The sequence below is a fragment of the Daucus carota genome, chromosome 3 (genome assembly GCF_001625215.2).
Source record: "Daucus carota subsp. sativus chromosome 3, DH1 v3.0, whole genome shotgun sequence".
Classification (NCBI taxonomy): domain Eukaryota; kingdom Viridiplantae; phylum Streptophyta; class Magnoliopsida; order Apiales; family Apiaceae; genus Daucus; species Daucus carota.
The window spans coordinates 39,046,239-39,118,327 of record NC_030383.2 but is presented as its reverse complement, the minus strand read 5'-3'; the positions used below and the strand labels follow the sequence as shown (position 1 = coordinate 39,118,327).

Sequence of the window (72,089 nt, the reverse complement as noted above, 5' to 3'; positions counted from 1 at the left end):
GGGTATAGAAAGATTTCATTTGTTTTTCAATTTCTAACTCCAAATGACATAGTTGGGAGATAGCATATGGGGTTGATTTGGGGTATAGAAATAACCCATATTCAAAGCCCTTTGTACCCCTGTTGAACATGATAAAATTTCATGTGGGGTTAATCAGGGGTATAGTAATAATTGATAAATGGAACATAAATGGCATCCAATCTCTACATAGTAAAAACTCATAAGGGGTTGGTTGGGGGTATAGAAAGATTTCATTATTTTTTCAATTTTTAACTCTAGATGACATACTTAGAAGATAGTATTTGGGTTATACAAATAACCCATATTCAACACCCTTTGTACACCTGTTTAACTAATAAAATGTTGAACAGGGGTTCATGTGCTGTTGAACTGGTGAGAATTCTACATTGAGTACAACGATACTAAACAAACTATTACATATAGATGAATTAGCATTCATGCACCATAATTCTGGTTTCTGGGTGGTCTTTACCAAATGACCAAAGAATAATGTATTAATCAAAAGGCCCATACCAACAAAAGCTTTATACCCAAAAGGTTTAATTTCTTAGAAATGTCGGGTCAAATTGTACTTTACCCTTTTCTTGTTCTCTTTGATCCTGCTTTACTTTCCTTTTCTAATTTCTTTTCTTGTTTTCTTTTCTGCCTTGCCAATTCAAGTTGGTTAACATATACTATATTTACCTCATACTCCACATGATGCTTCTGCTTGTTGCATTGGATTTTTCCCTCAACAGCAAGTCCACAATCCCTGTTTTTTAAAATGCCCTAGTAGTGCTCCATATGTCTCATCACACAAACACTACCATCAATATGGTTGTGTTATGTTCTCCATTTCATCTACAACCTTGAAGGAAAAAGAGAAAGTATGTCCTTGGCCTTTGGATGATTTTTTGATATCATGTATTTTGCGAGAAAGCCTCTCTGTTAAAGAACATACATTAATTGAGAAGATTACATGTCAAATAAAAGTCAAAAAATTATATAATCTTTGATTCAGTAGTAATTACTTACAATATTTTCAAGTATTTGCTCGTATTTTGCGTTGAAATCTGGATGAAGAGCACTACTATCTATAACCTCAAAAGTTGTTTTTTTTATGTTAAAACATAAGAGGTAGCTAGTGATGTTCAGAACAATCATACTGAAGACAATTTGTTGGAAAATATTGAAACAACATTAAAATTAATTAAAATTATATTCATCAACTATATAATCAACAAAATCTATAAGTTGGTAAATATTTTACCATGTCAATATTTTTGAATTTGATGTGATCATAAGCCTTCATAAGATCGTCCATGTCAGTTGAAAACTTATTGAAATGTCTGGCTCTTTCCTATGAATTTGAATGTTTCATAACATACACCTACAAGTAATTACAAAATGTTATTTACATGATATAAGGAACATAAAGTCTAAGAGGTGATTCTTCTTCTTTATACATTTCATTCATATTCAGGATATGGAAGAAAGCATCCACCACATGTGACGTCAACTGTTGTTTGAGCGGGAAGGATAGACAATTTGTATTGTCCAAAATCTTTACTGATTTTCCATCCTATCATAAGAAAATTCAGATTTTTTCCAGTAATCATGATAAACACAATTAATTCTAAAAAAACAAATTCTTAATTCTTTACCTTTTTAAGTAGCTGTGATGTTCTACGTGAAGATAAGATGAACCTGATCTCCTTCTTCATCTTGTTGCTTTGCTTTATCTCCAGGAATATCCATCTCAGCGTCACTATTGCGTTCTTCCCCAACTTTATATACACACTGAGTTGCTATTCCAAGAACATTAACCTCAGTCGCCATAACTTGTGCATTGATTTTTTGTTGATAATCATGTTCAACTACTTCAATCATTCTTAGCACATCACTTCCTATTGACGACTGGACTGGAGAAATAACCTTTTCTTTATTTTGATTTTCAACTTCTTTTTCTTCACAAACTGGATCATTAATCTTAGATGTTTCTGCTTCTCCACCTTGTGGAATGCCAATGTCAAATTGATGATCAGTTGTTGCAACTCTCTCTTCAACAAATATGTCTGATTTTTGATGTTCAGCAACATTGCTCAATGGTTCAACAGTATGATGAGAAGATTCCTCACATGCTTTTTCTGGTTGCACTGATGCAGTTTCATATTTCTCAAACTCACTACATATTAAAATTTGAGCAGCATCAACCATTGTCTGAAACTCTTCATCTTTGTTTAGGTTGTTGTACTCAATGCAAGTTTTTAAAAATTTATTGAATTCTCTGTTTGTTGTGTCGTATTGCTTTCGACTTTCAAGCAACACAAAAGCCATATTTTCCGATTCAACAATCATTTGTTCCCGTAAAAAACAATCAACATATTCAACAAAATTAATTTATAGATTCAACAAAATATTGCAAGTCAAAGAATTTAAGCCTCCAGTAATCAATATATTTGCTTACTCTCTTTCTTTCTTCATCAGCATTTTTATCAATTTCTTCTGTTTGTGCAATGGTTTCATCTACACATCTTATCCGTCCTTTTCCAAATGAATTCTCAGAAGTTTCTTTTCACTCTCGTGCACTTAAATCTTTCTCCGACCAAGATGGGAATGTTGGTATAGAACAGAAAACTTCACTTTCAATCTTAATCGACACTCTATCCACATAGAACAACTACAAAAAACATAAACAAATATGTTATAATGACAATATAAATTAACACTAAAGTTAATTCAACAAATATAGATGATATACTTACAATGAGGAAAACCAGAGGTCCACAAAAGTACTTTGTTGCTGGATCCTTTGCCCATTCCTTTTTACAAGTTTTTAAACTCTGCAAAACATAAGAACACCGGTTGTATACACTGTAGCGATTGATATCTTCTTTGAATCTAACAAGTCGCTGATCAACAAGTCCATTTAACACAGTTTGAATAAAAGTGCGTTCCCCATTAAAACCACAAAGTTTGTCTTAAAATTTTCATCAGAGGCGCCTTTGTTAATCTCATTGACCAGATCACTTGTCCTAACATGACTTTTTCCAAATTGTGCTCTGAAACTTTTCTCTTTGTCTAACTGCGACTCTTCTTCATATGTCTCAAGTTGAAGAAGCAGCGCACCTTTTGGTAATCCAAGAACTAAATGCACATCTTCATCAGTAATTGAAATTTCACCACATTCCAAGTTTAGTACACATTTATGTGGAAGCTCATCAAATGCTTTCAGCAGTTGAAATTCTAATTTATGTGGAAGCTCCTTAATTGAGAAATTAAAGAGGTGATGATATCATGTGGTTGTTACCCATTGTTTCTGTTCTTCAGGAAGTTGAGTTGAAACTTCAGAAAATTTTGGAGGTGAATTTCTTGTCCTAATTCTGTTGGAGAAATCTCTTGCAGAATCTGCATTCAATATGACTTTTTCTTCTTCTTTTTTTCCTTCCCAATTTGCCTTTACTTTTGCAGCATTACTTGATTCGGCTTCTTCTTTTTTCTTTTTGTATCTTATCTCTCATTGAAGTTATGAGCTCATCTTCATCTGATGTCTCTACTAATTCATCATATATGTGCAATGGTTCTGATTCTTCATCATCGGTAGGTTGATATTCGGAAGCTTCAGATGTTTCATTATCATTCTGAACTATTGACTTATTCTCTGCAAGTAAGTAAGAACATATTGTTTATAAAAAATAGAATAAAATATTAAAATATAGAAAATTAAAACTTATTAACATTTAAATAATACAAATATCAAACCTCTTTCCACCTGTAGTGCTAACCATTCTCGAGAGTCATTCTGTAACTCAATAGATATGAATGAGTTACCAAATTCCTCATCATCATCAATGGCAGCTTCCCAGCTACTAGTGGATACAGAGATTTCCCGTGAGGATGTCCTTATAGGATTTTGGAGAATTGCTGCAAAAAGATCTTCCTCAACAACTGCATCGGATAAAATTTACTATTCTTTAATCATTTATGTTTAACTAATTCAAAATTTTACAATGTTCATTTATGTTTAACTAATCCTTGGTTTCTGCAGTTTTGCGCAAAATGTCCCATCTTGTCACAATTGAAACATTTCACTTTCGACCAATCAACTTTGCTTCCCTTGATTTCATTTAATGATCGAGGATAGTTTTCTTGTTGTTTATTTCTTTTCTTGTCTCTTCCAAGTCGTATCTTCTTCAAACATTTGGCTATGCAGGCCACGATCTCCTGCATTTTTGCTTAATCAGTAACATCTTCTGTGCTATTTTCAGAAGCTCCGTCAGTATCTGATAAATTATCAGTATTTGTTTCTTGAGTTCTGACTTGCTTTCTAGGCTTTTCAGCATAGCTTCTCTTTTTCCTTCTTATCCTATCTCTCAATGCTAATGACTTTTCTCTATTTTCTTTCCTAGCTTTCCTTTGTTGAACCTCCAAGTCATGGGTTCTTAATATTCCATAGATTTAGTCCAGAGAAAAAGAGTTCAGATCATACTGATGCCTGATGATAGAAGTCTGTGTGTGCCATTCCTCAAGTAATGATCTGAGTAACTTTGTATTGGAGTCTTCAACATCATATTCTTTTCCAGTAAGAGATAGATTGTTGAGTAATATGAGAAATCTATCATATGAGTCCGTGAGATCTTCATCATCATGTGTCTCATACCTCTCATTTTCCAAACTGTTGTGAAGAATGGATTTTTCCTTTGCATCTTTAAGGACTTCAAATTTTCCTTCTCATGTCATCTCTGCATTTCAGCTTATCCACATAATGTTCCGGTGTTGTTTCCTCTTGAGGGACCAGTTTCTTTCGAACATTAGGACCATCAATAATCCTGTTTGTGACGTCAGGATCAACAGCTTCAAGATACATCATCATCTTTACTTTCCAAGTTGGATAATCAGCTTTGTTGATAACTGCAATTTTAATTGATTCGTGTTTGGTTGTTGACATTCTTGATGGTTGATGATTGAATATATCAGCCTTCTCTGATACCACTTGTTACCCAAGATTTAAACAATAGACTAGGTTCGGAATAACCCTATTGTTGAGGATTAATGTCAAGCTGATATTAACGTAACAACCATTAATCAAATCAACTCAGATCTTATTGATTTATAAGAACTGTTACGAAACTCTCTCAAGAAACTAATCGTTCTTAAGAGCTGCTTGGTTTCAACGATTTCTCTCGTGTTGTACATTTTTAGGCCGAAATAAATCACTATATGAATTAATATAGTGAACACAATCAATAACAAAATAATCAAACAAGAGAATTATCAAAGTAAACTCTTATTCACAAAACTCAATAGGTTACAAAAACTCTCTTAGTGATTTATATCTTATCACTAAGAGCTGCGGGTTATATGAACGCTATGCTTGATGTTTCTAACTCCTATAGAGTAAACCCTAATCTGTGTTTATATACTCAGTTACATGATATCTACTGATTGATTTACAATTATCTGCTTCCTAAAATAATCTAATCAGTAGCTATCCTTCTGTTGTCCTGATTTGCACAATCTCCCTTGATCTTTATCTTCCTTATTTATCCAGATCTGTTCCTGAAAATCAGCCGCCTGCAAACTCTGATCTTTGATAAACTCTGATCCAGCTGGCAGTCGTCAAACTCTGATTTCTAGTTAAACTCTGATATTTGCTTCTGCACACTAAACAAGTTAGATACCTCTGACATCATCAAATATGTAACAATCTCCCCAACTTGTACATTAGACAGAATGAAAAAGTTATATATATATATATATATATATATATATATATATATATATACACACTGATGATGTCAAAAACTATCAAGGACAAATGCATAAGATAATTAATTTACAAAATTAATTACAACTTACAGAACCAGCAGAACTATCTATCAAATCAACCTATATCCATAGCTTTCTCTGACAAACTGGTTGATCAGATTTTCTTCTTTCAGCTTCAAGGTCTGTATCATCTGGGCTTTAACATTTCTGAGTTCTTCAGTATCATCCCCAGTTTGATAGATAGCTGCTCTCAAGGCATTTACCTTGCTTCTTGCCATAGCATCTCTCAGCTGAATTACTCTTGGTCTGTCTGCATCATTATTATAACCCAAGATTCTGGTGTTTGCAATAGTCTCCATCACAGAGCTATTCTTCTCCATACAGATTTCAGATCCATCATCTTGAGCTATTTTTGGAGTGTATTCTTCATCAGACTTTATCCCATAAATTCTTCTTTTCTCATTTATAGTCCTCTGCATCAGATCAGACCATCTCTGAGTAGCTTCATTCTTGATTTCCAGCATATAGTGAAAGTGTTCAAGCTCTCTCAGAGATTTCAGCAATAAATCAGCTTCTGAGATTTTTTAAACTCTGCCAGACTCCAGAAATATGGCAATCTTCTCTTTGTCTCCTGTACCATCATGAGTGTCCATGAGAATCTGCACTGATTCTACTTTGTCTAAGTCCTTCTGAGTGACAGCTTCTCCCACCTTCTCAGTCAGAGGATAAGGATCTCTGAAGGTGGTTGCTGAGCTTGTTTGTATCTTCTCCTTTCTGTGCCCTAGACCAGTAGTATCATAAGCTTCCTTTCCTCTGGTTCCATGAGTTCTGATCCTGGTGAGCTTTGAGCTTTCCTTGTACAGACTTGTACCAAGGCTTCCAAAGAGACTTTTCTTTTTCCGGTCTTGAGATTTACCAGATTTTATCTTCAGCCATGAGGCCTTAACATCTTCAGTCTCAGGCTTTTCTTCAGTTGCTGGAACTTTAACTTGAGCATTGTCAGAGGTTAAAGTTATATCAGAGATTTGTTTGACTTCATCCTTTCTTCTTCTGGACAATCCAGCTTCTTCTTCTTCTGTTTAATCAGATACATCAGTGATTATATTTGAATTCTTGCTCAGCTTTATCATCCTCTGAGAAGGATTCTCTGATGCTATCTTGACAATTGATTTCTTGATCACAGGAGGAACTCCATCAACAGGTTTCTTTCCTTTGTCTTTTGAATCAGTCTCGGGTTGAATTTGAGACCTGGTTCTTGGTCTGTTGATATCAATATAGTTCACCTCACTGATCACTATCCCTTTTTGCTTTGGTCTTGTCTGTTTCTGTAAGGGATCAGTGAGTTGTTTCTGCTCATCAAACTTTGTCTTACTGATCTTCATCTTCTCAGCAGCTAGTCTTTCTTCCTCAAGTCTGATGGCTTCTATATCCACTCCTGGATTTTCCTTTTCAAATATCTTCCTTGCTACAGCTTCATTAATAGCTTGCAGAGAAGGAGATTTGTAGAACAAGGTTGTTTCTTTACCTCTGAACTTCAGAGTTTGACAGAACTTCTGAGACTCAGGATCTCCAGCTTCAATCAACTTATCTGATTCAGAAACCAGATCTTCTTTCTTCCGTCCAATCTCAGAAATCACAACAGCAAGCTCTTTAGAAATTTCATCAGAAACCCTGACTGCTTCATTTATACTCTGGATTTGAGATATAGTAGTCATCTCCATAGTCTTGTGCTTCTGTTGAGATTCTCTGAGTCTATCAGAGTTTGCATCCTTATTACTCCTTTCCTTATCTTTGATCTGCAACAGCTTTAACTGCTTGCCAGTGTTTCCATCAACAATCTCCTTATTTCCCTCTTCATCACCATCTGGCTTTTTCTTTGTCATTTGCTGGTCAAATTTGCATTTGTCTTTAGGTATTTTCTCCCCCTTTTTGACATCAGCAGAGGTAAGAACTTGAACCAGCTGAGCTACAGAGGAGCTCAAATCAGCCAGAGTATGCTGCATTGATGTTTGAGTAGCCTCAATAGAGGCAAGTCTGTCTTCCACAGATGGAGGTGTAGCTCTGCACATCCTCTGGAAGTATGTTAAGTGACAAACTTTTCTCTTTGCAGGCATGGAAGGTAGAAGTGGAGAACTTGGAATTGGAGTAGGAGTTCTGAGAGGAGAAGATTCTCTGACTGTTGACAGTGCATGAACTGGAGAATCAATCCTGACTGGTGTAGTATCTCTGACTGGATCAGAGATTGAGACTGGAATCTCATAAGTCTGAACATGAGTTAAAGTAACCTCTGTTGCATCATCATTATTATCATCAAAAATACTCAGAGTGTGAGATGCCAGAGCTTCTGTTGCTGCATCAGAAATTTCAGCTGTAGGAATCTCCTGAACAGGAGCTGCAACATAAGCCTCAGATTGAATCAAGGAGTCTTGAATCATTTTTAACACAACCTCTACTTGTGCATCTTCTGATTGACTTTGAACATCAGGATTTTTATCTGACACATGAGTATCAGCTGCAGTTGTTTCAAGAGGCATTGCAGAGAGAGGTTCAACCATGACTGGCTCTGCACTTTGAGGTTGATCAGAGAATAGGATCAAGGCCTGATTGGGATCTTCTGGCTGAGGAGGTTCAACAGTCAGATCAGTTATGATTGTAGGCTTGACCTTCTTTCTCTGTTTCTTAGCTGGTGGTGGAGATGGAGGGGCTTCATCAGAGTCAGAGTCTGATATCTTCTGCAAGAATCTTCTTTTTCTGGGAGGAGGAGATGGTTTGTTTGGGGACTTGGAGGATCTAAGAACCCCTTTTAGGTGAAGATATTTCAACTGGCCCTTTTTGGGAAGGACCAGAGGGTAAGGTTGGGTCAGATTTTACAACTGGTCCTTGTTGGGAAGGACCAGAGGTTGGTTCAATGTCTGGTTGAGCAGTTGAGAAAGGAGGATGTGGTAAATTCTCATCAGAGAATAGAGGTCCATATTTGTCTGGCATGGCAACCTTTAATTTATCCTGAACTGTAACAGGAATAGCAAAGACTGGTGCATTGGGTTTCTTACTGTCCTTCTTGATAAGATCAGTAAATGCACGTTTTGTAACTTTAAATGGCAGTTCATTACCAGTTTCAGGTATAGGTACATCAGGAAAACAGTAAGAGAATATAAGCTGACAGAATCGAGCATAATACACAATATTCATATTCTCATTTCTCCTATCTCCAATAAATCTCAGTATAGATGTAGCATAATCAAATTTAAGATTATGAATCAGAGAATACCCGATTTGCTGACTGAAAAGAGGGATGGCATCAAAATTGCTACATTTATTGCCGAAGGCCCTTGTGATACAATCATAAAAGAAACTCCACTCTTTGCATAGATGTGGACGCTTGAGTTCCCCCATCTTGTCTGTACTAGCTGAGTACCCAAAGAAAAGCATCATATCTCTCAGAGTTTGAGTGGGTACTGAGGAATCGAACTTGTTGTGTTCAGGAAGATGAAGAGCCTTCCTGACAGTCGCTGGTGAGACAAAATATTCTTGACCCTCATAATCACAGGTCAAGGATGGAGAGCCATGGTCACCTCCATCATTATAGCGTGCTGTCCTCCAGAATGTGAGGACCTGAGAGGGAGAAATGGACTCTGGTTGAGTCAGAGCATACATCAGCTCGCTGTGAGCCAGAAAATCTTGAATAAGATGAAATTCCTTGGGGGCTTCATCGTTATCAAGTATGGCAGCGTAGTTGTTTGTGACAAACTTAGCCCCATCGAACTCAAATGTTGTTGTCGACATTTTTCTGAAAGAAAATAAGAGTTTGAGAGAATGTATGTAAGGTGTTTGATGAAATGCGTAATAGAGAATGAAGAGAAAAGTGAGAGAGAGAGAGAGAGACAGTAAAAAATCGTGTGTAAAAAAAAGTTAAAAACTTTTTAAACTGATATATATATGTATATGCACGATTTACTGACAAAAACGTGTAGTGGGACACGTGGCAATGAACCAACGGTAACAAAGGGTGAGTGGAGCGGTAATTATCAGTGGCGTGTGAGTCGTGCAAGCAAGTAACAATTTCCGAGAAAAACACAATTATTTACCGTGTTTTTCTCCACTCAGGAATTCAAATAGATTTTGTACCGTTTGACAATTAAACTAATATTTACTCGACCAAATATTATTTAATTTAAACTCCGATTCTAATCAGAGATTTGACCATTTGACCAGAGCTTAAATAAACGGCAGACTATATGACAAATCAGAGATTGTTCATAGAATTTCGTACTGATGAGTGATAGACAGTGAAAGTCTGTAGACAATTTTTCCTCAGAGTTTGCAAACGATTATCTGAATTTAATCAAAAATCACCCGATGTCAGAAAATTTGTTAATCACAAATGCAGAGTGTAAGGTGTGTGTTTACATGATTCCTCCATTGTCACAGAGATTGACAAATTTCTTAAGAAACATTAGAAAGAGTCAGATTAACAGAAAATGGCTTTAAACAGTTCATAAGCCGAGTTTCCCACAATATGGATCAGAGTATGAGTTTTCTTCTCTTTTCTAAGACACTAATCTTTTGAAAGGGAACTTCTCATGGCAAGTGAGTCATAACCTTCATCAGATTTTTTTATTTCTCAGTGTATTTCTCCAGTAATCAGAGAGTGCGAAAGGTCTCCAAGAAAAATAAGATTTTTCTGATGCATTTTGCTTAATACCAGCAGTGCACTTGGATCTTTCCTTTCACAGATTTTCTAGGATCTCAAAGGAGTACCTGAGGAGATTTGATTTTTTTTTTGTGTGTAAGAGAAGAAACAAACTTGTTGATCCATATCTGAGAGTTATTTAACTCTTAGCTCATAAAGGGAGTAAAACAGATTCTCTACTGAGTACATGTCTAATATTTAAGAAGTAAGGCAGTCTAAGTAACAGCTTTAGATCATGTTATGTGTAAGATAGATTTCCACATATGTAATATCACAAATATCAGACTTTAGAGATGTTCATGACTTAATTCAAGTATTTGCAACATATTCTTCACAGGAATTCCTCTTATCAGTGAAAATTTCATGTCATCAGAGTTTGTCAGGTCAGAGTAGTATAAATATCAGAGTTTGTCAAATCAGAGCATAATCATCAGAGTTTAGATCAGAGAATAACGGATGCAGGTGTAGATCAAGTATATGATGAGAGTGATTAATAACAGATGTCTTATTATGTAATGTAACAGAGTTTAGAGAGGACCCGAGATCATCCCTAATTCGTTTACAAGTCTTGTAAATGTAGCTTCATCCAAAGGTTTGGTGAAGATATCTGCTAACTGCTGATCTGTTGGGACAAAGTGAAGTTCTATTGTCCCTTCCATCACATGTTCTCTGATGAAATGATATCTTATACTGATATGCTTGGTCATGGAATGCTGTACTGGATTTCCTGTCATGGCAATAGCACTTTGATTATCACAGTAAATAGGAATTTGAGTAAGAGATAACCCATAGTCCAACAGTTGATTTTTCATCCATAAAATCTGAGCACAACAGCTTCCTGCAGCAATATACTCTGCCTCTGCAGTAGATGTTGAAATTTATTTTTGTTTCTTACTGTACCAAGATACCAGTCTTCCTCCAAGAAATTGACAACTCCCACTTGTGCTTTTTCTGTCTATTTTGCACCCTGCAAAATCTGCATCAGAGTAACCAATCAGTGTAAAATCTGATTCTCTGGGATACCAGAGTCCCATCTCAACTGTACCCTTGAGATATTTGAAAATCCTTTTGACTGCTACCAGATGTGGTTCTCTTGGATCTGCTTGAAATCTTCCACAGAGAAAGGTAGCAAACATGATATCAGGTCTACTAGCAGTCAAATATAAAAGTGAGCCTATCATACCTCTGTAGTTAGTAATTTCTACTGATGATCCAGTATCTTTATCTAACTTAGTGGCTGTTGCCATGGGAGTAGTAGCAGCTGAACTATCCTGCATACCAAATTTCTTTAGCAGATTCCTGGTGTACTTAGACTGATTAATGAAAATACCCTCATCAGTCTGCTTAACTTGCAGTCCCAGAAAATAGCTCATCTCTCCCATCATGCTCATCTGAAATCTAGACTGCATAAGCTTTGAGAATCTTTCACAGAGTTTAGGATTAGTAGATCCAAAAATGATATCATCTACATAAACTTGAACTAAAAGCAGGTCATTACCATGGTTGAGATAAAACAGAGTTTTGTCAATTGTACCTCTGTTGAAACCACTGTCCAAGAGAAATTGAGCCATAGTTTCATACCATGCTCTTGGTGCTTGCTTTAGTCCATAGAGTGCCTTATCTAGTCTGTAGACATGATCTGGATATTTTGAGTCAACAAACCCTGGAGGTTGTTCAACATATATTTCTTCCTCCAGTTCCCCATTGAGAAATGCACTCTTCACATCCATCTGAAAAACTTTGAATTTCTTATATGCAGCATAGGCCAAGAAGATTCTGATTGCTTCTAATCTGGCAACTGGGGCAAAGGTTTCATCATAGTCAATTCCTTCTTGTTGAGAATATCCCTTGGCTACCAGTCTGGCTTTATTTTTGGTGATTATGCCATCACTGTCTGTCTTGTTTCTGAACACCCATTTAGTACCAACTATTGATCTGTTCTTTGGTCTTGGTACTAATGTCCAGACTTTGTTTCTCTCAAATTCATTTAACTCCTCCTGCATTGCTGTTACCCAATCAGCATCCTTAAGAGCCTCTTCCACTTTCTTAGGTTCTCTCTGAGATAAAAATGAGTGAAATAAGCATTCATTTGTTGTTGCAGTTCTGGTTTGTACTCCAGCATCTGGATCTCCAATTATTAGATCTGGTGTGTGAGACTTTGTCCATTTTCTTTCATGTGGCAGTTGACTTTTGGAATTTGATCCTCCCCCATAATCCATGCTATTTCCAGTGTCATTCTGATTCTGTGATGCCTCTCCCCCATTATTCATGCAATCTTCATGAGCATTCTGAGTTTCTGATGCTCCCCCTGAAGATGTATTATCATGATTTTCTGATGTCGAATGATCAGAGTTTGAGGAGTCAGTATCAGAGTTTGTGTTTTCTGCTGAGTCTTCAACATTTTCATCCAGATTTTCATTGTGAAGGTGCTCCCCCTCAACATGTGCTTGAGGTTGGTGAGTTGGAGTGACATACTCTGATATGATCTCAGAGTCAGAGTTTATTGAGTCAGAGAATGCATCTTCATCTTCAAATCTCAGTTGCTCATGGTCATCAAAATCTTCCATCCCAGTAATTTTATTATCATCAAAGGATACATGAATGGATTCCATGACTACCCTTGTTCTCAGATTGTAAACTCTGAAGGCTTTTGTTGACAGAGGATAGTCAACAAAGATTCCTTCATCAGCTTTTAAATCAAATTTGGTCAACTGTTCAGGATGATTTTTCAGAACAAAGCATTTACACCCAAATATGTGGAAGTATTTGAGATTTGGTTTCCTGCCTTTGACCATCTCAAATGGAGTTTTCCCATGCTTATTTATCAGAGTTGCATTCTGTGTGAAACAAGCAGTTTGCACAGCTTCAGCCCAGAAGTAAGTTGGCAATTTTGCTTCCTCCAACATGGTTCTAGCAGCTTCAATCAGAGTTTTGTTCTTTCTTTCTACAACACCATTTTGCTGAGGTGTTCCAGGTGCTGAAAATTCTTGTTTAATTCCATTTGCTTTACAGAACTCTTCCATCTTAGAATTCTTGAATTCAGTGCCATTATCACTCCTGATGATCTTTACTGCATCTTTAGAAATTTTGTCCAGTTGCTTGACATGTTCAATTAGAAGAGAAGATGTCTCATCCTTGCTGTGTAGAAAATATACCCAAGTATATCTGGTAAATTCATCAACAATGACCAGAGTATATCTTTTCTTTGCAATGGACATTATATTTACTGGTCCAAAAAGATCAACATGAAGCAGATGATAAGGCTCAAGAATTGAGGACTCAGTTTTACTTTTGAATGAGGATTTCCTCTGTTTTGCCTTCTGACAGGAGCCACAAAGTCCATCTGGAGTAAAAACTGATTTGGGCAGTCCTCTTACAAGATCTTTCTTCACTAATTCATTTATATTATTGAAGTTCAGGTGAGAGAGTTTCTTGTGCCAGTTCCAGCTTTCTTCAATACTAGCTCTGCCAAGTAGACAGATTGCAGAGCTTTCAGAGTTTAAAGAGAGCTTGGCTTCATAGATATTCCCATGTCTATATCCTTTCAGAACAACTTTCCCAGTGCTTTTGCTAACCACTTCACAGTGTTCTTCAAAGAAATCAACATGATATCCTCTGTCACAGATTTGACTTATGCTGAGCAAATTGTGCTTAAGTCCTGAAACCAGAGCTACAGATTGAATGATGACATTTCCAAGATTGATATTGCCATATCCCAAAGTTTTCCCTATGTTGCCATCTCCATAAGAAACATTTGGGCCAGCCTTCTCCACAAAGTCTGATAGCAGGGCTTTATTTCCTGTCATATGTCCTGAGCATCCACTGTCCAGAACTAGGATGTTTTTCATGTTGCCCTGCAATCACATACACAACTAATGATTAGTTTTAAGGACCCAGACTTGCTTGGATCCTTTGTTCTTGTTAAGTTTGTTAACACTAGCAGCGGAAGATTTATCAGAGTTTAAATCAGAGTTTGTGCTAACAAACTTTTTAACAGAGTTTAAACCAGGAGAATCAATCTTTTTCTTCAAAGAAGGTTTCAATTCATAGTAATTATAGTATAAACTATGGTATTCCTTACAAGTGTAGATGGAATGCCATAAACTACCACAATGAAAACAGGGATTTTCTGGTCTAAATCTAGTATTCCTAGTCTTAACTTCTGATTTGGGAGACATAGTATTTATGTCCTTATTCTTCCTGCAAAAAGAAGCAAGATGATTAGGATTACCACAGTTATGACAAGTTTTCCTAGGAGCATTAGGAATAGGCATATAATTATTGCTTTTGTTTATTCCTACCTTCCCATTTCTGTTTTTCCTAGGTTCCTTAATCCTGTTTTCTTGTTTAACCTCCTTGAGCTTATGCTTAAGTTGTTTCTGAGTCATCAATCCTATGTTGACCTATTTTGGTTTATCAATCTTTGATTTGTCATGAACCTTTGATTCTGCAACAAATCTTACTGGAGCAACCTTAGGTCTTTCGATTTTAATAGTTTCTTGTTTATGTGACTCAGCTTCATTTTTATCAGAGTATCTTAAACCTTTCTTCCAGTTTCCACTTTCTAAGATATTCTGAGTGGTTTTTCCTGAGTTAGTCCAAGTTCTGATTATCTCTCTTTCCTTAGCAAGTTCTGATTCAAGAGATGCAGTTTTCTTTAATAGCTCATTTTTAATGAAAACAGAATCATCTCTTTCTTTCTGAACTTCTAACATCTGAACTAATTCTTTCTCAAGATGATCATTCCTTTTCTTAACTTCTAAGATATCAGATTTTAGTCTCTCATTTTCTAAAGTCTGATCTCTATAACTGACATGCAAATTTTTAAGAAATAATCTTAACTCAGTTATATCTTCAGTGTCAAAAGCAAGAGTGGAATGAGGTACCTTAGATTCAACAGCCTCAGTGTTGTTATCTGTGTTTGCCATCGAGGCATAGTTGACTTCTTCCTCTGATTCTGATGAGTCTGCCCAGCTTCCTTTCTTGGTAATAAATGCTTGTTCCTTTTCTTTCTTGGCTTTCTTGCACTCAGTTTCAAAATGACCTTTCTCACCACAATTGAAGCAGGTATACTTAGACTTATCAGCTTTTCTAGACTTTTCTTCTTTGCCTTCATTCCTTTTGAAGACCTTCTTATCAGAGTTTCTGTCTTTCCTTGAGAACTTCTTCCCTTTATTGAAGTTTTTGTAAGCCATCTTCTTGAAGCTTTTAACCATCAATGCTGCCAGCTGCATCATCTCAGAATCACTGTCATCAGAGTCTGAAGGTATATCAGTGTCTGAGTCATCATCAGAGTTTGATGTCTCAGTATCAGACTTTGTGACATGTGCTTTTCCTTTGTTTTTCACAGCTGTTTCTCCTTGAACTTTTGGAGCAACTGGTTTGGGTTTCCCACCATGTCGTTTGCTTCTTTGTTCCATCTCAAGTTCATAGGTTTTTAATCTCCCAAAGATATCATCCAGAGACATCTCTTCAAGATCATGATTATCTCTTATAGTGGTTACTTTCAAATCCCACTTTTCAGGAAGAGCAAGTAGAGATAGATCATTAAGCAGCTTGACAAACCTGTCATAAAGATCAGTCAATGATTCACCAGTTTTTGAATCAAAGTGTTCATACTCTTGGGTAAGTATGGTCCTTCTGTTCTTCTTGATGGCTTTGGTTCCTTGACATTTGATTTCCAAGGCATCCCATATTTATTTTGCAGTTTTGCATCCAATCACTCTATTAGACATAGCATTGTCTAGAACACTATGCAACAAGTGTTTTACTTTTGCATCCTTACTGATTGATGAGATGTCCTCAGGAGTATAATCTATCTTTTCTTTGGAAATCATCTTCTGGGGTTCATCTCCAACTGCAACAGAGAGCTTTGTTGGCATATGTGGACCATCATAAATCCTGTCCACGTACTCTGGATCTGTGGACTCCAGAAACATAACCATCCTAACCTTCCAGATAGGATATTCAGATGCCCTGAGGACCGGAACCCTAAGTGACTCATATCTACTGTTTGAAGTTTGTGATTTTTCAGACATGATTGTGTGATTAAGATCTCACTGTAGGTATATCAACATAGCTGGCTCTGATACCACTTGTTAGGCCGAAATAAATCACTATATGAATTAATATAGTGAACACAATCAATAACAAAATAATCAAACAAGAGAATTATCAAAGTAAACTCTTATTCACAAAACTCAATAGGTTACAAAAACTCTCTTAGTGATTTATATCTTATCACTAAGAGCTGCTGGGTTATATGAACGATATGCTTGATGTTTCTAACTCCTATAGAGTAAACCCTAATTTGTGTTTATATACACAGTTACATGATATCTACTGATTGATTTACAATTATCTGCTTCCTAAAATAATCTAATCAGTAGTTATCCTTCTGCTGTCCTGATTTGCACAATCTCCCTTGATCTTTATCTTCCTTATTTATCCAGATCTGTTCCTGAAAATCAGCCGCCTGCAAACTCTGATCTTAGATAAACTCTGATCCAGCTGGTAGTCGTCAAACTCTGATTTCCAGTTAAACTCTGATATTTGCTTCTGCACACTAAACAAGTTAGATACCTGTGACATCATCAAATATGTAACATACATACATTCGTACAACCTAATATCTATGTTTATATACTACACAACTACGTCTATCAATCACAATATATTCTCTACCAATATATATAAGTTTCTATGTATATCATGTACGATAGAGTAATTCCCTATAAATAAGCTGTCTAGTATCAATCTTTTTCAATTGTCTTTCGAACTCAATCTCCAGCTAATGATAATACTTCATACTGCTCAAGTATGTGCATATTGATGCTCTTTTATCAGTCACTGACGCGCTTATCAAGAACTGTCGACTTTATTGTTTCTTGTCGATTCATAGTGATGATCTCCTGATACATTAATGTATCTTCCTACGTAATGTTAGGGTTTATACTGAAATATTCGTTTGAAGTATATAATAATTATTTGAGAATCTTGAATGCATGTTTTCACATTGTCTGCATATTATATATTGTAGACAATCTAGTATCAAATGGGATAGCAGAAGGTTAGATTGTCGAATTCCTTATATAATATAATAAAGGTTCACAGTCGAGGTGGTGTTAGATAAACCACTGGAACGGCTGAAGTATTATTTAGAAATAGTTTATCTTGACTATTGAATAATACTTATATACTTTGTGTATATTGAACGGGATCAAAATAGTAGAATAATTGTTTCTTTTATTCTGACAATAAAGAACTAAGATTCTATGATGTTATTAATGCTTAGGTTCTTAATCCGGATATAGTGATTGACACTTGTATTTAATGCACATGCCTTGATTCATACGTTAAGTAATTTATTTTAAATTACGAATTTATGTATTGGGCAATGACATTATATACAGAGTGGGATATTAACTATAAAGGAAACCATGTACGAAAAATATATTCGGGTGATGATGTCCTCTTGAAAGCTGAAAAAGATAATTATGCTTTAGTCCTGCAGGCAGATTTGTTCTTGCATAATTATAAGGTTGAGTGGATGATAAGAATAAAAAATATTGATTAAATTAATTGTCAGAAATTAATTTAATTAATGGACATGCGATATCTTAAACATGGGGAATTTATAAGCAATTAATATGGGAGCTGAATTAAATAACTAATTTACGGAATTGGTTAATTATCTAACTGGTCACTGAAATGGGCTTAATGTATCGTCACCGAACTGAAAACGGTATCAAGATGGTCATTGAAGTCACCATAAATATCATATAAGTACCTCGAAATATGAGTTCAATTAGTAAAAATATTATTTATAGAGTTTTACACATTATTTTTAAATATTACCACACCCAACAAAAAAGTTATGACTTATAGTTTTTATAATAATATATTTAGATTTTATCAAGTTTATTTATTTTTTATTTTTAATTTAAACAAAGAAAATAACTATATAATAAATAATAAATAATAAACAAACTTGATAAAATCTAAATATATTATCATAAATACTAGAAGTTATAACCTTTTTGTTGGTTGTGGTAATATTTAAAAATAATGTGTAAAATTTTATAAATAATATTTTTACTACTTGAACTCATATTTCGGGGTACTCATTTGATATTTATGGTGACTTCAATGACCATTTTGAAACCGTTTTCAGTTTAGTGACCAACTTGATACATTATGCTCACTTCAGTGACCAACTAGATAATTAACCATTTACGGTATTAGGAAAGATAGTGCAAATATTAATTCTTTAGTGGATTGAATTAATATTTAATGACATTTGGCCTGGCCCGGAATGTCATTGGAAGGCCTGACCTAATGGTCCATGATCCCTACTGTAGCCTATATATATTCTCGTTCTCGTAAAGCTGAAAGACACACCAAAACGAATTCATCCTACGGTTTGAGAGAGGCAGCTGTTTTTCTCAAGGAGCTAGCTAGGGTTTTGGGTTTTCGGAGCGTTAAGGAGAGGCACACCTTGGGAGATCGAAGGCCACACTTCGTCCAAGGAGAATCAGGGAATACAGTAGAAGACGTGGATTTGAATCGCTTGTGCCATAGCGATTAAGGTTAATATTCTTTTTGAACTTTTAATTAGTATCATAAACCGCAGGGCCAAGGTCCGATTGTTCCAACAATGGCATCAGAGCGAGGTTGCGGTTCTGCGTTTTATGATATGTAGTCCATGTCATGATTATATATACATGTATATAGTGGTTCTGTCAATACTTGGTTGGACTTCCATTTTTTCACATACCTGCCAATACTTGGTTGGACTTCCATTTTTTCTCTTCTTGCACACATTGCCTATTAAGTTACACAGACAAACATATATGATCAGGATTTACATTTTATGATCATATACGGAAACATTCTACTACACATGCATATCAATAATGTATCTGAAAGAAAAGGAAAGTACTCAGATTAATCGGCCACACATATATTTTTGTGTTGGGCAACTTGGAAAATGGCTATAGGAAGTAGAACTTCATAATATACTCAACCGATTTGAACTGGATTCAAGAATGCAACAACTAAAATTGCTTAAAATACTCATCATACTCACCTTTTGAGTCAGAGCTCTAAACCTAGCAGAAAAATTAAATTATCAAACATATTGGTAAACTTCGGAGAAACACAGCGCATGGAGCAATTTTATGGAAGACTTTTCCATCACGCAATGTTTACAAAATAAAAGTCTACAAACACAACATTAAAAATAACATCTGCACATCTAGTGTGTATGGGTATTGTAATCCAGTAAATAGCCAAATATGTCCAAAAGAAAGGAGAACAATACCTGAACTTGAGGTGCTTTCCTTCTGTCAATTTTTCAGGCAATTTCTCAGTAAGTATTGGCCAGTATGGAGATAATTCTTTACGAACCTGAAGATAATTATCAGAATAGTTCCGAGCAGTCATGATGATCAATATGTAATCACAAAGAGATATGAAAACAATGGAGATAGTAGTGCATCAATCGTATACTCGCCATGTCGAGTCGAATGGATAATCCTTTTGGAGCTGTAGTGATATTTTTGTCCTCTAGCAGCACCTCTACACAAGTACAGAATTTTCTACGGAATCAAGGTTGTATCCTCCTTCTAATGCCATGACAATTCTTTCCCCAGCAAATCCTATTAACTGAATAAAGCATCCTCATACACGTACATTGTTCTTATTAGTAAATTAATAATACATATCATCAACAGATTGAAAAATACAGCAAAAGTTAAAGTTAACGGATCCACAATGTCCTCACCGAATGAAATATCAAGTTGAGCAGATTTATTAAAGATCTTGTTTAAACACCTTTACATAATTGTGGGATAATATTTTTTTTATTAAAAAGAAGCGAATAACTACAGAAAGTAGGAAGGAGAAAACCCAACATTTTTAAACTGTATCTGCAGGTAACAAGTGATGTAACTAGATAGAAGTCATAAAGCCACTTTGTTGTTGTTTTACCAGGTGATCTCCTCTATCTGCAAATGAAGCAGATTGGGTGTGGCTTTGGATTTATTTCTCGTGAGACTTTAATTTATTGTTGGTCGAGGGTGATGCTGACGAAGCTGCTATAGAAGCCATCATTTCAAAAGCTGAGGGGGAGGAAATTACTTTTAAATTTTATTAAATTTTAAGAGTATATTTCACCAGATATTTCGGCTACTCATGGAGAATATTTGATTTACTAAAGGATGGTAACGATATTTCTTTCGGTACTTATTTATATAAACAAATTTGATTTGTTTTATACAGTTTTATTTGGCAGGGTCTTCCAAAGAGGGAATAACTCACGCACTCAAGTAGTGACACTAATATATGGCAATATCTAAATGGCAAATACATGATAACCAACTACATAACTTATATTATCTTCTGAAGATTCGTCTTTTAATATTTACAATGATTGCCAATTAACAACCAAAATAGAAAGAACTACAAAAGCCATTAGAACCCAGAGGTCCCCTATATCATATAATTCAAAAATGTAAAATGGCTTTTTACTTGCACAGAAACAGCAGTAGTAAGAAATATATGTGCATTATAGCACACATTAACTAATGACAACATATATTGCAACATTGCTGCATGCATAACTCCACCACTACCATTACCACCATTACCACCACCATTAGTCTCATCAAGAGCAACTATATATTGCACCAACAGCATCCTTTCTAGGTCTTCCCCCGGCCCTCAGGCTCATAGTATAGGTAGGAACCGGCTTGGGCCGACCTCTTGGACCCGTCTTATAAGCATACATCGCCCGCCTTCTCCATACTTTCTTCGGGCCTCTATTTAGCTTCGGTGGCTTTCCCGGACCTCTTTTACCTAACACATTTGATGGTCCGATTGGGACCGATGAAACAACCAAAAGAGGTCTATCATTGGTCTGAGCAACTGTGGGGTCTTCAGCAGCCGAAGCAACAATAGGCCGAGCTATTGATTCAGGTCCATTCCCAACCATCTCAAAATCCACTTTAGATTCAACCCAGCTGATTCATCAATCTGTTCAATAAGCCCCAGCTTAACAAACAAGAACTATACAGATTGTCTATAAATATAAAGACAAATGATTAATTAATAATTTATCGGACACAGAGTGTAGTTTTACTAAACTAGCATCAAATCCGGTAGAGAATTCAGAGTGTAGTTTTACTAGTTTTGCATTTCTAGTTTTTAAACTATTTAAAAATATAATTATTTAATAAATTTTATACTTGAAAATCAATCAATTTTAGTATTATTATTTTATTATTAATTAGATAGTTGAAATTTACTATTTTTATTAGAAGTAATTATTCTAGAGAAATGTTATAAAAATTAATATTTTTTCCAAAATTTAGTGTTTTCATGTTTAATAGATTATATTCTATCAATTAATAGTTTATAATTTTTTTAGATTTATTTTATCTAAATTTTATTACCATATTATAAATAATTACTTTACTAATACTCAATGCAACACATATATTGGCCTACTGCTAACTTGAAATGAACTTGCAGTAGGTATGAATTAGTGCTTCTAATACAACATAATTTTGCAACACTAGGGTTCATATTTTGCCCTAGGTTATATATGCGTCACTACACCAAATATGGCCTATTGCAATGCTAAGAAAACGTAATATTAGGCCCCAAAAATGTTACAATATACTCTAATGCAACATATTTGCCAAAAATCAGCGTTGCGTATACTGCCGTTGCAATAGACCCCTATAGTAACATTTTGGTTACTTTTTGCAACATATAAAATGTATTGCAATAGCAAATTTATTGTAACACTTGATGATGTTATAGTAACACAATTATTGTGTTACAATAGTGTATTGTAACACATTGTTGTAACACTATTTAAGGTAGATATGTTACAAAGTTGCAACATTTTTTGAACCTATTATAACATTGTTTCTACGTTTAGTTGGTCTCCATTCTTGCAACGTTTCGTTGCAACGTTTTATCCATATTGTAACATTTTATTTTGGTTTTTTAGCAACATATATGTGCAACATTTGTTCCTTTTTTGCAATGTATTTTAGTTTTTTGTAACATTTTTTGTAACACATTTTTCTGTAACATTTTTCTGCAGCCATTGCTTTAAAGGAAAATATCTCATCACTTTTGCTGGGATCTTAGATTCTTTTAACATATCCATGTTCTCAATTGAATTAAGTTTCTGTTCATATAATTTCCATCTTGATGTTCCACACTTTGCGCACTTATCCAGCTTCTCATTTTCAGCCCAAAAGAGCATGCAGTCATTTGGACATGCATGTATCTTTTGGTAACCAGGACTCAAGTCTTTAATCATACCCTTTGCCACACTAAAAGATGATGGTAGATTTACATCGGGAAAAACCTCCTTTATCAACTCAAGTAACGCAGTAAAGGCCGCCTCACTAAATCCATGAATGCACTTTACTTGGTAAAGCCTAACTATAAAACTCAATTGAGTAAATTTCTTACAGTTAGGATATAAAGGTTGTCCACCCTCCTTTACAAGTCGATAAAATTTCTTTGCATCATCATTTAATCCCCTTCTAATTCCATCTTCACCAATACTAGTCTTATTACCATATGTATTATGTATCATTACATCAAAATCATCTCCTAATCCCATACGTATATGATCAGTCTCCATCTCCTCAACAACACGGTCTGTCCTAAGCATCGAGACTTCATAAATTCAATCAACACACTGTGGAGAAGGTCCATTGCATATGAGATGGTCACATATAGCAGTGGCACCACTCCAGAATCGATTAATACATTTCCTACAAGGGCACTTCAACTCATTTCCTATGGCATGATTTTCAAATGCATTGCTAACAAAATCTAACACCCCCTGCCTATATATTTCACTATACCTCGGAAACGACAACCATTTCTTTCCTTCAACATCCACTCTTCTACATCAATATTGTTCAAAAAATTAACAACAGTACCAATTGACAATAACAGAGCATTACATATGGATACAATTCAAAATACAAAATTAAAGAGTCACAAAACCCCCTGCCTATATATAATTAGTCACAAAATCAGAACAAGACACAAATTGAAATCAGACCTAAATCATTTGCCACATTAATTTACCGACAAGATTAATACAAAAGGAACAAATTTTCAATTACTACCAATTTACCCATAAATTAACAATTAGGTTCAACCTAATTAAGTCACAATACCCACAAATCACTACTAATCATACACAGACATATATATAAACATACAAAAAAAGCCCTAATTTGCTCTAAATTTTAAACATGCAAACAGAATCTAGCTTCTAACATACATATACATATAAAAAGATTAGGGGTTTTACCTCAAATCGAAGCTCTAATTAGCTCCTGATCCAGACGTTTTCTAAGCAGAGACGAGCGAGAGAGATGAGCCAAAGAGGTGAGCGAGAGAGAGATGAGCCACAAAGTTGAGCCGGAGAGACGAGCGAGACAGGTGAGTGAGAGAGATGAACGAGAGAGTGAGATGCGCGCGAGAGAGATGAGAGAGTGCTGGAGAGACAGTGTGAGAGAGAGGAGGGAGTGTAATAAAATTTAAGTGTAATAAAACTTTTGTGTAAATATATTTTGGTACCAAATTTTGGTATCCCGCCCAATAAAAATTGAAGCCCCCGCCTATTTTTCAGCCAAATTCTAAACTATGTATTGTAACGCTTTCAAAAGTATTACGTTTTGTCAAAATTTTGTTTTTGACAATTTTGTTTGTAACACTTTTCTATTTTATACAACACTTTGAAAAATATTGCAATAGAGTAGCAATTTTTTTTTCTATTGCAACATTTTATGCAACACAAATGCATGTTAGGCTTGCAATAGGCCATATTTGGTGTAGTGCGTAGTGCTTGATGCATTTGTTCCTACTATCTTCCAGAGCCACTTGTCAATATATACTAGCAATTACATACTTCATTTACAACTAATTATATACTATTAAACTACCCTAAATGCCCAAACTCGGGTGTAGAATCGAAAATGCTGAGTGGAGAAGAGAAATCAGTCGAGTACTGAAATCGGAGCCGAGTACAGAAAATGCCCAAACCCTGGAACTCGATTGAGTGGAGGTAAAGAGTTTGTGTGGGTGTTAATTTTTTGAAGTCCATACAGTGATGGAGGGAGTTTACACTGGCACAAGAGATGACTGATTTTTTATTAAAAAATTTATATTCACATAATTGTTTAAAAATAAATATTAAATAGTTAACTTATATTTGTTATTTAACAAAAATAAAAACTTATTTTTGGAAAAACATAAATTCAATACATAATTTTATTTAAAATTAAGGTAAATCAAACACCCCTAATATAAAAATTATATTTACTATAGAATTTTTTTAACTTAATAATATTTGAGTGTGTGAGTTACGTTAAAAGCTAGGTTACGGAGAAATTCAGCTATCAAAAGTGTCGGTTAAATGGGAACCATGACTTAAATCTGACCAATGGCATCAGTTAAAAGTTAACTGTGGCAAAAGGGGAATTTATTAGCATCACTTAAAGCTTAACCGTGGCAAAACGTAGTTCAATAGCATCGATTATTACACGATAGACGTAATAAACACTTTAAAGCGTCGGGAAAAAAATTGCCCGACGCATTTGAGAACTATAAGCGTTGGTTAAATAGAATCTGATGCCATTGGTGTAGTCAAAGTGACTTAATGTGTCGGTTAAAGTTAAAAGAGATGCTTTTAAATAGTTTAACTCGCGGTTGATAGTAAGACAGAAGCTCAAACTGCATCACCAAAAAGTCTTTTTTGTGCTATGTATTTTGTTTTTGTTGAAGCGTTTTAAAGCTTGTATACCACAAACTTCGCGCGCGCAGACAAATATATATATATATATATATATATATATATATATATATATATATATATATATAATCATTCCATTTCAAATATAATAGTTTTACTTCCATTTAATTGTCTTATTAGCATAACTCTTATATTATTTGCACCTATTGTACTCTTTACATTTTACATGTTGTACTCAATTCATTTTGTCATATCTTGTACAAAAAACATTTGATTTGATGAAAAGTTTCATTTGTTTTGTAAAAGATAATGTTATGATTCATAAAGCTGTTTTCTTCTCAACCATGTGTAAATAATTGTTTGTTTCTTATCAAAATATGCCTTCCAAAAAGATCATCATGTCAGTGCTCAATCTTCAGAGTCTAATGAGACTCAATCTAATCCCCCTCGACTCGTTGATCTAGCCATTACTCAGATGCTACAATTGTTAGTTCAACAAGCTGCTATGTTAGCTTAGCAGTAGCAGTTTCAACAACAACAGGAACCAATAAGAGCAAGTACGAGAGTAGAGCAGCAACGACGGAAGACAGATATACATATTGTAACTTTATGGCCGTAAATCCTCTTGAGTTTAAGGGGTCAGCAGATCCGATAGACGCCAAGATATGGTCAAATGAAATGGAGATGTCCTTTGCCCTAGTGAAGGCAAGGTATAATCGAACGACAGAATCTGCGAGTTATTTTCTAAAACATGAAGCATATTATTGGTGGGAGTCGGTGTACGCAATGGAAGGTAAGAGAAAAGTTTCAAGGGATAGATCTAAGGAATTGCTGGAGAAATATTTTCTTCATTATATGCAAGATCAAATGGAGATAATTGTTTTAGAGATAAAGCAAGGTAATGGGACTGTGGAAGAATACGAAGCTAAATTTACAGAACTAGCAAGGCTTGTGCCAGCGTATGTGAGAACTCAAAGAAATAAAGGCAAAGACGTTTTAAGAGGGGTTAAAGGCATGGATTAGGGGAAATCTAGCTAGTTTAGATATAGATAGCTATGTTGCATTAGTTCAAAAAGCGATAGTCATAGAAGTGGAGAGTGGGACGTCTAAGAAAGAAAGAGAGGGATGGGAAAAAGAGAAAGCCACATGCCGCTCAAGGCCAGGCAATAGTAGGAAGGTACCAAGGGTCATTATCTATTAGTATGATTTATCAGATTGTTATTGTGATATAAAGTTGGTGACGACCAAATCTTTGACCCGGATTAGGAGGGCGTCAAATTTAACAACGGTGACCCAAACAAAATATGAAATTTTAACCCTATTAACACCAAACTTCATATATCTAGCTACTGAAATGAAAAACAACCCACACGCTTGTGTACCAAGCATGCTAGGACCATATATATCATATGTGTTCATGTGTTACATTTAAAATTGTAAAGAGTATAAACATATACCTTAGACAGTATAACAAGGAGCGCTCTGACATGGAACCCATGAGATGAGAAGAGATGTGGGGGCCTCGGTGAAGAGATCTGGAGAGGGCTCATTGATGCCTAAATTAGAGTGGGATGGAACCCATGAGATGATGAGGAGGGATGTGGAGAGGCGCTGCCACTTAGATTAGGGTTTTCGCTAATTTTAAGTACCTCACAAGGTGGGCCGAGCCTAGTGGCAAAAAGTTTGTACTTAGTTATATTATTTTAGAATAAAACCCAATTAGATAAATTAAGTGTTGATGCAAGCAACTAGGAAATTGTTTGCTTTATAAACCACCTATTTTATATAAGTGTCAAAGTATCCAAACACTCATAGATTAATTTTTTTTAAAAGAAAATAAACTATTTGTTTATTATTAATAATTTATTTATTAAAAATGAAAAATAGCGTTATAGGTTAAAGTTCTTAGTGGTTAATAATGTTACTAATTTTGAAAATACAAATAAATTATATTTTTATCATTTAAATTTTAATATATTCAATTTACGGAAAATTTAATTTGGAAATTAAGTTCTTATAAAATATACTAACAAGTTTATCAATAATTACTAATACATAATGTTCATTACATTAAAAAAATTATTACTAACTAAATTAAAGTAAAACTTATATTAAAATTATTCTCTCTCTCCCTCTCTCACACACACACACACACATATATATATATCATTAAGTTATATATAATTATATAATCATAATATTTTTGAAAATAATAAAGAGAAAATGAAATATTTTCAAGTAATAAAGGAGTGTAACGCCAACATATTTACAATTGTCTGAAATACCTTACAAAATGGTTATAATACCATCTATAATAAGGCACAAAAATTGTTGCACAAATTCCAAAATATGTTACAACAATCAAAAAATCGGGGTAACATAAAATTAATGTTACTTTTGTTATTTCATGTTACAGTGTGGAGTAGAATGCAAATGTGAGAATAAGGTTTGTATATAATAACATAATATCCTTGTTGCCTTGGTATAGGGGAAAATGGGCCCTCTAAGTAGGATTCACTTTTGGAAAAGAGATGAGTCCCACCACTTATGGAGCCCCATAATGGGTTTACTATGGGCCTATTTGTATAGTAACATTTTCCCCATATTGTTAAAAAAAATTGTAAAGTATTTACATTCTAATAGAACTATTTATTTGAAACAATTTAACTAGGTCATGCAACACATTTCATAAAAAATGGAAAGATTCTGCATATGAATTGAAAATACCAATACACTATTTTTACAATTAAACATCATACAAATATGGTTCACACTAACCACCAAACCCTCCATCAATCATTACAACCCCAATATCCACATCTATCAACACTAACCATTTTAATAGAAGCCCAAACAATACATAATGCTTTAGCTTTATCTCCAAAGGCACTAACCCTCCCGGGCATGCTCGAGTACATCTTGTGTTTGCTTAGCCCACTGTATGTGAGTGAAAAATTAAAATAAGAAGAATTAAAGCCAATATGCAACAGAGTAATGAAATATATATATACATATGCTAGTGATCAAATACAAACCAAATATTAAATACAAACTAAAAACCGGTTTCAAAATCACAATTTACAAGTACAAGAATAACTATTAGTTGTCGATTATTAATGATCAATTATCATAATAGAAGGGCCATGTGTTAGTGTAGGTGCCCTAGAGGCAATAAATTATTCTTTTAAACCTTTATGTTTGTTGATTCAATAAATGTATTTATTATGATCTAAATTATTTCGATATTTTGTTAGCATAATAAATGTCCTTAATATCATCATACACATTTTATAGTTTAAGTACATAACTTGAACTTGAGATTATATAATATATCATATTCTTAAAGGTCCCTAGTCGAGTATTATTATATAGGACGATAATAATACATAGATAGACTAGTATGTTGTTTGACAAGATAACCACATCTCATTGGTTAAAAGTATGGGGATACTAAAGTCAATACATAGGTACATGTAAAAGTACATGGTACTAGACAGACCTACAGTGAGATTCTTCATGTTTAATAAAGTCATAAGAAAGACTCACAGTGATAATGGTTTAAAGACCCTTTGACTTGAAATCATTATATTTCTATGCGAGGATTAATATATTTTGACTACATTAAAAGTTACCTTTGACCCAGTGATGATAAAAGTGGACATCGGGTATATTATGTGTCGTATGAGAAATATGAATGATAGATAAAGGATTTAACCCTCCTCTAAAGAGGAGAGATATTATTGGCCTCTTGATTGAGTAATACTATAAAAGCATGGTCATGCTCAAATAATGATTTGTCTTTATAGTCTACTCATGGATCAAGTAAACCCGCATTAAATGTTGAAGAGGATGACTAAATACATGCCTCGAGTTTAATCTATAATATGTATGGTTAAAGGCATTATATTACACGAAAAACATTAGTCACGAAAGGTTTTATCTAATCACGATTTAATTATTGTTTAATTAGGTAACAATGATGTATTACTAGATACCGCTCATTGTTTATAATTTTATTAGAGAATAAAATTATTGTCGATTAAATGATAGCCTATAGGGTCACACAAATAGAGCACCTAATGGAATAGTTAATTTAAATTATTCATTTAAATTAACTGATGATTATTTGAATTTTTTTATAATTAAATGAGACTTAATTGAGATAATATAAATTCGAATGCTTTTGCCCATAATAATTAAGTATGACTTAGTTATTAATTAAATAATAGAAATTCGTTTTTATTATTTAATCATATACCTACTAGGGTTGGCTTTGCTGTTACGAGCCTTTCAATCAGTCATTATAAATACATAATGATGGTGAAGGAGGTCATCACGTTTTTGAGAAAAACCCTAGCAGCAAAGAGAGGCAGAGGCAGTTCCGATCGTCGAGAAGGAGGCTAGTACGTCCATTCCGTCGGTGCTCGTGTGGATACCATAGAGGTGTTTTCCGAGAGGTAGACACAAAGCGTGATAGCTAGGATCTCCGTTGAGTTCGTGAGAGTCAAGCTTTTGAAAGTTATGATTCGTTATCTCCATAATCTGCCCATAATTATACATGGAACATGGATCCTGTTCTTGGGTTTCGAAAATTTTCGTTTTATTTATGTATATCCGCTGTGTTTTATGCCTCGGAACCCAACACCATGATGGTAGTAAGTGATGAAAGGAGGCGTGTGATGGTGGTAAGTAGTCTATAATTGTGGTAAGTTATGGTGACAAGCAGCAATGACTATTACTGATTCATAAATATACAAATTAGTCACAGTAAAGAGTCACGGTCGTATAAGATTGATTGAATTTGACCTTTTTCTAACAATCAGTTTTTCTTCTGTTTTCATTAGTACTTCTTTTCTCGATAATCCCTTTGATTATTTTTGAAAAATGTGATCTTGGACTGTACTTCGCTATTCAAAACAACTTGAACCTCAATATCATAGCATTTTCAAATTAAAGCAAGATCATTTAATGCAGTAGTCTGTTCAGAAAAATATATCTTAAAACAGAATATGAACAGCTTCAATGAATATAACCAATCACTTATCTTAAACAGTTCATATAACACAATCATCAAAATAAACTTGTATTCCATTAATAAACTGAGATGATTATATAAGAAGATTGAACTGATTTTATAGACAAACTAAATCGATTACATTGATAATCTAAGACTTATACTAATTGCTTACTCTCTAGATGGGAGCTAGGATCGATTATATCATGATCAACAGACTAGCCTACACCAAGGGGTGAAGTTGAAGTTTTTGATAAGGCCCAAATATTTATAAAAAAAAATAAGGAACCACAATCTCTAACTAGAGCTATCCTTCGTCATCTTCTTCTTCAAACTTGGATCTTTCCCTTCCAACTCTCGCCTATTGTAGATCTTCGACGTAGAGATGGAAAGAGACATTATATTCTCTCTTAATGGTAATGCCTCTATGCGACGACGCTCGGCTTCCTCCTCTCTTCGTCTTTCTTCAAGACGAGTCTCTAGTTTGAAGAACTAGAGCTCCAAATAACCTCCCAAAGAGAGATCAACGCCTTTGTACCCATTTTCAACTTGATAAAATTTCATGTGGGGTTGATCAAGGGTATAGTAATAACTGATAAATAGAACATAAATTAGATCTAATCTCTACATAATAAAAATTCATAAGGGGTTAGTTGGGGGTATAGAAAGATTTCATTTTTCTTTTTCGATTTCTAACTCCAAATGACATACTTGGGAGATAGCATTTGGGGTTAATTTGGGGTATAAAAATAACCCATATTCGCCTTTTGTACCCTTGTTGAACATGATAAAATTTCGGGGTTGGTTGGGGGTATAGAAAGATTTCATTTTATTCAATTTTTAACTCTAAATGACATACTTAAGAGATAGTATTTGGGTTATACAAATAACCCATATTCAACACCCTTTGTACACCTGTTTAACATAATAAAATGTTCAACAGGGGTTCATGTGCTGTTGAGCTGGTGAGAATTCTACATTGAATACAGTGATACTAAACAAACCATTACATATAGATGAATTAGCATTCATGCACCATAATTCCGGTTCTGGGTCGTCTTTAGCAAATGACCAAGGAATAATGTATTAATCAAAAGGCCGATACCAACAAAAGCGTTATACCCAAAAGATTTAATTTTTTAGATATGTTTGGTCAAATTGTACTTTATCCTTTTCTTGGTCTCTTTGATCCTGCTTTACTTTCCTTTTCCTTCTTTTCTTGTTTTCTTTTCTGCCTTGCCAATTCAAGCTAGTTAACATCCACTATATTTACCTGATACTCCACATGATGCTTCTGCTTGTTGCATTGGATTTTTCCCTCAATAGCAAGTCAACAATCCCTGTTTTTTGAAATGCCCTAGTAGTGCTCCATATGTCTCATCGCAAAAACACCACAATCAATATGGTTGTGCCCTGTTCTCCATTTCATCTACAACCTTACCGACAAAAGAAAAAGTATGTCCTTGGCCTTTACATCTTTAAGGATTTCAAGTTTTTCTTCTCATGTCATCTCTGTATTTCAGCTTATCCACATAATGTTCCGGTGTTGTTCCATCTTGAGGGACTAGTTTCTTTGGAACGTGAGTACCCTTAGTAATCCTGTCTGTGACATCAGGATCAGCAGCTTCAAGATACATCATCATCTTTACTTTCCAAGTTGGATAATCAGCTTTGTTGATAACTGGAATTTTGATTGATTCGTGTTTGGTTGTTGACATTCTTAATCGTTTCTGATTGAAAATATCAGCCTTCTCTCATACCACTTGTTACCCAAGATTTAAACAATAGACTAGGTGCGGAATAACTCTATTGCTGAGGATTAATGTCAAACTGATATTAACGTAACAACCATTAATCAAATCAACTCAGCTCTTATTGATTTATAAGAACTGTTACAAAACTCTCTCAAGAAATTAATCGTTCTTAAGAGCTGTTTGGTTACAATGATTTCTCTCGTGTTGTACATACATTCGTATAACCTAATATCTGTGTTTATATAATACCCAACTATGTCTATCAATCACAATATATTCTCTACCAATATTTATCAGTTTCTATGTATATCAAGTACGATAGAGTAATTCCCTATAAATAAGTTGTCTAGTATCAATATTCTTCTATTGTCTTTCGAACTCAATCTCCATCTAGTGATAATACTTGATACTGATCAAGTATCTGCATAATGATGCTCTTGTATCAGTCACTGATGCGCTTATCAGGAACTGTCGACTTTATTGTTTCTTGTCGCTTCATAGTGATGATCTCCTGATGCATTAATGAATATTCCTACTTAACACATGCCATGGTTTCACATCCCTGCCAATACTTGGTTGGACTTCCATTTTTTCCCTTCTTGCACACATTGCCTATTAAGTTACACAGACAAACATATATGATCAGGATTTACATTTTATGATCATATACGGAAACATTCTACTACACATGCATATCTATAATGTATCTAAAAGATAAGGAAAGGTCATGTCTACTCAGATTAATCGGCTACACATATATTTTTGTGTCGGGAAACTTGGAAAATGGCTATAGGATGTAGAACTTCATAATATACTCAACGGATTTGAACTGGATTCAAGAATGCAACAACTAAAATTGCTTAAAATACTCATCATACTCACCTTTTGAGTCAGAGCTCTGAACCTAGTAGAAAAATTAAATTATCAAACATACTGGTAAACTTCAGAGAAAGACAGCGCATGCAGCAGTTTGATGGAACGCAGAATATGCTAAAAAGAAATGAGGCTTTTCCATCAGGCAATGTTCACAAAATAAAAGTCTACAAACACAACATTAAAAATAACATTTGCACATCTAGTGTGTAAGGGTATTGTAATCCAGTAAAATAGCCTAATATGTACGAAAGAATGGAGAACAATACCTGAACTTGAGGTGTTTTCCTGCTGTCAATTTTTCAGGCAATTTCTCAGCAAGTATTGGCTAGTATGGAGATAATTCTTTACGAACCTGAAGACAATTATCAGAATAGTTATGAGCAGTCATGATGATCAATATGTAATCACAAAGAGATATGAAAACAACGGAGATAGTAGTATACCAATTGTATACTCGCCATGTCGAGTCGAATGGATATTTCTTAGGAGCTGTAGTGATATTTTTGTCCTCTAGCAACACCTCTACACAAGCAAGTAGATAATTTTCTGTGGAATCAAGGTTGTATCCTCCTTCTAATGCCATGACAATTCTTCCCCAGCAAATCCTATTAACTGAATAAAGCATCCTCATACATGTACATTGTTCTTATTAGTAAATTAATAATACATATCATCAACAGATTGAAAAATACAGCAAAATTTAATGGATCCACAATGTCCTCACCGAATGAAATATCAAGTTGAGCACAGTTATCAAAGATCTTGTTTAAACACTTTTACATAATTGTGGGATATTATTTTTTTTTTTAAAAAGAAGCGATTAACTACAGAAAGTTGGAAGGAGAGAAGCCAACATTTTTAAATTGTAAACAAGTGATGTAACTAGATATAAGTCATAAAGCCACTTTGTTGTTGTTTTACCAGGTGATCTCCTCTATCTGCAAATGAAGAGGATTGGATGTGGCTTTGGATTTATTTCTCGTGAGACTTTAATTTATTGTTGGTCGAGGGTGATGCTGACAAGCTGCTATAAAAGCCATCAATTCAAAAGCTGAGGGGGAGGAAATTACTTTAAAATTTTCCTAAATTTTAAGAGTATATTTTACCAGATATTTGGGCTACTAATGGAGAAGATTTGATTTACTAAAGGATGGTAACGATATTTCTTTCGGTACTTATTTATATAAACGAATTTGATTTGTTTTATAAAACTCATAGTTTTATTTGGCAGGGTCTGCCAGAGAGGGTATAACTCACGCACTCAAGTAGTGACACTAATATGGCAATATCTAACTAGAAAATACATCATAACCAACTACATAACTTATATTATCCTCTGAAGATTCGACTTTTAATATTTAAAATGATTGCCAATTAACAACCAAGCATAGAAAGAACTAAAAAAGCCATTAGAACCCAGAGGTCCCCTATATCATATGATTCAAAAATGTAAAATGGCTTTTTCCTTGCACGGAAACAGCAGTAGCAAGAAATATATATGCATTATAGCACACATTAACTGATGACAACATATATTGCAACATTGCATTTAACTTTTAAAATTTATTTACCTTGCTTGGGCGGCCAAAGAATTGCCACGAGGCTCCAAGTGAATCTTTGCTGCAGGCATAACTCCACCACTACCATTACCACTATTACCACCACTATTAGTCTGATCAACAGCAACTATTGCACCAACAACATCCTTTCTAGGCCTTCTCCTGGGCCGTAGGCACATAGTATAGGTAGGAACCGACTTGGGCCGACCTCTTGGACCCTACTTATAAGCATACATCGCCCCGACTTCCCCATACTTTCTTGGGGCCTCTATTTAGCTTCGGTGGCTTTCCCCAGCCTCTTTTACCCAACACAGTTCATGGTCTGATATCGTAGTGAGTCTGGGGGACCGATGAAACAACCAAAATAGGCCCATCATTAGTCTGAGGTTTGAGCAACTGAGGGGTCTTCAGCGGCCCAAGCAACAACAGGCCCATCTGTTGATTCAGGTCTATTCCCAACCATCCCAGAATCCACTTTAGATTCAACCCCAGCGGATTCATCAATCTGTTCACTAAGCCCCCGCTTAACAAACAAGAACTATACATATTGTTTACAAATATAAAGACAAATGATTAATTAATAATTTATTAGACACAGAGTGTAGTTTTACTAAACTAACTAGCATCAAATCATGTAGATAATTCAGAGTGTAGTTTTACTAGTTTTGCATTTCTAGTTTTTAAACTATTTAAAAATATAATTATTTAATAAATTTTATATTTGAAAAATTATTCAACTTTACTATTATTATTTTATTATTAATTAATTAGTTGAAATTTACTACTTTTATTAGAAGTAATTATTCTAGAGAGATTTTATAAAAAGTATTATTTTTTTCCAAAATTTAGTGTTTTCATGTTTAATAGATTATATTCTATCAATTAATAATTTAAAATTATTTTAGATTTATTTTGTAAATTTTATTATCATATTATAAATAATTATTTCACTAATACTCAATGCAACACATATACTACTAACTTCAAATGAACTTGCAGTAGGTATGAATTAGTGCCTCTAATACAACATAATTTTGCAACACTCGCGTTCATATCTTGCCGTGGGTCATATATATGACGTAGTGCTTGATGCATTTGCTTGTACTATCTTCCAGAGCCACTTGTCAGTTGTCAATATATACTAGCAATTACATACTTCATTTACAACTAATTACATACAATTAAACTACCCTAAATGCCCAAACTCGGGTGTAGAATCGAAAATGCTCAGTGGAGAAGAGAAATCAGCCGAGTAGAGAAATCGGAGCCGAGTAGAGAAAATGCCCAAACCCTGGAACTCGATTGAGCGGAGGTTGTTTACTGATGGAGGGAGTTTACACTAGCCAGTCTGATTACAAGAGATGACTGATATTTGTAATAATTGTTTAAAAATAAATATTAAAGAGTTAACTTATATTTGTAATTTAACAAAAATAAACACTTATTTATAGAAAAACATAAATTTATTACATAATTTTATTTAAAAATAAGGTAATTTAAATACCCCTAATATAAATTATATTTACTATAGAATTTTTTTAACTTAATAATATTTGAGTGTGTGAGTGACGTTAAAAGCTAGGTTACAGAGAAATTCAGCTATTAAAAGCGTCGGTTAAATGGGAACCATGACTTAAATATGACCAATAGCGTCGGTTAAAAGTTAACTGTGGCAAAAGGGGAATTTATTAGCATCACTTAAAACTTAACCGTGGAAAAAAGTAGTTCAATAGCGTCGATTATTACACGACCGACGTAATAAACACTTTAAAGCGTCAAGAAAAAAAGTTAATGTGTCGGTTAAAGTTAAAAGCGATGCTTTTAAGTCATTTAAGTCGCGGTTGATAGTAAGACAGACGCTCAAACTGCGTCACCAAAAAGTCTTTCTTGTACTATGTATTTTGTTTTTGTTGAAGCCTTTTAAAGCTTGTATACCACAAAACTTGCGTGCGCGGACAGATATATATATATATATATATATATATATATATATAATCACTCCATTTCACTATATAATTGTTTTACTTCCATTTAATTGTCTTATTAGCATACCTCTTATATTATTCGCACCTATTGTACTCTTTACATTCTACCTGTTGTACTCAATTCATTTTGTCATATCTTGTACAAAAAACATTTGATTTGATGAAAAGTTTTTATTTGTTTTGTAAAAGTAATGTATGTTATGATTCATAAAATTGTTTTCTTCTCAACCACATCTAAATAATTGTTTGTTTCTTAACAAAATATGTCTTCCAAAAAGATCATCATGTTAGTGCTCAATCTTCATTCTAATGAGACTCCATCTAATCTCCCTCGACTCGTTGATCTAGCCATTACTCAGATGCTACAATTGTTAGTTCAACAAGCTGTTATGTTGGCTTAGCACTAGCAGTTTCAACAACAACAGGAACCAATAAGAGCAAGTACGAGAGTAAAACAGCAATGACGGAAGACAGATATACATATGGTAACTTTAAGGCATTCTAAGCCGTAAATCCTCCTGAGTTTAAGGGGTCAGCAGATCCGATAGATGCCAAGGTATGGTCAAATGAAATGGAGATGTCCTTTGCCCTAGTGAAGGCAAGGGATAATCAAACAACAGAATCTGCGAGTTAGTTTGTAAAACATGAAGCATATTATTGGTGGGAGTCGGTGTACGCAATGGAAGGTAAGAGAGAAGTTTCATGGGAAAGATTTAAGAAATTGCTGGAGAAATATTTTCCTCATTATATGCAAGATCAAATGGAGATAATTTTTTTAGAGCTTAAGCAAGGTAATGGGACTGTGGAAGAATACGAAGCTAAATTTAAAAAACTAGCGGGGCTTGTGCCAGCGTATGTGAGTACTCAAAGACAGAAAGGCAAAGAGGTTTTAAGAGGGGTTAAAGGCATGGATTAAGGGAAATCTAGCTAGTTTAGATTTAGATAGCTATGTTGCATTAGTTCAAAAAGTGATAATCGTAGAAGTGTAGAGTGGGACGTCTAAGAAAGGAAGAGAGGGATGGGAAAAAGAGAAAGCCACATGCCGCTCAAGGCCAGGCTACACTAGGAAGGTACAAAGGGTCATTATCTATTAATATTATTTATCAACGGTGATCCAAACAAAATATGAAATTTTAACCACATTAACATAGATAGACAAATGATATACTATGTACCTAGCCATAATATCTTAAAAAATTTACACAACAAATTATGTATATTATTAAGATATAAAAATATATTAGCGTTATAATGTTATAACTATATAAAAGTTTATGTTACCTGGAGAATATTAATATAGAGAATACTGGAGCATTTTCTTCATTGTTTATCATCACCAATATGACGAGAGTTGCTACAAACAAGTAATGAGCCACCTGTATATTAATATGTTTCAGGTGTAATATTCAAATGTAATAGTATACAAACTTTCAACATAATAAAAATAAGTGAAAAAATTTAATACTCTATGTAACACATTCATAGACTCCTCATTCACTTATGCTATCTATTTTGCTTGCATAGTGGACATGAAAATAAGAAGTTTTCGCCACTATTGCAGTTTTGGATATTGACAAGCATTATTCATAATTTGTTATCGATATTTTTCATATTAATAAGAATCAAACACATATTTAGAATAAATTTATGAATTTACGAATATATTATATTCAAATTTAAATTCACATAAATCAAGATTTTTTATGAAATATATCACGAGTACAGATCACATAAATCATTAAGTAACAGATACACCAAACAGTCATATATCTAGCTACTGAAATGAAAAACAACTCACACGCATGTTTACCAAGCATGCTAGAACCATATATATCATATGTGTTCATGTGTTACATTTAAAATTGTAAAAAGTATAAACATATACCTAGAGCACACTGTGACATGGAACCCATGAGATGGGAAGAGATGTGGGGGGCCTCGGTGAAGAGATCTAGAGAGGGCTCAGTGATGCCTAAATTAAAGTGGGATGGAACTCATGATATGATGAGGAGGTATGTGGAGAGGCGCTCCTAACTTAGATTAGGGTTTTCATGTCCTCTAATTATAAGTATCTCACAAGGTGGGCTGGGCCTAGTCGAAAAAAATTTTGTACATAGTTATATTATTTTAGAATAAAACCCAATTAGATTAATTATGTGTTGATGCAAGCAACTAGCAAATTTTTTGCTTTATAAACCACCTATTTTATATAAGTGTCAAAGTATCCAAACACTCATAGATTAATTTTGATTAAAAGAAAATAAACTATTTGTTTATTATTAATAAAATATTTTTTAAAAATTATAAATAACCTTATAGGTTAAAGTTCTTAGTGGTTAGTAATAATATGTTACTATTTTTGAAAATACAAATAAATTATATTGTAGAAAGTTTATTATTTAAATTTTAATATATTCGATTTACGGAAAATTTAATTTGAAAATTAAGTTCTTATAAAATATATTAACAAGTTTATCAATAATTACTAATACATAATGTTCATTACATAAAAAATTCTATTACTAATTATATTAAAGTAAAACTTTTATTATAATTATTCTCTCTCTCTCTCCCCCTCTCTCTCTCTCTCACACACACACACATATATATCATTAAGTTATATATAATTATATAATCATAATATTTTTGAATATAATAAAGAGAAAATGAAATATTTTCAAGTAATAAATAAGTGTTACTCCAACATATTTACAATTGTGTGAAATACCTTACAAAATGGTTATAATACCATCTATAATAAGGCACAAAAATTGTTGAACAAATTCCAAAATATGTTACAACAATCAAAAAATTCGGGTAAGATTAAATTGATGTTACTTTTGTTATTTCATGTTAAAGTGTGGAGTAGAATGCAAATATGAGAATAAGATTTGTAAATAATAATATACAATATCCTTGTTCTCTTGATATACCGAAAAATGGGCCCTCTAAGTAGGATTCACTTTTTCAATAGACCCGCCACTTCTGGAGCCCCACAATGGGTTTACTAATGGCCTATTTGTATGGTAACATTTTTCCCATATTGTTAAAGAAAAATTGTAAAGTATTTAATTCTAATAGAACTATTTATTTGAAACAATTTAAATAGGTAATGGAACACATTTCATAAAAAATGGAAAGATTCTACATATAAATTGAAAATACCTATAGACTATTTTTACAATTAAACACCATACAAATATGGTTCACGCTAACCACCAAACCCTCCATCAATCATTACAACCCCAATATCCACATCTATCAACACTAACCATTTTACTAGAAGCCCAAAGAAGTCTTGTGTTTTCTTAGCCCACTGTATGTGAGTAAAGCCAATATGCAACAAAGTAATGATATATATATATATATATAGGGGATGGTTCAACGGGAACTCCCTAATCGTGCTAACTTGGTAACTTTTAATGAATCGTGGTAACTTGGTAACTTTGAATCTCAGCCGTAGAAGTTGAATGCTATTAGGGCACGCTAGTCCTGGAAAACCCTAGACACGTGGTCCACGCTGCCAGGATTTGTTTTACTCTTCATGTTAACTACATTTGTTAGTTTTAATTTTTTTTTAGCACAACATCTTTATATTGTAAATTTATAATTTTTGCTATATTCTTGAATTATGTTACTTTTATTAAAAAAACATGTAAAAATAAACAGAACATACTTAAAACTAACAGAAATATATTTATATAGAAAGTACTCAAATGTCTTATTTTTCATATTTAAGAAAATATAGAGCATAAAAAATTTTATAAGAAAAAGAATATAGTCTAAAAAATAAATTATATAATAAATAAACTACAAAACATGTGGAGAAAATATAAAATTCAATATAGACAAGAAGATACAGAACATAAAAATGTTATAAGGAAAAAAGGTGCAAATTGTGACAAAATATATATATATGATAAAAAAAATTATATTAAAAAAAGGAACAATAATGTGACAAAAAAGGACATGTAACAAACATTGAATTACATAACAAATAAACTACAGAACATGTGGAGAAAAAAAATAAAATTTAATATAGACAAGAAAATACAGAGTGGTTAATATAATTTTGGTTAATATAATTTTTTTTATCATATATATATTTTGTCACAATTTGCACCTTTTTTCCTTATAACATTTTTTATGTTCTGTATCTTCTTGTCTATATTGAATTTTATATTTTATCCACATGTTTTGTAGTTTATTTATTATATAATTTATTTTTTAGACTATATTCTTTTTCTTATAAAATTTTTTATGCTCTATATTTTCTTAAATATGAAAAATAAGACATTTGAGTACTTTCTATATAAATATATTTCTGTTAGTTTTAAGTATCTTCTGTTTATTTTTACATGTATTTTAATAAAAGTAACATAATTCAAGAATATAGCAAAAATTATAAATTTACAATATAAAGATACCATACCATACCATACGTACTCAGTATTCCCGCTTAGAGCAGGGTCTGAGGAGGGTAAAATGTACGCAGCCCTGCCCCTACCTTTAAAGTAGAGAGGCTGTTTCCGTGAAGACCCCCGGCTTAGTGCACAATAATTAAAAAGGTGTGTGATACAATATTATTACAATACCTTAGCTCATGGCCTTATTCACATGAGACTTACCGAAACATTACCCATCAGCAGTGGCAAAGTCCGGTGGAGGAAACAATTGCAAGGATAAAGGCGTGGGAGAAGAGAGATTGGTGCAAACCTCTTCCTAAAGCATAACACCCCAATACTTAAAACCTCTGTAAACCACGAGACCGAGTCTCAACTACTTTAATACGCCGTCGCCAATCATTCTTATCAAATGTCATATCCCCCGTGAGATTTAGGGCTCCCAAGTCCAAACTTAATTGATCAGACCACGTGCGACGGGGCCGACCTCTCTTTCTCTTGCCCCGAACCGATAAGTGTTCAACTCTTCGAACCGGCACTGAATTACATTTACGCCTAACATGTCCATACCAACGCAAACGCCCCTCCCTTATTTTCTTAGAGATAGGCTCAACACCTAAAAGACGGCGAAAAGTAACACTCGGTATATGATCTGTCATGGTGTTACCACAAATCCAACGCAACATGCGCATTTCTGCTGTCTCTAGTCGACGCTCCTGAACTTTTCGCAATGGCCAACACTCAGAACCATATAGTAATGACGGTCTAATTGCCACCCGATAAAATTTACCCTTCAACTTCAACGGTACATTTTTGTCACACAACACACCAGTAGCAGACCTCCAGCGTAACCATCCTGTCAAAATACGATGAGTCACATCCGCAGAAATATCACCATTACTCTGAATGATCGAACCCAAATATTTAAAAGTATTCGTTTGTGGTACACGGGCCTCCGCGATGCATACAGCTACATCCTCCTCATGAATCTCCTCACTGAAATTGGCCCATAAATACTCAGTTTTAGAACGGCTCAATCGCAATCCATAACCCTCTAGCGATGTACGCCACCGTTCGAGATTGACATTAACCTCGGTCCGAGACTCAGCTACTAATACAATATCATCAGCAAAAAGCATGCACCAAGGTATAGGAGCTTGAATGTCACGAGTAATCACATCCAATACAATTATAAAAAGCAAGGGGCTTAATACCGACCCTTGATGAAGCCCTACCTCAACTGGAAAATACTGAGTATCACCGACAGGTGTCCGAACACATGTTCCCGCCGCTGAATACATATCTTGTATGGTCCGAATATACACCGCCGGAATCCCTCACGCTGCTAAACATCTCCAAAGAACAACCCGTGGTACACTATCATAAGCTTTTTCAAGATCTATAAACACCATATGAAGATCTTTACGACGCTCTCGATATTTCTCCATAAGGCAGCGAATCAGATAAATCGCTTCAATGGTTGACCTGCCTGGCATAAAACCAAATTGATTCTCCGAAATGGTAACAATTCTTCTAATCCTGCTCTCAATAACTCGTTCCCAGAGTTTCATTGTATGACTAAGCAACTTAATACCACGATAATTACTACAACTTTGAACATCACCTTTATTTTTATAAATGGGTACAACAACACTTAACCGCCACTCCCTCGGCATCCTGGATGTCCGAAATATTACATTAAAAAGAGCCGTCAACCAGCGTACACCCTGTTCCGCCAAACACTGCCACACCTCAATCGGAATCTCATCTAACCCAACTGTCTTACCTTTACCCATCATACATAAGGCTGCGCATACCTCTGCCACAGTAATATCTTGACTCGCACCAACATCATTATCAGGAACATGGACAATCTCTTGGTCACATACGATCTCCCTTCCTCTAGCTGCATTAAATAACTCAGAAAAATACCTACCCCATCTCGCTGTAATATCTCCATCATGAAGTAAAACACGATCACTCTCATCTTTAATATATCGAACCGAACAAATATCTTGACGTCTCTTATTACGGGCCTTTGCAAGTTTAAAAATTTCATTCACTCCCTCCTTAGTACTTAGACGCCGGTACATGTCCTGATAGGCCTTAGCTTTTGCTTCCGCGACTGCCTGTTTAGCCATTCTTTTTGCCATTTTAAATAACTCCCTCTTTATATGTCGATCTGGCCCGTCGGGACAAGATACTAATTCCAAAAAACACCCCTTCTTGAATTGCACTTTGGCTTGTACATCATCATTCCACCACCAAGACTCTTTGTGATCACTGACATTTCCCGATGATACTCCTAAAATCCTCCTTGCTACACTCCTAATTGAGTTAGCCATATTTGTCCACATTTGGTCTGCATCATCAACCAATTTAAAACAACCCTCAAGCATGTCCTTAAATTCCGCTATTTTCGATCCTTTCAGATTTCGCCAAAGAATTCGTGGTTGAACAACTCTCACTTGCTCCTCTAGAGGACTATTCAAAGACAAATCCATAGCCAAGAGACGGTGCTGTGAAGAACAAGATTCCTTCGGAAAAACCTGACAATCTGAACAAAATCTGAAATCTCTACTACGAATAAGAAGATAATCAATCTGAGTAGCATGACCCCCACTCCGAAAAGTAATCAGATTATTATCACTCTTGCGAAAACAAGAGTTAACAATCACTAAATCATGTGCTGTCGCAAAATCCAGAAGTGTCGAACCATGTTCATTTCTAACACCATAGCCAAACCCACCATGAATACCTTGATATCCATCTACGCTTGCACCAATGTGACCGTTAAAATCACCACCAACAAATAATAATTGATCATTAGGAATACCGCGAACCAAATCATCCAAACAACCCCAAAAAGCCATGGATTCAATATCCCCCAACCCAACCTGAGGCGCATATACACAAATCACTGTACCAATAACCGTCCCAACAACTAATCTAATATACATGATCCTATCACCGCACCTTTTGATCTCCACCACTTTATCTTTGAGTTTGGTAGACAACAAGATACCAACACCGTTACGGGAGTTAACTAAACCGGAATACCATAATTTAAATCCATTAGCCTCCTTAGTCTTTTCCCCTTTCCATCTAGTTTCCTGAATACAAGCCACATCTACTTTCTTTTTCCGCAATACATCAACCAATTCTAAAAATTGGCCGGTTAAAGTTCCAACATTCAAACTAGCCAATCGAATTTTACACCACCCTAAAGATCTCTCTCCCCGAATCCGTACGCCCCCTACTCCTCTACGACGGTCCATACAAATGAAACGATAAAAGATGTTGTGCTAAAATAAATTAAAACTAACAAATGTAGTTAACATGAAGAGTAAAACAAATCCTGGCAGCATGGACCACGTGTCTAGGGTTTTCCACATGAGGACTAGCGTGCGCCTAATAGCATTCAACTTCTACGGCTGAGATTAAAATTTCCCAAGAGTTGAACCATCCCCTATATATATATATATATATATATATATATATATATATATATATATATATATATATATATATGCTTGCTGATCAAATACAAACCAAATATTAAATACAAACTAAAAACATGTTTCAAAATCACTATTTACAACTACAAGAATAACTATTAGTTGTCGAATATTAATGATCAAGGTAATAGGAGGGCCATGATGGTAGTAAGTGATGAAAGGAGGCGTGTGATGGTGGTAAGTAGTCTCTAATTGTGGTAAGTTATGGTGACAAGCGGAGATGACTATTAGTGATTCATACATATACAAATTAGTCACAATAAAGAGTCACGGTATAAGATTGATTGAATTTGACCTTTTTCTAACAATCAGTTTTTCTTTAGTTTTCATCATTACTTTTTTTCTCGATAATCCCTTTGATTATTCTTGAAAAATGTGATCTTGGACAGTACTTCGCTATTCAAAACAACTTGAACCTCATCATAGTGTTAGCGATTTTACAACTTATACGCAAGTGCACGTATCGTTACAAGTAGTATATTTATTCGTTCCCACAGAGACTAAAAATAAGTTGTTAAGTACCATACACCATTGTTCTCCTAATTCAAGTTAAAGTACACATTGGCTTAAAAAGTTAAAATAATTAACACTAGAGAACTAACTAACACAACTTCAATGACAAGATTAACAAGATAGGCCTAAAACTTCATCTTTTGATATCAACAAGTATCTCATCATACATCAATTCTCATGGTCTAATCTACTTACTAATCTAAGGCTAACAAGTATTCATAAGGACCTTCCGAATCTCAAATGACTCTTATTTATGAATTAACCCCCATATCCCTATGTAGAATTTAAACTCATAAATAGCATTAAACATCACCTTAACCGACTACCCAAGGTGCTTAGGTACATTCCTGTCCCAACCACAAATCAATATAAAAATTTAATCTTAGGCTATGTTGATTGAGTCCAAACTTAAGATTTCTCTCCCAAGTCCTCTTAAGTTACTAGTTCAATCTCAAAGGTGATCAATCCTTGAGAAGCAATACACACAAATCAACATAAGCAATCAATATGACCACAAGAATAGAGAAATGAAGAAATAACTTATATATAATCAAAAGAATCCATTAAAGGCCTATAAGAGAAATTAGTTCAACATCACACTACTAAGAACTAAACACAAGTATAAAGACATCAAATCCATGTTACAATTAAGACAGGTAAAGAAGAGAAGAAAAACTCTATATTTGTCTCTTCCAATTGCTTTCTTCCTCCTTGCTCTCTTGCGTGCAACTTCTTCCTGTATCTCTCTCACTGTGTCTATTGTCTAATTTTTGTAACTTCTCTCCTGTGATGTTTTTGTGTCCCTTGGCCCATGTAACTCCCAAGCCCATTAGAAAACAAAACAATAACTGATCTATTTTACCTATACTATATTTTGAATAAAATAAATACTACAAATAAGTTTCTCAAATAGAATAGGAGTTCAAAGTAGAAAATTCGGACTTTCTGCTTCTGGCCATATTCTGGGCTGATTGGAATGTCAATAAATTCTGAAACCTTACTTGAATTAAAGGTCTTCTCGCAAGCTTTCCAACGGCTGTTTACGGGTCCAAAACGGACTTACAGAACTCCGGCTATGATCAAAACAATGAACACAACACAATTAATCCCAAAATCCGAATTTTGCTAGAAATCACTTCAAATAATGCACTTTTTGCTCCATTCCTTCTATTATGAGAATTCTTTATTTTCTACAAGAAAACATGAAAATATATATTAAATAAAATCCAGTTTCATGCAAAAGTAATTAAAATATGGGGAAAATGTGTGTTATAAATATCACACATCAAACATCCCCACACTTAAACTTTTGCACGTCCTCGGGCAAAGAAAGAATGCAAATAAAAATTACTTCTAAACTTATTAACACCACTTTCGGAGGCGACACGATTGCATTGAGCATATGCAACAAGCCTTTAAACCCCTAGGCAGCCCTAGTGGGACGAGTTTTGTCTCGTGAGGGCCTATAGTGAATGTACCCACAAAATCCATCTAGCTCATATAATAATAATATAGATGACCATAAGAACACAAGAACTGCAACTACATGAATGCAACTAACAATTAAAATGCAATGGATCCCAATAGTAATAGTGTCTCCCAAATCAGTGATAACCCTCAGCATGTGCAACAAGTTTCGATACATCAAGCTCACACCACAATATCACCACTTAGTGAACAAAAATACAGAGTGTGCGTGTGTGCTTTTCTTAACAACATGCTCTTCTTTGAATTAAGAACAAAGATATACGAACTTCAACATGACAAATCATGTGAGTTAATAGCTCCTAAGTTGAGTACTAGAATAGATCCTAAACACTTTGCTACTTAGAACTAGCTATCATTCAAGATGACTAGGAGTTTCTATGTGTTCTTTTTATTGCTATAATACTACTATTTTTTTTTCACATGCTCGGTCTAAGGTCAGGACGCTCCTCAGGGTAAGTGAGTTACGACCACCAAAAGACTTCACAAGCTCATTTTCTCTTTTTTTTTTTTAGGCCAAATAATTCTCCAGTAATCAAGGGTAATGAAAAGTCACCAAGAAAATGTCTTTCAAGTACAATTGCACTTATTACCAGCACAAGTACATGGCTCGTCCCTCTCATGTGTGTCACCCGTTGATCTCAAAGGAGTATTTGATGCTTTATTAATCTCTTTTTTTTTTCGAACACGTTTACACCCCAAAGTCATCTCAAACTTAAGCATTTATGTACTAAGCTCAAAAGGGAATAGACAAAATTCTAATCATCAACAAGTGGCTACCCCTCAAGAAGTAAGTGTACCTAAGTCTCAATTCGATATTCAAGAGCATGATAGTTTGTGTCAATAAATAAGCTCTGTACTAGTGACACTATGCACGTAACATTGCTAATATGTGATCATAGCAAGAGTATAATAAAAACATGCTACACATAGTATCATCATAGGCTACTAACTTGGGATATTACATTATGGGATCATGCTATGTTATGCAATGAACTAACATAAAATACTACTATATGAACTAATATATGCAATGCATGAGTATCTATCTTAACATGATATGATCATCCAACTATTTTATAAGACTAGAGTTATTTTTAATTTTTCAAAATTTTCAATTTTTTTTTTTTTTTGAGAGTACCTCCCCACACTTGAGTGAGACATTGCCCTCAATGACTCTGAAGGAACAAAATAACTAACTACTTCTCCTAAAAGAGAACTAATAACTAAAAAAAAAAACAAAATAAAACAAAATAAAATATTTAACTACAAAGAAAAGAAAGAGAACTCCCCTAGGTGTCAAGGCATATGAGGCGGACTCTGATGCCTGACGCAGTGCAAGACCTCTGTCAATTGTCTAGACATGCTCTCGTGTAGATTTGAAATATCCGTGCGAACAACTCCGATATCTGCTTTTAACTCATTAACAACGTCTTCGAGCACCGCTACCCGATTAACCAACGAAGCAACAGAGTTATTCTCCACTACTGGCTCACTAACTCGTGGCTCCACTACCGGCTCTAAAGAAGTGTTTCTACTTTCCGGAGGTATAATCTCATATCGGTTCCCTGATAAACGTATGAAGCGCATAGTAACCAATGTTGAGAAATCAAGAATCTTGGCTGGCTGCATAGTAAGAGAAGAAAGCGACTGGTCAGAAATTTTGAGATGTGAAGCAATCATGCTTACAAAACCACCAACCACTACTGGACCATCTTTCTGAGCTATCACCTCATTCATTCGTTTACCAAACAGAATTGCGAAATCCACTTTGGATTTTTTGTGAACGCAATACAATATAGTCAATTCAGGTTTTGATACCGGACCAATGCTCCCACGACCAAATAGTGTATATGCGAACAATTTATAGATGTATCTGTATGTAGGGTCTACCATTGTGGAAGCCTTAGAAGTTCGCCCTGAATATGCTGCAGATTTCTTTGTCGTTAGTGTTTGCCAAAATTCTTTTTCATCAAACTCAGGAGGGTCTCTTTGGTAACCATTGTACCAACCAAAAATTTTTCTTAGAGTTGTATCGCTCAGCACATATGGTTTTCCCATTAACTGAAAGTGAAACATACTTGCCATTGAAACTGGACCAGGCTCTTTAAATTCAAATGTGCTCAAGAACTCATACACAAGCTCTGCATAAGATGGAGCATTAAAATCAAGCAACTGCACCCATCCGATCCCCTCCAACAATTTGGTAACATCATCTAAGAGACCAATACTTGCAAGTGCCTGTTTATCTGCATATCGGTTTGGAAGTATGCCCCGGGCTGCTAAAACATCATATTTGATTCTTTGATCAACTGTTAAATTTTTGAGATGTAAGAGTTTGTCCTTGTTAGAACGTACCGACGATGTCGATAACAGCTGATTCTTGTCCATCAAACCAGCAACAGGAGTCTTCCCTGATTTTTGCTTAGAACTGGAGCCAGGATTCTTGTCGGTAAACTGTGCAGGCTGTGCTTTTCTTTTCATTCCAACGCCGTTTGTTCTCATGTTGTCTCGGGTAGCCAGAAATCTCTCACGAAACAATGTATGGAACTAGTTTGACACACCGGTGAATTTGCAGAGATTGGGTATGCTCTGTTTTTGTTGCGTGCGCCTGGTTAGACTCCTCTGTACATGCTGCAAGGGTTAGAAGTATTAGTAGGACACTTGTACAAAATACCTACAACAAATATACAAGTAAAATAATAATAATAATAATAATAATAATAATAATAATAATAATAATAATAATAATAATAATAATAATAATAATAATAATAATAATAATAATATAATAATAATAATAATATATACACACACATATTATAACAAAAAAAGAATTAAAAAAAAAAAAAAGTAAACAATATTATTATAAATATGAAACATATATAATACAATTTATATATATATATATATATATATATATATATATATATATATACTAAGACCTAAAGAAGATAATATATAAATTACTCATACATATATAAAGAAAGAAAACAAAGAAAAAAGATTTTTTATATCATATATAGCATAATATATAGAATATATTATTTAAACAAGATAATAGTAATATTACACAAACAAAACAAAACAACAACACAACAAAACAAAAAACAAAAACAAAAACAAAAGCACAAAAACAAAAACAAAAATAAAAATAAAAACAAAAATAAATAATAAATAATAATAATATTTATAAAGGGTTTATCTAAATTATTTATATAAATAAACTTATAAATAATTGATAATGCTAGTGGTTAGAAAATTAATATACAAAAGCAGCATTATAAAAGGATACAGGGAGGTGTAGTTTTCTCAAACGTGGTGTGCAACATGATCGTGGGCATGATCATGCCATAATGATAGCCTGGGACATGATAAGTTTGGTTGCACGAGCGTGCACTACTCCGCACGAGAGTGCTAACCTGCAAAAATCTACCAGAGAGCAATAAGCTTGCTGCACGACCGTGCCATGGTGGGCACTCGCATGCATATGTTTGCAAAAACATCAGGGGCTAAAGAGTGAACCCACTGCATGAACATGCTGTGATTGGCACAAGCATGCTATTATGCCAAATTTCACCCGAGGGAACATAGGAGAGTAGCATGAACATGCTCATATCAACACGAGCATGCTAAAATGCCCCAAATCATCAGGGAGCAAGTAGGAGGAGCTGCATGATCATGCTGCGACCAACACTTGCATGCCAACATGTAGAAATCTAACAGAGGCCTGGGGAAAAAAAATTAGAGCGGCATGAACGTGCAAGTTTAGCACTCGAATGTCAACGTGCTAAAATTCACCAGAGTTGTTCCCCACTTTGAGCATGACAAAACTCTTTAACTCCATGTCTCCATGAACATGCTGCTTCACACAATCACACCAAGTATAAGGTATACATGTATGAACTTACTTTTGCCTTCAAGCACATGCCCAAAAATCATTCCAAGGATGCAATATTTTTTTTTTAATGCATAATAAATTCCTCTACATCCCTGAAACACTCAACAAACAGATTACTGCACCAAATGGGAGGGGGAAAAAAACAATCTACAAATTAAAGAAAATAACTACTCTTTTTTTACCTGATAATATACAAACTCATGGGTTGCCTCCCATGCAGCGCCTTATTTAGAGTCATGGCTTGACTATTCTTGGCCTTCATACCTCTCCAAGAGTGATGGATGAGGCATTTCTATCAATGTCCCCACCCAAGTAAGGCTTTAATCTTTGCCCATTGACCTTGAAAGTTCTCCCGGTACTTATATCTTCAACTTCAACAGCACCATGTGATTCAACATGAATTACTCTAAAAGGCCCTGACCAACGTGATTTGAGCTTGCCCGGAAAGATTTTTAGCCTTGAATTAAATAATAGCACCATTTGACCTGCCTCAATTACCTTGGGTACAATTTTCTGGTCATGCCATTTCTTCATCTTTTCTTTGTAAATTCTGGAGCTTTCAAAAGCTTTCAATCGGAATTCCTCAAGCTCATTCAATTCTAAGAGACGCCTCTCTCCAGCTGCAATGAAATCAAAATTAAGCTTCTTAATTGCCCAAAAAGCTTTGTGTTCCAATTCCACTGGCAAGTGACAAGATTTTCCATAAACCAACTGATAAGGAGATAGTCCAAGTGGCGTTTTGTAAGCGGTTCTATAAGCCCAAAGACTGTCATCTAACTTCTTTGACCAATCTTTTCTTGTTGCATTCACCGTCTTTTCCAAAATTTGCTTGATTTCCCTATTAGACACCTCAGCTTGCCCATTGGTTTGAGGATGATAAGCACATGCTACTTTATGACGAACACCATACTTCAACAACAAAGCTGCAAACTGCTTATTACAGAAGTGTGTTCCCTCGTCACTGATGATAGCTCTTGGAGTTCCAAATCGATTGAATATATTCTTCTTGAGAAATTCAAGTACCACAGATGCATCACTAGTAGGGGTTGCTATGGCCTCAACCCATTTAGAGACATAATCCACTGCCAATAGGATATATTGGTTTCGGAATGACATCACAAATGGTCCCATAAAGTCAATACCCCAAACATCAAATAATTCAACCTCCAAAATATAATTTAAAGGCATTTCATTCCTCTTAGAAATATTCCCTGTACGTTGGCATCTATCACATCTTTTCACAAATTCATGAGCATCTTTAAAAAGAGAGGGCCAGTAAAAACCTGATTGTAAGACCTTTGCTGCAGTTCTGTCACCTTGGAAATGACCACCATATGGAGAATTGTGGCAATGATTCAAGATGCTTTCTATCTCATCATCGGGAATACATCTTCTTAAAACATTATCTGGCCCGAGCTTGAAAAGATAAGGCTCATCCCATCTAAAAGATTTAACCTGGTGCAAAAACTTTTTCTTTTGTTGATAATTAAGCTCAGCCGGAATAATATTGCTCACCAAATAGTTAACAAAATCAGCAAACCAAGGCAGACCCTTATTGGTGATAGCCATAAGTTTTTCATCAGGAAAGGAATCATTGATGATTTGATAATTGTCGGAATCCTCCTTATTTTCCAACCTAGACAAGTGATCAGCAACTTGATTTTCAGAACCTTTTCGATCTTTGATCTCCAAGTCAAATTCTTGCAAGAGTAAAACCCACCGAATCAAACGAGGCTTTGCATCCTTTTTCTCAATTAGATATTTGATGGCGGAATGGTCTGTATATACAATCACCTTAGTACCCACAAGATATGATCTGAACTTCTCAAAAGCATACACCACCGCAAGTAATTCTTTCTCTGTTGTTGTGTAGTTAAGTTGAGCACCAGAAAGAGTCTTACTAGCATAGTATATTGAATGAAAGATTTTGTTGCTCCGTTGCCCCAAAACTGCTCCAAGTGCAAAATCACTAGCATCACACATCAACTCGAACGGCAGACTCCAATCCGGAGCAATGATAATTGGTGCGGAAACTAATTTCTTTTTCAATTCTTCATAAGCTGCAGCACAAGCATCGTCAAAGAGAAATTTCGTGTCTTTCTCCAAAAGATTACACAATGGCTTTGAAATTTTTGAGAAGTCTTTGATGAATCGCCTATAAAAACCCGCATGGCCAAGAAAACTTCTAACACCTTTAACAGAACTTGGTGGAGGGAGCTTCCCAATAGTTTCCAACTTAGCTTTATCAACCTCTAAACCTTTGCTCGACACCTTATGACCAAGAACAATGCCTTCTTGAACCATAAAATGACATTTTTCCCAATTGAGTACCAAGTTAGTTTCCTCACAACGTTGCAATACTCGCGCCAAATTCATTAAACATGCATCAAAAGAATCTCCAAGTACAGAAAAATCATCCATGAAGACTTCCACTCCTTGCTCTATCATATCCGAAAATATAGCCATCATACACCTCTGAAAAGTAGATGGAGCATTACACAAGCCAAATGATACCTTTCTGAAAGCAAAAGTGCCAAATGGGCATGTAAAAGTTGTCTTCTCTTGATCCTCTGGTGCAATAGCAATTTGATGATACCCAGAATACCCATCCAAAAAACAATAAAATTCCTTGCCTGCTAATCTGTCAAGCATTTGATCAATGAAAGGCAAGGGAAAATGATCTTTTCTTGTTGCTTTGTTCAACTTTCTGTAGTCCATACACACCCTCCATCCTGTGACTGTTCTTGTTGGAATAAGTTCATTCTTTTCATTAGCCACAACGGTGATTCCACCCTTTTTTGGCACACATTGTATAGGACTCACCCAAGAACTATCAGAAATAGGGTATATGATTCCTGCATCTAGCCACTTGATGATCTCCTTTTTTACTACCTCCTTCATAACAGGATTCAGCCTCCTTTGATGCTCAATGCTAGGCTTGTGATCATCCTCCATTGAGATTTTATGCATACAAAATGAAGGGCTTATACCTCTAATATCAGCAATTTTCCATCCAATGGCTCTTTTGTATTCCTTCAAAACCCGAAGTAATTTTCCTTCGTGTTCATCAGACAAGGTAGAAGATATAATCACCGGCAAAGTTGAATTCTCTCCAAGAAATGCATATTTGAGATGTGTTGGTAGTTGCTTGAGCTCCAATTCAGGAGGTTCTTCAATGGAAGGTTTAGAAGCTTTAGACTTTACCGGCATCTCAAAAGACTCAAATTGCTGAAAAGGCCTTCGATATGTAGGCAATGCATTTAGTTCCTTCACACATTCAGCAATTTCTTCATTGCTTTCATCACCCGCTTCTCGTAAAGACAATTCTAAAGGATCGGTGGAATGTTGCTCCAACATTAAGGGTAAATCATCTCCACCTGTGAAAGTACTCACAGAAAAACAACTCTCCTCATCATTAGAAAATTTCATTGCTGAGAAAACATTAAATGTTACCTGTTCATCCTGTACTCGCATAGTCAACTCCCCCTTCTGAACATCAATGAGAGTTCTCCCTGTAGCTAAAAATGGCCTACCAAGAAGTAAGGGAATGTCAGCATCTTCTTCCATATCAAGAACAATGAAATCCGCGGGAAAAATGAATTTATCAACTTTGACAAGGACATCTTCAACTACACCCCTTGGATATGCCAAAGATCTATCTGCCAACTGTAACCGCACTGATGTAGGCTTTACTTCACCAACACCCAACTTCACAAAAATTGACAAAGGCATCAAATTCACACTTGCCCCCAAATCACACAAAGCTTTTCCAAAATATTGATTTCCAATAGTGCATGGAATAGTAAAGCTTCCAGGATCTTTGAGTTTTGGTGGTAGCTTTTTCTGCAAAATAGCACTGCACTCCTCAGTTAAGGCCACAGTTTCAAATTCTTCCAATCTCCTTTTCCGTGACAGAATATCTTTCATGAACTTGACATAACTTGGCATTTGCTCCAATGCTTCAGCAAAAGGAATGTTGATTGATAATTTCTTGAAGACATCCATAAATTTTTGAAATTGCTTATCTTGCTTCTGCTTCTGCAAACGTTGAGGAAATGGAGGTGGAGGATATACGTGCTTCTTTGGTGTTGATGCATCAGCCTTAGGATTTGAGAGTACACTAGGTTCTTCATTCAAAACTTTTTCAGGATCTCCACCATCATCAACTTTCTTTGTGTTTCCTTCAATTTCTTTTCCACTCCTCAAAGTAATTGCCTTACAATGCTCTCTTTTGTCATTTTTGGGATTTGGCTCCGTGTTGCTAGGCAAAGAACCCGAAGGTCGGTTGTTGATAGCACTAGCCAGTTGACCCACTTGCATCTCCAAAGCTCTCATGGATGCACTTTGACTCTGAATTAAAGCATCAGTTTTCTGCATATATTGAAGTAAAAGATCTTCAGTATTAGGCTTCTTTTCCATCTCTTGTGGCCTTGGATTCTGTTGAAAACCAGGTGGTACGTTCTGCTTGAAAGGCATATTTGGCCTAACATTGTTATTCCATGAAAAATTGGGATGATTTCTCCAACCTGGATTGTAGGTATTAGAGAAAGGGTTGTTTTGCTGATTGCTTGAATTTCCCACATAGTTCACGGAACTAGACTGTGCCACATCGTGATAGATCAATGGACATTGCTGAGTCGGATGGCCTTCCCCACACATATCACAAAAGACATGAATATTCTGAACTTGATGAGCCGACTGAACTGGCTGCTGTCTATCCACTGATAAAGACTCAAGCTTTTTGTTCAAAGCTTCAAATTGAGACACCACTTGTGCTGAAAAAGATGTCAATGGATCAACTTCATGTACACCTGCTACCTTCTTTGAACTTGAACGATCATAGGCTCTACAATTATTTGAAGTAATATCCTCCAATATCTCAAAAGCATCCTCAGGATATTGGTTTGTCAATGAACCTCTTGCTGCACCATCAACTTGAGTAGCACATTGTATTGTCAACCCATTATAGAAAGTACGGATCTTCTGTTGATCAGATAACCCATGATGTGGGCACTTTCGCAAAAGGTCCTTGAATCTTTCATAAGCTTCATACAAAGACTCCATATCAAACTGTTGAAAATTCTGAATTTCCTTAATCAGGCGCTCGGTCTTTGCAGGAGAAAAGTACTTGTTTAAGAATTTCTCAACAAGCTGATTCCAAGTAGTAATAGAATTATTTGGCAAAGAATCCAGCCATTCTCTAGCCCTTCCATCAAGTGAGCGACTAAACAATCTCAATCTAATAGTCTCCTCGGGAACACCATTGACCTTGAAATTATCAACAATCTCAAGAAAATTCCTCAAATGAGCATTAGGATCTTCAGCAGAAAGGCCATTAAATTTGTTGTCTCTAATAGCTTGCATTGTTGCTGAATCAACATGAAAATTATTTGCTGCAATAGCTGGTCTTGCAATACTAGAATGAATGCCATCGAAAGAAGGCATAATATAATCCTTCACCCGCAAACGCCTGGGAGGAACATTTGCATCATCACCCATCGTGGATGATCGATTCCTAGATTCCTTAGCTTTTCTTCTGTTTGCTTTTGCAGTTTTCTCAATCTCCAAATCAAGTGGAATAAGTGAAGATGAGCGCAGTCTACGCATACACTGTAGAACTCCTACAAAATTTCAACAAAAGAACAATAAATAACTTGATCTTAAAATACTTAACAATGTAATGATATTAACAAATAAATACTTAAAATTAGTCCCCGGCAGCGGCGCCAAAAACTTGTTAGCGATTTTACAACTTATACGCAAGTGCACGTATCGTTACAAGTAGTATATTTATTCGTTCCCACAGAGACTAAAAATAAGTTGTTAAGTACCATACACCATTGTTCTCCTAATTCAAGTTAAAGTACACATTGGCTTAAAAAGTTAAAATAATTAACACTAGAGAACTAACTAACACAACTTCAATGACAAGATTAACAAGATAGGCCTAAAACTTCATCTTTTGATATCAACAAGTATCTCATCATACATCAATTCTCATGGTCTAATCTACTTACTAATCTAAGGCTAACAAGTATTCATAAGGACCTTCCGAATCTCAAATGACTCTTATTTATGAATTAACCCCCATATCCCTATGTAGAATTTAAACTCATAAATAGCATTAAACATCACCTTAACCGACTACCCAAGGTGCTTAGGTACATTCCTGTCCCAACCACAAATCAATATAAAAATTTAATCTTAGGCTATGTTGATTGAGTCCAAACTTAAGATTTCTCTCCCAAGTCCTCTTAAGTTACTAGTTCAATCTCAAAGGTGATCAATCCTTGAGAAGCAATACACACAAATCAACATAAGCAATCAATATGACCACAAGAATAGAGAAATGAAGAAATAACTTATATATAATCAAAAGAATCCATTAAAGGCCTATAAGAGAAATTAGTTCAACATCACACTACTAAGAACTAAACACAAGTATAAAGACATCAAATCCATGTTACAATTAAGACAGGTAAAGAAGAGAAGAAAAACTCTATATTTGTCTCTTCCAATTGCTTTCTTCCTCCTTGCTCTCTTGCGTGCAACTTCTTCCTGTATCTCTCTCACTGTGTCTATTGTCTAATTTTTGTAACTTCTCTCCTGTGATGTTTTTGTGTCCCTTGGCCCATGTAACTCCCAAGCCCATTAGAAAACAAAACAATAACTGATCTATTTTACCTATACTATATTTTGAATAAAATAAATACTACAAATAAGTTTCTCAAATAGAATAGGAGTTCAAAGTAGAAAATTCGGACTTTCTGCTTCTGGCCATATTCTGGGCTGATTGGAATGTCAATAAATTCTGAAACCTTACTTGAATTAAAGGTCTTCTCGCAAGCTTTCCAACGGCTGTTTACGGGTCCAAAACGGACTTACAGAACTCCGGCTATGATCAAAACAATGAACACAACACAATTAATCCCAAAATCAGAATTTTGCTAGAAATCACTTCAAATAATGCACTTTTTGCTCCATTCCTTCTATTATGAGAATTCTTTATTTTCTACAAGAAAACATGAAAATATATATTAAATAAAATCCAGTTTCATGCAAAAGTAATTAAAATATGGGGAAAATGTGTGTTATAAATATCACACATCACATAGCATTTTCAAATTAAAGCAAGATCATTTAATACGGTAGTCTGTTCAGAAAAATATATCTTAAAATAGAATATGAACAGCTTCAATGAATATAACCAATCACTTATCTTAAACAGTTCACATAACACAATCATCAAAACAAACTTTTATTCCATTGATAAATTGAGATGGTTACATAAGAAGATTGAACTGATTTTATAGATAAACTAAATCGATTACGTTGATAATATAAGACTTATACTAATTGCTTACTCTCTAGATGGGATCTAGGATCGATTATGTCACGATCAGCAGACTAGCCTACACCAAGGGGTGAAGTTGAAGTTTTAGATAAGGCCCAAATATTTAAATAAAAAAATAAGAAACCATAATCTCTAACTAGAGCTATCCTTCGTCATCTTCTGATTCAGACTTGGATCTTTCCCTTCCAACTCCCGCCTGTGGTAGATCTTCGACGTAGAGATGAAAAGAGACATTGTATTCTCTCTTAATGTTAATGCCTTTTTGGGACGACGCTTGGCTTCCTCCTCTCTTCGTCTTTATTCAAGACGAGTCTCCAGTTTGAAGAACTAGAGCTACAAATAATCTCCCCAAGAGAGATCAACGCCTTTGTACCCATTTTCAACTTGATAAAATTTCATGTGGGGTTGATCAAGGGTATAGTAATAACTGATAAATAGAACATAAATTGGATTCAATCTCTACATAATAAAAACTCATAACATCCTTTGTACCCCAGTTGAACATGATAAAATTTCGGGGTTGGTTGGGGGTATAGAAAGATTTCATTTTTTTTTAATTTTAAACTCTAAATGACATACTTAGGAGATAGTATTTGGGTTATACAAATAACCCATATTCAACACCCTTTGTACACCTGTTTAACATAATAAAATGTTGAACAGGGGTTCATGTGCTGTTGATCTGGTGAGAATTCTACATTGAATACAGTGATACTAAACAAACCATTACATATAGATGAAGTAGCATTCATGCACCATAATTCCGGTTTGTGGGTCGTCTTTACCAAATGACCAAGGTATAATGTATTAATCAAAAGGCCTATACCAACAAAAGCTTAATACCCAAAAGATTTAATTTCTTAGAAATATCTGGTCAAATTGTACTTTACCCTTTTCTTGGTCTCTTTGATCCTGCTTTACTTTCCTTTTCCTTCTTTTCTTGTTTTCTTTACTGCCTTGCCAATTCAAGCTGGTTAACATCCATCCACTATATTTACCTGATACTCCACATGATATTTCTGCTTGTTGAATTGGATTTTTCCCTCAACAGTAAGTCCACAATCCATGTTTTTTGAAATGCCCTAGTAGTGCTCCATATGTCTCATCGCAAAAACACCACAATAAATATGGTTGTGCTCTGTTCTCCATTTCATCTGCAACCTCACAGGCAAAAGAGAAAGTATGTCCCTGGCCTTTGGATGATTTTTTGATACCATGTATTTTGCGAGAAAGTCTCTCTGTTAAAGAACATACATTAATTGACAAGATTTCATGTCAAATACAAGTCAAAAAATTATATAATCTTTGATTCAGTAGTAATTACTTATAATATTTTCAAGTATTTGCTAGTAATTTGCGTTGAAATCTGGCTGAAGAGCACTACTATCTATAACCTCAAAAGTTGGTTTTTTATGTTTAAACATAAGAGGTAGTGATGATGTTCAGACAATTTGTTGGAAAATATTGAAACAACGTTAAAATTAATTAAAATTATATTCATTAACTATATAATTTAAAAGTTAGTAAATATTTTACCATGTCAATATTGTTGAATTTGATGTGATCATAAGCCTTCATAAGATCGTCCATGTCTGTTGAAAACTTATTGAAAGGTTTGGCTCTTTCCTCTGAATTTGAATGTTTCATAACATACACCTACAAGTAATTAAAAAATGTTATTTACATGATATAAGAATATATTTTATTTCTAGTTTCTATTGACAATTGACTTACAGTGACATGATGAGGAACATATAGTCTAAGAGGTGATTCTTATGCTTTATACATTTCAATCATATCCAGGATATGACAGAAAGCATCCACAACATGTGCCGTCAATTGTTTCTTGGGCTGGAAGGATAGACAATTTGTATTGTCCAAAATTGCATTTTCAGCGTCAAAGTTAATGAAACTGTTGCAACAAAAATATGATTAAATATCATCCATATATTCAAAATTATATATTTGAAAATGATAGAATATTCAAAAAAATAGATATTTGACTGGAGGGTGATTATTAGGAACATACAATCCTTCCGGTTCAATTGTTTAAATCCAATCTCTCAACTTCGCTTCTTCTTTGTTTAACTTTAAGCTTATTTTTGTTAATCTAATCTTCCAAGAAGATTTCATCACTTCAGATGAATGTATTATTCTCTTGCCCTTGTCTTATTTAATAGCTTCTTCTTATAATTTTGCTTCCTTTTCAATCTGTGCCTCCCTTTCAAGTTCAGTCAATCCTAAAGAAAAGGTAGGAAAAACATCTGTAGAGCTTTGCTTATTTGGTTGTGTGCTCCTTATCTTGATTGTGAGCTTTGCCAGGAGGGGCACTTGTTGAATGCACTTGCTTATTCCATCTTTTATTCGGTGTGTTGAAGATAATCTTTACTGATTTTCCATCCTATTAATTAATCATAAGAAAATTCAGATTTTTCCCAATAATCATGATAAACACAATTAATTATAAAAAACATATTATTAATTCTTTACCTTTTTAAGAAGCTGTGATGTTCTACATGAAGATAAGATGAACCTGAACTCCTTCTTCATCTTGTTGCTTTTCTTTATCTCCAGGAATATCCATCTCAGCGTCACTATTGCGTTCTTCCCCAGTTTAGATACACACTGAGTTGCTATTCCATGAACATTAACCTCAGTCGCCATAACTTGTGCACTGATTTTTTGTTGAGAATCATGTTCAAATGCTTCAATCATTCTTAGCACATCGCTTCCCATTGAGGACTAGACTGGAGAAATAACCTTTTCTTTATTTTGATTTTCAACTTCCTTTTCCTGACAAACTGGATCATTAATCTTAGATGTTTCTGCTTTAGCTTCCCCACCTTGTGGAATGCTAATGTCAATTTGATGATCAGTTGTTGCAACTCTCTCTTAAACAAAAGTGTCTGATTTTTTATGTTCAACAACATTGCTCAACGGTTCAACAGTATGATGAGAAGATTCCTCGCATCCTTTTTCTAGTTGCACTGATGCAGTTTGAAATTTCTCAAACTCACTACATATTAAAATTTGAGCAGCATCAACCCTTGTCAGAACTCTTCATCTTTGTTTAGGTTGGTGTACTCAACGCAAGTTTTTAAAAATTTATTGAATTCTCTGTTTGTTGTGTCGTATTGTTTTCGACTTTCAAGCAACACAAAAGCCATATTCTCCAATTCAACAATCATTTGTTTCCGTCAAAAACAATCCACATATTCAACAAAATTGATTTATAGATTCAACAAAATATTGCAAGTCAAAGAATTTAAGCTTCCAGTAATCAATATATTTGCTTACCTTCTTTCTTTCTTCATCAGCATTTCTATCAATTTCTTCAGTTTGTGTAGTGGTTTCATCTACACATCTTATCCATCCTTCTCCAAATAAATTCTCAGAAGTTTCTTTTCTCTATGGTGCTCTTAAATCTTTATCCGACCAAGATGGCAATGTTGGTATAGAACGGAAAACTTCACTTTTAATCTTAATCGACACTCCATCCAAGTAGAACAACTACAAAAACATAAAAAATATGTTATAATGACAATATAAATTAACACTAAAGTTAATTCAACAAATATAGATGATATACTTACAATGAGGAAAACCAGAGGTCCGCAAAAGTACTTTGTTGCTGGATCCTTTGCCCATTCCTTTTTACAAGTTTTTAAACTCTGTAACATAAGAACACCAGTTGTATACACTGCAGCGATTGATATCTTCTTTGAATCTAACAAGTCGCTGATCAACAAGTTCATTTAACACAGTTTGAATAAAAGTGTTCCCCATTAAAACTAGAAAGTTTGTCTTAAAATATTCATCAGAGGCGCCTTTCTTAATCTCATTGACCAGATCACTTGTCCTAACATGACTTTTTCCAAATTGTGCTCTGAAACTTTTCTCTTTTCCTAACTGCGAATCTTCTTCATATGTCTCAAGTTCAACAAGCAGTGCACCTTTTGGTAATCCAAGAACTAAAGGCAGATCTTCATCAGTAATTGGAATTTCACCGCATTCCAAGTTTAGTACACATTTATCCTCATTTAAGGTAGATATGTTACAAAGTTGCAACATTTTTTGAACCTATTGTAACATTGTTTCTACGTTTAGTTGGTCTCCATTCTTGCAACGTTTCGTTGCAACGTTTTATCCATATTGTAACATTTTATTTTGGTTTTTTAGCAACATATATGTGCAACATTTGTTCGTTTTTTGCAATGTATTTTAGTTTTTTGTAACATTTTTTGTAACACATTTTTCTGTAACATTTTTCTGCAGCCATTGCTTTAAAGGAAAATATCTCATCACTTTTGTTGGGATCTTAGATTCTTTTAACATATCCATGTTCTCAATTGAATTAAGTTTCTGTTCATATAATTTCCATCTTGATGTTCCACACTTTGTGCACTTATCCAGCTTCTCATTTTCAGCCCAAAAGAGCATGCAGTCATTTGGACATGCATGTATCTTTTGGTAACCAGGACTTAAGTCTTTAATCATACCCTTTGCCACACTAAAAGATGATGGTAGATTTACATCGGGAAAAACCTCCTTTATCAACTCAAGTAACGCAGTAAAGGCCGCCTCACTAAATCCATGAATGCACTTTACTTGGTAAAGCCTAACTATAAAACTCAATTGAGTAAATTTCTTACAGTTAGGATATAAAGGTTGTCCACCCTCCTTTACAAGTCGATAAAATTTCTTTGCATCATCATTTAATCGGCCCCTTCTAATTCCATCTTCACCAATACTAGTCTTATTACCATATATATTATGTATCATTACATCAAAATCATCTCCTAATCCCATACGTATATGATCAGTCTCCATCTCCTCAACAACACGGTCTGTCCTAAGCATCAAGACTTCATAAATCCAATCAACACACTGTGGAGAAGGTCCATTGCATATGAGATGGTCACATATAGCAGTGGCACCACTCCAGAATCGATTAATACATTTCCTACAAGGGCACTTCAACTCATTTCCTATGGCATGATTTTCAAATGCATTGCTAACAAAATCTAACACCCCCTGCCTATATACTTCACTATACCTCGGAAACGACAACCATTTCTTTCCTTCAACATCCACTCTTCTACATCAATATTGTTCAAAAAATTAACAACAGTACCAATTGACAATAACAGAGCATTACATATGGATACAATTCAAAATACAAAATTAAAGAGTCACAAAACCCCCTGCCTATATATAATTAGGCACAAAATCAGAACTAGACACAAATTGAAATCAGACCTAAATCATTTGCCACATCAATTTACCCACAAGATTAATACAAAAGGAACCAATTTTCAATTACTACCAATTTACCCATAAATTAACAATTAGGTTCAACCTAATTAAGTCACAATACCCACAAATCACTACTAATCATACACAGACATATATATAAACATACAAAAAAAGCCCTACTTTGCTCTAAATTTTAAACATGCAAACAGAATCTAGCTTCTAACATACATATACATATAAAAAGATTAGGGGTTTTACCTCAAATCGAAGCTCTAATTAGCTGCTGATCCAGACGTTTTCTAAGCAGAGACGAGCGAGAGAGATGAGCCAAAGAGGTGAGCGAGAGAGAGATGAGCCACAAAGTTGAGCCGGAGAGACGAGCGAGACAGGTGAGTGAGAGAGATGAACGAGAGAGTGAGATGCGCGCGAGAGAGATGAGAGAGTGCTGGAGAGACAGTGTGAGATAGAGGAGGGAGTGTAATAAAATTTAAGTGTAATAAAACTTTTGTATAAATAAATTTTGGTACCAAATTTTGGTATCCCGCCCAATAAAAATTGAAGCCCCCGCCTATTTTTCAGCCAAATTCTAAACTATGTATTGTAACGCTTTCAAAAGTATTACGTTTGGTCAAAATTTTGTTTTTGACAATTTTGTTTGTAACACTTTTCTATTTTATACAACACTTTGAAAAATATTGCAATAGAGTAGCAATTTTTTTTTCTATTGCAACATTTTATGCAACACAAATGCATGTTAGGCTTGCAATAGGCCATATTTGGTGTAGTGCGTAGTGCTTGATGCATTTGTTCCTACTATCTTCCAGAGCCACTTGTCAATATATACTAGCAATTACATACTTCATTTACAACTAATTATATACTATTAAACTACCCTAAATGCCCAAACTCGGGTGTAGAATCGAAAATGCTGAGTGGAGAAGAGAAATCAGTCGAGTACTGAAATCGGAGCCGAGTACAGAAAATGCCCAAACCCTGGAACTCGATTGAGTGGAGGTAAAGAGTTTGTGTGGGTGTTAATTTTTTGAAGTCCATACAGTGATGGAGGGAGTTTACACTAGCACAAGAGATGACTGATTTTTTATTAAAAAATTTATATTCACATAATTGTTTAAAAATAAATATTAAATAGTTAACTTATATTTGTTATTTAACAAAAATAAAAACTTATTTTTGGAAAAACATAAATTCTATACATAATTTTATTTAAAATTAAGGTAAATCAAACACCCCTAATATAAAAATTATATTTACTATAGAATTTTTTTTAACTTAATAATATTTGAGTGTGTGAGTTACGTTAAAAGCTAGGTTACGGAGAAATTCAGCTACCAAAAGTGTCGGTTAAATGGGAACCATGACTTAAATCTGACCAATGGCATCAGTTAAAAGTTAACTGTGGCAAAAGGGGAATTTATTAGCATCACTTAAAGCTTAACCGTGGCAAAACGTAGTTCAATAGCATCGATTATTACACGATCGTCGTAATAAACACTTTAAAGCGTCGGGAAAAAAATTGCCCGACGCATTTGAGAACTATAAGCGTTGGTTAAATAGAATCTGATGCCATTGGTGTAGTCAAAGTGACTTAATGTGTCGGTTAAAGTTAAAAGAGATGCTTTTAAATAGTTTAACTCGCGGTTGATAGTAAGACAGAAGCTCAAACTGCATCACCAAAAAGTCTTTTTTGTGCTATGTATTTTGTTTTTGTTGAAGCGTTTTAAAGCTTGTATACCACAAACTTCGCGCGCGCAGACAAATATATATATATATATATATATATATATATATATATATATATATATATATATATATATATATATAATCATTCCATTTCAAATATAATAGTTTTACTTCCATTTAATTGTCTTATTAGCATAACTCTTATATTATTTGCACCTATTGTACTCTTTACATTTTACATGTTATACTCAATTCATTTTGTCATATCTTGTACAAAAAACATTTGATTTGATGAAAAGTTTCATTTGTTTTGTAAAAGATAATGTTATGATTCATAAAGCTGTTTTCTTCTCAACCATGTGTAAATAATTGTTTGTTTCTTATCAAAATATGCCTTCCAAAAAGATCATCATGTCAGTGCTCAATCTTCAGAGTCTAATGAGACTCAATCTAATCCCCCTCGACTCGTTGATCTAGCCATTACTCAGATGCTACAATTGTTAGTTCAACAAGCTGCTATGTTAGCTTAGCAGTAGCAGTTTCAACAACAACAGGAACCAATAAGAGCAAGTACGAGAGTAGAGCAGCAACGACGGAAGACAGATATACATATTGTAACTTTAAGGCCGTAAATCCTCCTGAGTTTAAGGGGTCAGCAGATCCGATAGACGCCAAGATATGGTCAAATGAAATGGAGATGTCCTTTGCCCTAGTGAAGGCAAGGTATAATCAAACGATAGAATCTGCGAGTTATTTTCTAAAACATGAAGCATGTTATTGGTGGGAGTCGGTGTACGCAATGGAAGGTAAGAGAAAAGTTTCAAGGGATAGATCTAAGGAATTGCTGGAGAAATATTTTCTTCATTATATGCAAGATCAAATGGAGATAATTGTTTTAGAGATAAAGCAAGGTAATGGGACTGTGGAAGAATACGAAGCTAAATTTACAGAACTAGCAAGGCTTGTGCCAGCGTATGTGAGAACTCAAAGAAATAAAGGCAAAGACGTTTTAAGAGGGGTTAAAGGCATGGATTAGGGGAAATCTAGCTAGTTTAGATATAGATAGCTATGTTGCATTAGTTCAAAAAGCGATAGTCGTAGAAGTGGAGAGTGGGACGTCTGAGAAAGAAAGAAAGAGAGGGATGGGAAAAAGAGAAAGCCACATGCCGCTCAAGGCCAGACAATAGTAGGAAGGTACCAAGGGTCATTATCTATTAGTATGATTTATCAGATTGTTATTGTTATATAAAGTTGGTGACGACCAAATCTTTGACCCGGATTAGGAGAGCGTCAAATTTAACAACGGTGACCCAAACAAAATATGAAATTTTAACCCTATTAACACCAAACGTCATATATCTAGCTACTGAAATGAAAAACAACCCACACGCTTGTGTACCAAGCATGCTAGGACCATATATATCATATGTGTTCATGTGTTACATTTAAAATTGTAAAGAGTATAAACATATACCTTAGACAGTATAACAAGGAGACATGGAACCCATGAGATGAGAAGAGATGTGGGGGCCTCGGTGAAGAGATCTGGAGAGGGCTCATTGATGCCTAAATTAGAGTGGGATGGAACCCATGAGATGATGAGGAGGGATGTGGAGAGGCGCTGCCACTTAGATTAGGGTTTTCGGTAATTATAAGTACCTCACAAGGTGGGCCGGGCCTAGTGCCAAAAAGTTTGTACTTAGTTATATTATTTTAGAATAAAACCCAATTAGATTAATTAAGTGTTGATGCAAGCAACTAGGAAATTGTTTGCTTTATAAACCACCTATTTTATATAAGTGTCAAAGTATCCAAACACTCATTGATTAATTTTTTTTAAAAGAAAATAAACTATTTGTTTATTATTAATAATTTATTTATTAAAAATGAAAAATAGCGTTATAGGTTAAAGTTCTTAGTGGTTAATAATGTTACTAATTTTGAAAATACAAATAAATTATATTTTTATCATTTAAATTTTAATATATTCAATTTACGGAAAATTTAATTTGGAAATTAAGTTCTTATAAAATATACTAACAAGTTTATCAATAATTACTAATACATAATGTTCATTACATAAAAAAAATTATTACTAACTAAATTAAAGTAAAACTTATATTAAAATTATTCTCTCTCTCCCTCTCTCTCACACACACACACACACATATATATATATCATTAAGTTATATATAATTATATAATCATAATATTTTTGAAAATAATAAAGAGAAAATGAAATATTTTCAAGTAATAAAGGAGTGTAACGCCAACATATTTACAATTGTGTGAAATACCTTACAAAATAGTTATAATACCATCTATAATAAGGCACAAAAATTGTTGCACAAATTCCAAAATATGTTACAACAATCAAAAAATTGGGGTAACATAAAATTTATGTTACTTTTGTTATTTCATGTTACAGTGTGGAGTAGAATGCAAATGTGAGAATAAGGTTTGTATATAATAACATAATATCCTTGTTGCCTTGATATAGGGGAAAATAGGCCCTCTAAGTAGGATTCACTTTTGGAAAAGAGATGAGTCCCACCACTTATGGAGCCCCATAATGGGTTTACTATGGGCCTATTTGTATAGTAACATTTTCCCCATATTGTTAAAAAAAATTGTAAAGTATTTACATTCTAATAGAACTATTTATTTGAAACAATTTAACTAGGTCATGCAACACATTTCATAAAAAATGGAAAGATTCTGCATATGAATTGAAAATACCAATACACTATTTTTACAATTAAACATCATACAAATATGGTTCACACTAACCACCAAACCCTCCATCAATCATTACAACCCCAATATCCACATCTATCAACACTAACCATTTTAATAGAAGCCCAAACAATACATAATGCTTTAGCTTTATTCCAAAGGCATTAACCCTCCCGGGCATGCTCGAGTACATCTTGTGTTTGCTTAGCCCACTGTATGTGAGTGAAAAATTAAAATAAGAAGAATTAAAGCCAATATGCAACAGAGTAATGAAATATATATATATAAATATGCTAGTGATCAAATACAAACCAAATATTAAATACAAACTAAAAACCGGTTTCAAAATCACAATTTACAAGTACAAGAATAAATATTAGTTGTCGATTATTAATGATCAATTATCATAATAGAAGGGCCAGGTGTTAGTGTAGGTGCCCTAGAGGCAATACATTATTCTTTTAAACCTTTATGTTTGTTGATTCAATAAATGTATTTATTATGATCTAAATTATTTCGATATTTTGTTAGCATAATAAATGTCCTTAATATCATCATACACATTTTATAGTTTAAGTACATAACTTGAACTTGAGATTATATAATATATCATATTCTTAAAGGTCCCTAGTCGAGTATTATTATATAGGACGATAATAATACATAGATAGACTAGTATGTTGTTTGACAAGATAACCACATCTCATTGGTTATAAGTATGGGGATACTAAAGTCGATACATAGGTACATGTAAGAGTACATGGTACTGGACAGACCTACAGTGAGATTCTTCATGTTTAATAAAGTCATAAGAAAGACTCAAAGTGATAATGGTTTAAAGATCCTTTGACTTGAAATCATTATATTTCTATGCGAGGATTAATATATTTTGACTACATTAAAAGTTACCTTTGACCGGGTGATGATAAAAGTGGACATCGGGTATATTATGAGTCATATGAGAAATATGAATGATAGATAAAGGATTTAACCCTCCTCTAAAGAGGAGAGATATTATTGGCCTCTTGATTGAGTAATACTATAAAAGCGTGGTCATGCTCAAATAATGATTTGTCTTCATAGTCTACTCATGGATCAAGTAAACCCGGATTAAATGTTGAAGAGGATGACTAAATACATGCCTCGAGTTTAATCTATAATATGTATGGTTAAAGGCATTATATTACACGAAAAACATTAGTCACGAAAGGTTTTATCTAATCACGATTTAATTATTGTTTAATTAGGTAACAATGATGTATTACTAGATACCGCTCATTGTTTATAATTTTATTAGAGAATAAAATTATTGTCGATTAAATGATAGCCTGTAGGGTCACACAAATAGAGCACCTAATGGAATAGTTAATTTAAATTATTCATTTAAATTAACTGATGATTATTTGAATTTTTTTATAATTAAATGAGACTTAATTGAGATAATATAAATTCGAATGCTTTTGCCCATAATAATTAAGTATGACTTAGTTATTAATTAAATAATAGAAATTCGTTTTTATTATTTAATCATATACCTACTAGGGTTGGGCTTTGCTGTTACGAGCCTTTCAATCAGTCATTATAAATACATAATGATGGTGAAGGAGGTCATCACGTTTTTGAGAAAAACCCTAGCAGCAAAGAGAGGCAGAGGCAGTTCCGATCGTCGAGAAGGAGGCTAGTATGTCCATTCCGTCGGTGCTCGTGTGGATACCATAGAGGTGTTTTCCGAGAGGTAGACACAAAGCGTGATAGCTAGGATCTCCGTTGAGTTCGTGAGAGTCAAGCTTTCGAAAGTTATGATTCGTTATCTCCATAATCTGCCCATAATTATACATGGAACATGGATCCTGTTCTTGGGTTTCGAAAATTTTCATTTTATTTATGTATATCCGCTGTGTTTTATGCCTCGGAACCCAACACCATGATGGTAGTAAGTGATGAAAGGAGGCGTGTGATGGTGGTAAGTAGTCTATAATTGTGGTAAGTTATGGTGACAAGCAGCAATGACTATTAGTGATTCATAAATATACAAATTAGTCACAGTAAAGAGTCACGGTCGTATAAGATTGATTGAATTTGACCTTTTTCTAACAATCAGTTTTTCTTCTGTTTTCATTAGTACTTCTTTTCTCGATAATCCCTTTGATTATTTTTGAAAAATGTGATCTTGGACTGTACTTCGCTATTCAAAACAACTTGAACCTCAATATCATAGCATTTTCAAATTAAAGCAAGATCATTTAATGCAGTAGTCTGTTCAGAAAAATATATCTTAAAACAGAATATGAACAGCTTCAATGAATATAACCAATCACTTATCTTAAACAGTTCATATAACCCAATCATCAAAATAAACTTGTATTCCATTAATAAACTGAGATGATTATATAAGAAGATTGAAATGATTTTATAGACAAACTAAATCGATTACATTGATAATCTAAGACTTATACTAATTGCTTACTCTCTAGATGGGAGCTAGGATCGATTATATCATGATCAGCAGACTAGCCTACACCAAGGGGTGAAGTTGAAGTTTTTGATAAGGCCCAAATATTTATAAAAAAAAATAAGGAACCACAATCTCTAACTAGAGCTATCCTTCGTCATCTTCTTCTTCAAACTTGGATCTTTCCCTTCCAACTCTCGCCTATGGTAGATCTTCGACGTAGAGATGGAAAGAGACATTATATTCTCTCTTAATGGTAATGCCTCTATGCGACGACGCTCGGCTTCCTCCTCTCTTCGTCTTTCTTCAAGACGAGTCTCTAGTTTGAAGAACTAGAGCTCCAAATAACCTCCCCAAGAGAGATCAACGCCTTTGTACCCATTTTCAACTTGATAAAATTTCATGTGGGGTTGATCAAGGGTATAGTAATAACTGATAAATAGAACATAAATTGGATCTAATCTCTACATAATAAAAATTCATAAGGGGTTAGTTGGGGGTATAGAAAGATTTCATTTTTCTTTTTCGATTTCTAACTCCAAATGACATACTTGGGAGATAGCATTTGGGGTTAATTTGGGGTATAAAAATAACCCATATTCAACGCCTTTTGTACCCTTGTTGAACATGATAAAATTTCAGGGTTGGTTGGGGGTATAGAAAGATTTCATTTTATTCAATTTTTAACTCTAAATGACATAATTAAGAGATAGTATTTGGGTTATACAAATAACTCATATTCAACACCCTTTGTACACCTGTTTAACATAATAAAATGTTCAACAGGGGTTCATGTGCTGTTGAGCTGGTGAGAATTCTACATTGAATACAGTGATACTAAACAAACCATTACATATAGATGAATTAGCATTCATGCACCATAATTCCGGTTCTGGGTCGTCTTTAGCAAATGACCAAGGAATAATGTATTAATCAAAAGGCCGATACCAACAAAAGCGTTATAACCAAAAGATTTAATTTTTTAGATATGTTTGGTCAAATTGTACTTTATCCTTTTCTTGGTCTCTTTAATCCTGCTTTACTTTCCTTTTCCTTCTTTTCTTGTTTTCTTTTCTGCCTTGCCAATTCAAGCTAGTTAACATCCACTATATTTACCTGATACTCCACATGATGCTTCTGCTTGTTGCATTAGATTTTTCCCTCAATAGCAAGTCAACAATCCCTGTTTTTTGAAATGCCCTAGTAGTGCTCCATATGTCTCATCGCAAAAACACCACAATCAATATGGTTGTGCCCTGTTCTCCATTTCATCTACAACCTTACCGACAAAAGAGAAAGTATGTCCTTGGCCTTTACATCTTTAAGGATTTCAAGTTTTTCTTCTCATGTCATCTCTGTATTTCAGCTTATCCACATAATGTTCCGGTGTTGTTCCTTCTTGAGGGACTAGTTTCTTTGGAACGTGAGGACCCTTAGTAATCCTGTCTGTGACATCAGGATCAGCAGCTTCAAGATACATCATCATCTTTACTTTCCAAGTTGGATAATCAGCTTTGTTGATAACTGGAATTTTGATTGATTCGTGTTTGGTTGTTGACATTCTTAATCGTTTCTGATTGAAAATATCAGCCTTCTCTCATACCACTTGTTACCCAAGATTTAAACAATAGACTAGGTGCGGAATAACTCTATTGTTGAGGATTAATGTCAAACTGATATTAACGTAACAACCATTAATCAAATCAACTCAGCTCTTATTGATTTATAAGAACTGTTACAAAACTCTCTCAAGAAACTAATCGTTCTTAAGAGCTGTTTGGTTACAACGATTTCTCTCGTGTTGTACATACATTCGTATAACCTAATATCTGTGTTTATATAATACCCAACTATGTCTATCAATCACAATATATTCTCTACCAATATTTATCAGTTTCTATGTATATCATGTACGATAGAATCTCTACCGTGGCAAAACGTAGTTCAATAGCATCGATTATTACACGATCGTCGTAATAAACACTTTAAAGCGTCGGGAAAAAAATTGCCCGACGCATTTGAGAACTATAAGCGTTGGTTAAATAGAATCTGATGCCATTGGTGTAGTCAAAGTGACTTAATGTGTCGGTTAAAGTTAAAAGAGATGCTTTTAAATAGTTTAACTCGCGGTTGATAGTAAGACAGAAGCTCAAACTGCATCACCAAAAAGTCTTTTTTGTGCTATGTATTTTGTTTTTGTTGAAGCGTTTTAAAGCTTGTATACCACAAACTTCGCGCGCGCAGACAAATATATATATATATATATATATATATATATAATCATTCCATTTCAAATATAATAGTTTTACTTCCATTTAATTGTCTTATT

At 34.4% G+C, this 72,089-nt stretch overlaps 1 protein-coding gene and 1 non-coding gene across 2 annotated transcripts; one reads left to right on the top strand and one right to left on the bottom strand.

The window, feature by feature from the left end:
- Positions 1–41,185: 41,185 nt before the first annotated feature.
- LOC135151529 (uncharacterized) lies at positions 41,186–42,145 on the bottom strand. Its single transcript, XM_064090027.1, has one exon. It carries the CDS (start codon positions 42,143–42,145, stop codon positions 41,186–41,188), a length of 960 nt encoding a protein of 319 aa, XP_063946097.1.
- A 13,112-nt stretch (positions 42,146–55,257) lies between these two features.
- LOC135151814 (small nucleolar RNA R71) lies at positions 55,258–55,364 on the top strand. Its single transcript, XR_010290729.1, has one exon. It is a non-coding gene; the product is annotated as a small nucleolar RNA R71 (small nucleolar RNA).
- Positions 55,365–72,089: the final 16,725 nt, after the last annotated feature.

Bases quoted from the DNA above. Each gene is read 5' to 3' on its own strand.
- LOC135151529 (XM_064090027.1), bottom strand. From the start codon at position 42,145: ATGTATTCAGCGGCGGGAACATGTGTTCGGACACCTGTCGGTGATACT.